We start from the raw sequence: 72,089 nt of genomic DNA, 5'->3' as shown, positions 1-72,089 counted from the left end.
TCAAATTTCTTGGTAGAGAATGCCTATCTATAATTTTAGGATTGAAAAAAACCCACACCACTGATCTATAAATGTGCTATATTATTTTTATATCTTATAATACCTTCATGTCTTATAGCCATCTTACCTTACCTTGCATCCATATCCTGACACTTCTTGTTTAGGATTTGGTCTGTCAAAGATGGGAATACACAATTCAAACTATTTTTATTTCTGATGTTAAAATAGAAGAGAAATGGAAATAACTCTGTGAACTCACAAATGATTTATAATTAATACAATAATATTTTGTAGCATATGTATGTGTATAAATTGTGCATATATATGTATGTGTATATATGTAAGTATATATATATATATATAATAACAGCATAATCCACTAATTTCCCCCAATTACTAATAGACTAGATGAGTTTTTTAATTGTATATAGTTGACACACAGTGTTACCTATAGATTCAACAAGTCTGTACATTATGCTGTGCTGACCACAAGTCTAGCTACTATCTGTCACCACACAATACTTTTACAATACCATTAACCATATTTCTCATGCTGTACCTTTCATCCTCATGACTTACTTCATAACTGGAAGCCTTTACTTCCCACTCCTCTTCATCCATTTTGCCTATTCCTCTGCCTCCTCTCCTTTGGCAGTATCAATCTGTTCCCTATATTTAGGGCTCTTTTTCTGCTTTTTTTGTTGTTTGCATATTCTTTTTTTTTTTTTTTGTAGATTTCACATATAAGGGAAATCATACAGTATTTGTCTTTTCTGTCGGATTCATTTCACTTAGCATAATACCCTCTCGGTCTATCCATGTTATTGCAAGTGGTATAATCTCATCATTTTTAATGGCTGAGTAATATTCCAATATATCTGTGTGTATACTCACACACATACTACATCTTTTTTTATGCATTCATCTCTCCATGGACACCTGGGCTGCTTCCATATCGTGGCTATTGTAAATAATGCTGCAATAAACATAGAAGTACATAGCTTTATAATACTTTAGATTATTAGAATGTAACCTTATGAAGCATAGTCTTAATCTTGATTTTCTATAGGTAAAAGAAAAGTCTCTAACCTAATTCAATTAGAATCATTTAAATAGGGAATCCCTGGGTGGCTCAGCAGTTTAGCACCTGCCTTCGACCCAGGGTGTGATCCTGGAGTCCCGGGATAAAGTCCTATGTCGGGCTTCTGCATGGAGCCTGCTTCTTCTTCTGCCTGTGTCTCTGCCTCTCTCTCTCTCTCTCTCTCTCTGTGTATCTCTCATGAATAAATAAATAAAATCTTTAAAAAATAATAAATAAAATCATTTTAATAATATGATGTATATACTAATGCAGGGATAAATAGTTGAATGGTAAGCTATGTTTTGTTACTTAAAATCATAAGTTGTTCTATTAATGTTTGTCTTACTAGGCCTATCATATATATTTAGACCATGCATTTGCAATATATTTTAACAACTTTTAAAGGGAGATGTCACTGTGAGTAAAACAATAAAAGTCATGTGTTAAGAGTTCATTATCTATTTTCTTTTTCTTTTTTAATTTTTAAGTTTTTTTCCTATTTCCTTTTTATTAATTGGTTTTGTATTCTACTAAAAAACTTCAATATTTTGATAGCCTTTTAAATTATATTTGTGAAAGATCTCTAGATTAAGTCCCACTGTCATATTAAAAAAATTATTTTAAGTCATGTTGTTTTCTGCTCCTAAAGGAATATTTAGGGACATCTGGATGGCTCAGGGATTGAGCTTCTGCTTTTGGCTCAGGGTGTGATTCCAGGGTCCTGGGATTGAGTCCTGCATCAGGCTCCCTGCAGGGAGCCTGCTTGTCCCTCTATATCTCTGCCTATGTCTCTGCCTCTCTCCCTGTCTCTCATGAATAAATAAATAAATAAAATATTTTTTAAGGAATATTTATAGGCTTATTATTATTCTCATTTATCTAAAACTTTTGTTAGATTAAATCTCAAGATAGCTTTTCTAGTTATCCATTCAGTGACTGGTGTGGGGTATATATCACTCCAAGATCTGTTTTACTCAAAACTAAAACTACTTTTTAGGTGAGAAAAAAATCCTGACAAAGATACAGATTTTTTTTTTTCTGACATATATGAGATTAAATTAATTTATTAAATGCATACATATAGAATTTATAAAAGAGAAATATTTAAAGATTCCCACATGTAAAAAGTCATCAATAAACATGAAAAAAGAGAATGATCCCTCAAATACTTCAATTTACTACAACCTTAAATTAAAAATAAATTCCCAAACTCTCCATATGATCTGTGTTCTGCATTTTTGTCACTAGATAGCAAACAACTTCTTTTTTTTTTTATAAATTTATTTTTTATTGGCGTTCAATTTGCCAACATATAGAATAACACCCAGTGCTCATCCCATCAAGTGCCCCCCTCAGTGCCCATCACCCAGTCACCCCCCACCCCCTGCCCACCTCGTCTTCCACCATCTCTAGTTCGTTTCCTAAAGTTAGGAGTCTCTTATGTTCTGTCTCCCTTTCTGATATTTCCCACTCATTTTTTCTCCTTTCCCCTTTATTCCCTTTCACTATTTTTTATATTCCGCAAATGAATGAGACCATATAATGTTTGTCCTTCTCTGACTGACTTATTTCACTCAGCATAATACCCTCCAGTTCCATCCATGTTGAAGCAAATGGTGGGTATTTGTCGTTTCTAATGGCTGAGGAATATTCCAATGTATACATAGACCACATCTTCTTTATCCATTCATCTTTCGATGGACACTGAGGCTCCTTCCACAGTTTGGCTATTGTGGACATTGCTGCTATAAACATCGGGGGTGCAGGTGTCCCAGCGGCAAACAACCTCTGGATAAAATTTGAGAAATTGAATAAAATAGGAATTAAAAAAAGAAAAATGAGCCTTTCAGATTGCCAGTTATTTTCAAGTGACTAACAACTTTATTATCCTAGAAAGCAAAAAAAATTATAAACTTAGAACTGAAATTTAGTCATTTATCTGAGAAAATGTATTAACATATATAATATATAGCTTTTAGCCCCCAAAGAAAACCAGCAAGAATCACCATTGTCAGTATCAGAGGAAAATACCAACATAGCAATCTATTATAACCACTTTAAAATTTACATTTAATTAAGCTTTTATGTTCAAAAATGATTGAAGGCCAAGTTTTTAGTTTTTTATTTTGTTTTTCTTTTGTATTACTACTTTCTCAATGTTATTCCTTTTTTAATGTTATTTTTAAATTTACTCAATTATCTGTGACTATCAGCTCTGATATTGAGAGTGAATTTATAATACATTAATCTTTTACCTGCATTATAAACATCTAAATAGCAAGTTAAAAAAAAAAATCCTAAGATTTCTGCTCATCTTATTTCTAGGCTATATAAGACACTGTGAATGGTTAGTTTCATATTCAACTTGAGTGGGCTAAGGGGATGCCCAGATAGTGTGTATAACATTATTTCTAGGTATGTCCATAAAAGTGTTTCTAGAATAAGTTAGAATTTTATCGGTAGACTGAGTAAAGAAGATATGCTTTCACCAGTATAAGTTGGCATCATAAATTCAGTTGAGGACCTAGAACAAAAAGGCAGAGGAAGGGACTCTCTTCTTGAGCTAGTACTTTTATCCCCTCCTTCCCTTGAACATCAGAGCTACTGGTTTTTGAACTTCAGGATTTACACTAGCAGTACCCTACCCTGCCTCTCAAATTCTTTGGCCTGAATTCAGCCTCTGACTAAATTATCCCACCAGCTTCCCTGGTTCTCCAGCATATCATGCTGGGATATCATGGCATATCTCAGACCTCAGAACTGTTTGAGCCAATTTCTGTAATAAACCTTCTCTTCTATATATCGCTATCTTTATCATTATATATGTCTATCTTTATCGCTATCTCTATCTATCCTATTGGTTCTTTTCTGGAGAATCATGAAAATAAAGATGCCATTTGCCTTTTGAATCATATGAATGATTTGATCAATAGCATAGACTCTCATACCTGTAATACACTTGTGCCTGAGAAATGTATCATATTAAATTCATAGTAAACACTAGTAAATATAGAGTAGGAATTATATGTGTGTCTCTTTGTAGTGAAAGGTTTCCCGTTGTTTGTTTCTATTCATTGTTATCACATCTCATAATAATTTCTTTCTATAACTACCTCAATAATTCATTCAAAAACCCTTATCTTTTCTCAGTCTGGGTCACAATTGGATTTTTTATTGATGTTTATAGCAGATTGTCAATGTTGGAATGAATCTTGTTTAGGTGGTTCCAGATGGTTAATTCGTTTACTTCTGCAAAATGTTGTGACAATTCTGTGAGATATATTTTTTTCAGAGTTTGAATTCTGAAATGTAAAAGAAAAAGACAATAGACCTTAGAGGGATATTAGATCAAAAACAAATATACAAACAAAAAAACACCAGAGAAGAGAAAGTTCCAGAGACTCACATTATTATTCAGTACATTCACTATGAGGAATGAAGGCAGGAATTTTACATTTTCCACACATATGTACAACCCATCTTTGTGAAATCTGGTTTTCTTCATTAAAATGGAAAATTCTGGGATCCCTGGGTGGCGCAGCGGTTTGGCGCCTGCCTTTGACCCGGGGCGCGATCCTGGAGACCCGGGATCGAATCCCACGTCAGGCTCCCGGTGCATGGAGCCTGCTTCTCTCTCTGCCTGTGTCTCTGCCTCTCTCTCTCTCTCTCTGTGTGACTATCATAAGTAAATAAAAAAAAATGAATATTAAAAAAAATAATAAAAAAATAAAATGGAAAATTCTTCATTTCACTAATTCCAGAATAATACTTTGTATTAAGGAAGTACTCAGTAAGTATTAGCATAGAATACAGATACAAAGTTTTGTTCTGATAGGATCCTCAGCCAACACTGAAGCTGATTTCTTTATTTTACTAATAAGGGAATTGAGCCCAGATAGGTGAAATTTTTTCCTGAAGAAATCAATGTCAGAGTGACACTGTTAAAGTGTGTTACCTATGTCTCTCAAGCTGTTAGTCAAGTACATATTGCTAGTCACTTATATGTTATGTTATTTAAAATAAATGAATAAAAATAATCCAAATAATTATTAATTATACATAGTTATCAGAAGAGAAGTTTAACAGAATTAAAAATTAGATGATATTTTAAAGGAAAAGAGACACTTATTTGTGCTTCAGGCTTTCTTGGTGTAAAACTTTCTAAAAGGATGGGCAACAAATCAGTGAGCTGTCTTCTTAATTACATTATGGCATAATGGTAACACAGTCAAAGAACTGGTTTCATCCTTCAGGCATATGTACTAATTTAGTTTCATACTAAGTATCTATGGGATGATTAAGAAATTCTACTGGTCTAAACTAAATTGCTTGAGGTTTTAATTTCAAGATGATATCCTGTTTTCTTTTCCTCTCTGCTTCTTTGACGATAGAAGATGTGCTTACTCATTCTCTTTATTTTTGAGAATTTGTTCTTTTTTTTTCTTTTTGATTTTCTTTCCAAATTATGTTTTAGAATTCCTTAGTAGAAAAGAAAAATTAAATCTAGCAAATATAAATTTACCAAAAAAAAATGCTGCTAGTTTCAATAATAAAACAGAAAGAAGATGGAAATATTCAGAATAGTGAAGTTCAAGTCACACATATTAAAACAAATTTAATTATCCTGTTCTATACTCAACATATTTTTTAAAAAGAAACAGGTTAAATGTGCCTTTACCTGAGTTTCTATGGCTGACAGGTTTATCTTGAGAAGTCTTACTTTTTATTCTGACATTTCTAAAGGTTGTTAAAAAATGTTTAAAGAAGACAGATGATACAAACTTTATTTAATACTTGTTCAAGTGCACAGTTTCCTTGCCAAGAACTACAAAATAGGTCTGAAGGTAGAAGCATTTTTAGGATAAAGAATAAAGAACAGGGAAGAGAAAAATAGAAGATATTTGATTGAGTGGGGCCATGCAATCCACCTCATTTGGAATTAGAAGGCCCAGAGGTGGTTGGTGTTTGAGGATTGGCTGACTAGATATACTGTGTTTCTGGTCACACAGATCACTTATAGGGACACAAATTTTAGCTTTTTGTACTTGATGCAGATGTGGCTCCAACTTGAGACTTGGTGGAGCAGTCAAAACACACAGCTTTATCAGTTAAATTTACCATCTTGTATGGGCACAGTTTGTGGCTCCTTGAAACACCTATAACAGTAACATCAAAGATCATTGATCATAGATCACCATAATGAATTTAATAGTAATGAAAAAGTTTGAAATATTGTCAGAATTACCAAAATCTGACATGGAGACAAAAAGTGAGCAAATGCTATTGAAAAAATAGTGCCAGTAGGTTTGCTTGACTCAGGATTGCCACAAACCTTCAATTGGTAGAAAATATAGTATTTGTAAAGTGCTATAAAGCAAAGCATAATAAAACAAGGTATCCCTGTATCCTCTCTTTGGGATCATTTCTTGATTTATTCAATACTAGCTGTTTTGGGTCCTGGGGACCCTGACTCAGGAGCATGCTGCAAACTATGGGCATTGCTTTGCTACTTAATAATTATTATTTCCCTAATATGCTGCATTCTTTCAAAAATTTCAAATGCATAGGATAACCACTGACCAGCTGACAGATCATCTCTTTCTGACTATGATGCCAGTAGGACCAGAAGAACTCTAAGAATAGGAGTTCCAGCTCCAAGAATAAATCTGACATCATCTCTTGTTAATAATACACTGAGACCCAAAGAGATAATGATAACTGATAGGCACACAAGACCTATATTTTTATCAAATTGCTTGAATGATCAAAGGATCAAATAGATGGACTGTTGAAATAAAGTTCAAGTCCCAAGTTGGAGCCACACCTGCATCAGCTCATAATCTCACCAGTAGATGATGGACTCAAGCCCTGCGGTAGGCTCTGGGCTCAGCAGGGAGTCTACTTGAAGATTCTCTCCCTTTGTCCCTCCCCCACCTGTGTGTGGATGCATGCATGCACTTGCTCTCTCTCTCTCTCTCTCTTTCTCTCTCTCTGTCTTTCAAGTAAATCTTTTTAAAAAAACTCAAGGTGAAGGAGCAAGTGCCAATGTAGAAGCCACAGCAAGTTATCCAGAAAGTCTAGCTAATATAATTAATTAAGGCAGCTATAGTAAACAACAGATTTTCAATGTAGACAAAACAACCTGCTCTTGAAAGATGTCATTTAGGACTTATATGGCTGGATAGAAGAAATCCAAGCCTGACCTCAAAGCTTCAAAGGACAGGCTGACTCTCTTGTGAGAAGTTAATGACTATGTGACTTTACATTGAAGCCAGTACTTACGGCCATTCTGATAATCCTAAAGTCCTTAAGAATTATGTGAAATCTACCCTGCCTGTGTTTTATCAACAGAATAGCAAAGCCTGGGAAACAACACATCTTTTTACAACATGAGTTACTGAGTATTTTAAGCCCGCTGTGAGACCTACTGTTCAGGAAAAAAAAAAAAAAAAATCCTTTCAAAATATTACTGCTCATTGACAATGCATCTGGTCACCTAAGTCTGATAGAGATATACAATAAGATTAACGTTGTATAACCTATGGATTGAGGTGTAATTTAAAATTTAAAATTTAAATCTTATTATTGAAGAAATACTTTTCATAAGACTATAGATGCCATAGATAGTGATACATCTGATGGATCTGGGCAAAGTAAATTGAGAACCTTCTGGAAAGGTATCACCATTTTAGATGCCATTAAGGATATTCATAATTCAGGGACACTTGGGTAGATCAGCAGTTAAGCGCCTGTCTTTGGCCCAGCGTGTGATCCTGGGGTCCCGGAATCAAGTCCCACATCAGGCTCCCTGTGTAGAGCCCGCTTCTCCCTCTGCCTGTGTCTCTGCCTCTCCATGTCTCTCATGAATAAATAAATAAAATATTTTTTAAAAAAGAATATTCATAATTCAGGGCATGAGTTCAAAATAAAAACATTAACAGGAGTGGGATGCCTGAGTGGCTCAGCAGTTGAGTGCCTGCCTTTGGCTCAGGATATGATCCTGGATTCCTGGGTTTGAGTCCCACATTGGGCTCCTTGCATGGAGCCTGCTTCTCCCTTTGCCTGTGTCTCTGCCTTCTCTCTCTGTGTCTCTCATGAATAAATAAATAAAAATTAAAACAACAACAACAACAGGAGTTTGAAAGAAGTTGATTTCAACCCTCATGGATGACTTGGAGGAGGTCACAATTTCACTGGAGGAAGTAACTACGGATATGGTAGAAATAGCAAGAGAACCAGAATTAGAAGTGGAGCCTGAAAATGGGCCTGAATTGTGGCAATCTCAGATAAAATTTGGATGGTTGAGGAGTTACTTCATATGAAAGAGCAAAGAAAGTGGCTTCTTGAGATGGAATTTACTCCTGGTAAAGATGATATGAAGGTTATTGAAATGACCACAGAAGATTTAGAATATTCTATAAACTTATTTGATAAAGCAGTGACAGGGCTTGAGAGGATTGATTTCAATTTTGAAATTTCTACTATTCTACAATTTCTACAGACAAGTCATAGTAAAAGGAATTGTCAATCAATACAGAAGACTTCATTGTTTCCTTACTTTGAGATATTGCCACAGCCACTCAACCTTCAGCAACCACTACCCTTATTAGCCACCAGTCATCAATATGGAGCCAAGATGCTCTGACTTGCTGAAAGCTTAAATGATGGTTAGTATTTTTCAACAATAAAGTATTTTTTAATTAAGGTATGTACATTTCTTAAACATAATACTTTGTGCACTTAATAGACTATTGTATAGTGTAAACATAACTTTTATAAACACCGGAAAGCAAAACAAAAATATTCATCTGACTCTCTTTATTGAGATGTTTTGTTGTAGTGGTCTGGCACCAATCCTATAATATCTCCAAGATAAAGGAGATATTAAGCTAGTTGGTCTACTGATGTGCTTTGTATAACTATATCTCCACTTCCCCAGAGTGTTTATTTAGTCAGCTGGTTTCAGAGAAACTAAGGCCCTGAAATCAAGGCAAAATTTGTAATGAGCAGATAATAGAATACCAGCATCTTCACAAATTCACAAATTTGGAAGTGATCTAGATATTCTATAAATATTCATCATTTAACTTACCTCATTTAAAGATTTCAAGTTACCAAAAAAGATTTTGGGAACTTTTTTTTTTCTTTTTTTAAGATTTTATTTATTTATTAATGAGAGACACAGAGAGAGAGAGAGAGAGAGAGAGAGGCAGAGACACAGGCAGAGGGAGAAGCAGGCTCCATGCAGGGAGCCTGAACTGGGACTCGATCCCAGGTCTCCAGGATCACACCCTGGGCTGAAGGTGGCGCTAAACCGCTGAGCCACCTGGGCTGCCCTTTTTTTTTTTTTCAAGTAGGCATACCATAAAGCAAAATTATTGGTGAAAAGTCCATTTGTAAACTTTTACTTATATTTAATTTACTTGTTTTTAATAATTATATTTAGGTTACTCATGAAAATTTCATGAGATATATTAAACAGGTAACCATTAAGTTATCTTTCTTTGCTGACAAATTCTGTAACAGAGATAATATGAGCTTATTAGACTTTTACCAAAGCTAGATAGAATGAAAGGATTATATATAATGCTGATAACTCTAAAGACATGCCTGCTTTAATTAAACCAACAAATGTAAACTAGTTTTTTGACTGTAATAGATCTATTTGAAAACCTAGATGAATTTGAAAACCATTTGAGTTAGTTTTGTTTATTTCTCAGAGTATATGTGATTTATAGAGATATTTGTCTGGATCCAAATTATGTTTCTGGCAGATGGAATATGCAAGGTTACATGCTCCGATGGCCTGATTTTTTCACTAATGTTTGTAGTGAATATTCTAAGTTTTTTTTTATTCATATAGTTTTCAAATAACTTTCCTCCAGCACCCTCCTCCTCCCCTCTTTTCTCTCTCCCTCTCTCTCTCTCTCTCTCTCTTTTTAACTTTTGTATAAGAATTCTGTTCCTGAGTTTTGCATTTCAGAGCTCTGGCCCTTGGGCAGGGTAGAGTATTTACATCACAGAAGCACAAAGGGAAAAAATGTAAACTCTACCAAGAAGGAATTTTATCCCCTAAATCCAGATCTTTGACAATATCTATAAACCTTTTGAGATGAATAGGAAAGGTTTTGGAATTGGTAAAAATAATAGGTGGGTTTTTTCTATTTCTTATAAAGACTCAATTTGTAAGACAAGTTATACCAGTTGTCTTTGTTTGTAGAACAGTGATTTTTAATTCCTCAAAGTATGGGATAGAATCTGAATGATAACAAACTCTGGTGACCCACCCATCCAACTATATTATCTTTAGTTTATTTCATTATATCAGGAAGAAGATCTTCAACTAAGATAGATATCAAAAGATTCCTATGTTCTGGATTTAGAGCTGTTGTCTTTGACATTTTTTCTTTACCTTTAGGTGCATAGTTTCATTTAACTTTGGGGAGAAAGTCTAACAAAGTTTCTATCAGGCTCTGAATAATGGCTTTCGATTTGGCAAACTTCTGACCCTAAAGCTACTTTAAAAACAACCAAAAAAGTATCCAATATCAAAAAGATTTCACGTATCTTGTCAAGTTTCAGCAGAGACAAACAATAAATATTCTTGGCACTATTAAACAGCTCAAAAGATACTACCCTCTCTTTTTTTATCCTTTCCCCTTTATTCCCTTTCAGTATTTTTTACATTCCCCAAATGAATGAGACCATATAATGTTTGAAAGGAAGACAGAACATGAGAGACTCCTAACTCTGGGAAATGAACTAGGGGTGATGGAAGGGGAGGTGGGCGGGGGGTGGGGGTGATTGGGTGAGGGGCACTGAGGGGGGCACTTGATGGGATGAGCACTGGGTATTATTCTATATGTTGGCAAATTGAACACCAATAAAAAAAAATTAAAAAAAAAAAGATACTACCCTCCCAAGATCTAGAGCCACTTTCAAGATAACCAGAAGAAAAAAGGATTTAGACAATTCCCCTGACCCCTGGACCCTAAGCCACAAATGGTGTGAAACTCACATTTCTGTGTGACTGTATTTTTAAATCCCCAACCTGACAACTGAACTGCCTACATTTGCAAGATCTGCTAACCTGAATGCCTCAGGCAGGCAGAAAGCTAAGTCAAGTTCTCAGGACACAAGAAGATAAACAAGAAGGCAATAGTTGTCCCTGAGAAAGTATTGGCAACCAATGGGTACCCCAAAACCAAATTCACAAGAAAATTTTGAAAGAAGGGTTAATGTGAAATTTTACCTTCCTCTCTTGACCAAGTACTCCAGAGATCTGAGAGAGCTGACAGTGATCATTCTCACCGGTTTCTGGCTTCTGCCAGTTTTCCTAAGATCCCATCTTCAGGGGCCTGAGTGAGTGGGGTTTAAGTAGAAAATACTGGCCTGGTATCTACCAGACATTGGCAAGGTTTTCCGCTGATTTTAATTTTAGTTTCTACTTGGCTCTCTAAGAAAATATCTGGTATTTTCTACTGGTAGTAGTTTACCAAAGAATCCCTTGGAATTCCATCAACTCTAAAAGAGGCCCATATGGGGCCCCCTCCTTTGTGGGTTGACATGGGGGTGTTTGAGTTGGTATAAAAGGATTTGACTTTGACTTACATTCTTGTAGTCTTTGCAGGGTGGAAAGACAATTCAGATAGAGGATTAATAGACTGAGTACTAGGGTAAAGGGGGTTAGATGGAAATAGCAAGAACCATGTCATTCTTCCAGTCTTGTTTTAGGTGCTTTTTGGTTCTTTAATTTTTTGTTAGCTTTTTTCAATGAATCTTTCTTTCTTTTTTTTTTTTTTTTAAGTTTTATTTATTTATTAGACAGATAGAGAGAGAGAGAGAGGCAGAGACACAGGTAGAGGGAGAAGCAGGCTCCATGCAGGGAGCCCGACATGGGACTCGATGCCTGGTCTCCAGGATCACACCCTGTACTGAAGGCAGCGCTAAACCGCTGATCCACCCGGGCTGCCCCTCAATGAATCTTTCAATGAAGCTATTTTGAAATCGTGAAACCTTTTGTAGGCTTCTGCATGCCAACTGAAGTAAGTTTCCCATTCTGTATGTTTGATTTGGGAAACCTTGCTTTTAAGTGCAAGTACTTCTTAAATGAACAATCTTTGTTTAATTGGAATATTCTTCATAATGGCCATTGTAATTTTAGGTTGTCTTAGTAATATTTTGCTATTTTTGTTGATATCTACAGCTGCTGGGGACCACAGTTTTAAGACATAAAATAATCAGATGTGTTGAAAGGTCCACGTTCAATTCTTTGAAACTTCTAGGATTCCATTTCTTTAGCTAAGCCTTGGGTCTCTTGCAGCCTAATGAATATCTGAGAGTAATGTGCCATTGAGTTGGGGATTTTGTGGTATTTTACAGTGTACCTTGTTGCATGGAAATTTTCTTGAGGTTGGTGGTAATCTAGGGTTGATTTTACCTATTCTGTGACCCACTTATCCTAGTAAGATCATCTTAGATTTAGGTAGTGAGTCCTCAAACCCTTTCTAAGTACTTGATTGGTGCCCACCAATTTTGTGACTTTGGCTTCTGGAATTTCTATTAGCAAGAGATTATTCCTTTCAGATTTCTTTCTAGTGTTGGATGTCCTAATGGCATCCCCTAGTGTCCCAGCAGTTTAGGCTGTGGACTTGCCTTATGGCTTTGTGAGTTTCCTAATGGCTTCCACCAATTGCAGATTCTATTCTAAAAAAAATACCCTGGAGCCTTTCCAGGACCCAGAAGCATTCTGGGAACATTTTTTTTTTTCTTTAATAAACTTTCCTTGGGTCAGATTGCTGCATGCCCTTAGGCAGAGCTCAAACCTGAGTCACTAACCCATGGTCCTATGTTAAAATGAGAGACACAGTGAACTCACAGTGAACTCACAGGGCAATTCTGCTCATTTCATCCTGTAGGCTCTTATCAGCTTCACATCCCATTCCTCATGACAAAATTTTAAAAAGTGTATAAAGAAGACAAATTAGGTGAGTCTTCATTTAATACTTTGATGAAATGGACAGTCTCCTTGTGGAGAACTGCAAAATTGGGTGGGAAGGAAGAAGACCTTATAGGATACATAAAGAACAAACAGAGAACAATAGAATATTCCTCATTGGCTTGGGCCACATAGTCAACCTCCTTTGAGGTGAGAAAGCCCAGAGTTATCTTGCTATTTGGGATTTGGCTGACTGGATAGGCTGTGTTTCTGGTTATGAAAGCATTTACAGGGACATGAGAGTTGTTTAAGAATCCGTTTTGCTGATGTGGCACCCTGGCAAGTGTGGCATCATCTTGGGTCTAGAAAGTTATTTCAACAAGGTAATTCTCATTATTCTGCCCATCCCTTCACCACCATTTTTCCAGAGGAGCAGGTTTTTCTTTTTCTCATCAGGTCAGGAAGAGTATCTGTCTTTTTTGTTAAGAGTCTAATTGATATCAGAAAAGGATAAAAAGTAGATGCTAAATGATGGGCCGTATTAAATTCTCACAACATAGTGTGTTTCTATTTCTGGGAAAACTAACATATTATATTTTTCTATATTCATTTTTATCTTCTTTAACAGCCAACCCCTAGCAGATAATATTTTATGGAAGTTGGAAAGGAACTCTGTCTGAGTAATGGTTTTTCTGCTTACTGTGTCACTCAAATTCTCAGTGTGTCTTCAGTTCATAGAATTCAATTGATCATAATCCCTGGATGAGGAAACACTGTAGTTTTTGTTCCATACATGGCTTTTAAAAATTAAATTAAATATGATTATTAATTTAATAATCATCTATGAAAACATTGAAATGAAAATAAAAAAATTAGAACATTGCTAATAATTTTCATGTACTTAGGTGCTCCTTTACTGCTTAATCCCTTTCCTTTGCCTGCATAAAGTAACTGTCATTAATTTTTCATTGTTTCTAAATGTTTTATAGAATATATATGTACATTTAGCAATATTTTATTTAGTTTCATTTGATTTTGAATTTTAGAAAAATTATAATAATTTAATTTGCATTAGGTATTTATTTCTGTTTATCATTTGAAGGCTTAGTTAGGATTGAATTATCCATGTCCAAAGTGGCTGAGTCACATGTTTGATAAGTTGGTGTTGGCTAATTGATTTTTCTCCATGCAGGCCTCTAAATGGAGAGGCTTGAGTGCTCAGACTACACTACAGCTGATTTCTTCTAGAGCAAGCTAAGAGACCAAAGCAAAAGTTGTAATATCTTTAATGTCCTCACCATGAAGTTATGTATCATTCTTTTGGCCAGAGTCTATTGGTTACATAGGTGACTGATACAGTGGGTGAGGGGAATACCCAAAGTCATGGATACGAGGAAGTAAGGATCATGGGGCCATCCTGGAAACTGGATATTACAATTCTCTTGAATATTGTCATTTATAGGGAAAAAAACTATACTCATCCTGTGTGGTTTTTTTTTTTATGTTTTTTTATTTATTTTTTTTTAAATTTTTATTTATTTACTTATGATAGTCACAGAGAGAGAGAGAGGCAGAGACACAGGCAGAGGGAGAAGCAGGCTCCATGCACCGGGAGCCTGATATGGGATTCGATCCCGGGTCTCCAGGATCGCGCCCTGGGCCAAAGGCAGGTGCCAAACCACTGCGCCACCCAGGGATCCCATTTTTTTTTTTTTTATTATTCTCATACTACTCACTATCTCTATATATGATGTGTAGATTCTCCATACATCAATCAGTTCTGTAATACTAACAGTGTGTCTTATAATTTAACTCCGTTTTGACACTGTCTACCTGTAGATAGCATCAGACTCCACAGGTTAAGGGCTAAGTCCCATGAGATTTCCCTCCTCTGAACCCTAACCTCCTGCTTCAGGTCCTGATTTTGAGTCCAGACTGTTATCTATACTTCTGACCAATTGGTTGTAAATCAGAAATTCTAGGGCAGCCTGGGTGGCTCAGTGGTTTAGCGCCACCTTCAGCCCAGGGTGGGATCCTGGAGACCCAGGTCGGGCTCCCTGCATGGAGCTTGCTTCTCCCTCTGCCTGTGTCTCTGCCTCTCTCTCTCTCTCTCTATCTCTCTCTCTCAGGAAAAAATAAATAAAATCTTAAAAAAAAAAAAAAAGGAATTCTACAACTGCCTCAAGTTTGATTAATTTGCTACAATAGCTCACAGAACTCAGGAAAAAAAATGTATTAGGTTAACAGATTTTTATAAAATAAGGGCACCTGGATGACTCAGTTGGTTGAATATCTGACTCTTGGTTTCTGTTCAGGTCATGATCTCAGGATCATGAGATCAAACCCTGCATTGGGCTCCATACCTCCACACTCAGTGAGGAGTCTATTGGAGATCTTCTCCCTCTCCCTCTGCCCCCTTCTATTTACATGCTCTCTCACTCTTTCTCTAAAAGAGAAATTATATATAATATGTATACATGTATATATATAATGTATATGTATATATATAATGTATATGTACACACATTCCTAAATTATAGGAATTAATTTATATATATATTAATTACATATATAAAATATTATATATCTATGTGTATATATATATATATATATATATATATATGATATATATAATTTAGGAACAGCCAGATGGGAAAGATGCATAAGGCAGAGCATGTTCAAAGGGAGGAATATAGAGCATCCATACTCTCTCTAAGCCTGCCACTCTCTTACTATTGCCATATCTTTATCAACCTAGAAGTTCTTAAAATCCCATACTTTTGAGGTATTTATGGAGGCTTCATCATGTAGGCATGATCAGTTATTAACTCAACCTCTAACCTTTCTGCTACTTTATGTAGAAGGAGGTAGAATTGAAAGTTACAAGCTTTTAAAAATGGCTTGGTCTCATGGTGACAAGCTGCCATGCTGAAGCTCTTTAGGAGCCTAAAAAGAGCTGCCTTATTAAAATAAGAGACAGTTCTGTCCCTCAGGAAATTCTAAGACATTTAGAAGCTCTGAATCAAGAACCAGAGTCAGAGTAAAAAAATTTACTATTTACCAAATAGTAAAACAAAAGATGCTCTTAGTGCTCTTATCACTTAAGAAATTACAAGTTTTAGGAGCTCTGTACCAGGAATTGGGGGCAGATATAGATATAGATACAGATATAGATATAGATATATTCTATTATTTCACATGTCACTTAGGTTCTATTTTGTTGTTGACAGTGTTTGTATGGACAGTCTTATACATGTTTCCTTGTATAGGCATATAAAGATTCCTCTTAGATATATGTCTAGAAATGTGATTACTGAATCATGAAGAGTGTGACTCTAACTTTACCAGATAATGCTAATGTGTTTTCTTTTATTTATTCATTCATTCATTCATTTTTTGCTAATGTGTTTTCACAATGCTTGTACAACTTTATACTCTCAGCATTCTATAGAATGCCGTTAATCCATATCCTCTTTAAACACTTGACATTGTTAGTATTTTTTTTTTTTTTCTTTATACCAGTCTCCTTTGGGTAAATGGTATCTCATAGTGGTCTTGATCTGAATTTCTCTAATCTAATTTTTTGAATTAGATCATCGATTTCTTAGTGATTTACAGGTGTGTTTTATATATTCTTTTATTTTTTATGCCTTTAGTCTTTTGTTATTCACATATATTAGTTACTTTAATAATTTCTCCTAGTTTGTATTCTGGCTTTTCAGTCTCTTTAAGGTGTTTTGATGAAAAGAAATAAATGTGATAATTCCCAAGCTTCTTGGGGCTCTTTGAATGTCTGATGAAAACTATTCCCTGTTTTCTAGGGCAAAAACAAAAACAAACCCACAACTAATTCACAAATGTGTGTATACAATTTTAAGGAGTGCCCAGACTCAATCAAATTTATTTAGGCTCTTGAATGACCAACATCCCCCCTTAAGAAATCTTGCTTGAGAATCTAGACAATTTCTCAACTTTAATTCTCTCTTTCTGAAGTCCGTAAGAGCCCATATCATCTTATATGATTTAGAAAGTTTTATAAGTAATGTTCTCATTCTTTTTTAAAATTTTTATTTTGAAATAATTTCAAACATAGGACAAATTATAAGATGAGGGAAAAGAACTTCTGTATATCCTTTACTCATATTCAATCAACATTTACCACATTGATTTATTCTCTCCCTCTTTCTCTTTTTCTAAAACACACACACACACACACACACACACACACACACACACACACACAGCTTTTTCCCCTCCATGAGTCATTTGAGAATAATTTTCAGATACCATGCCTTCCAAATAGTTTAGTGTGTATTTTCTGTGAATATGGAATATGCAGGTGTCTTAGGTACCACATTGCAATTATATACTATTTTTACTCATGCTTAAATAATTCAAGTTTTAGAGAATGCTCTAGATTATTTTAGGGTAGATTAGTTGTAGATAAACTTCCATGCATTTCAAATGCTATACCCTTAAGCATTTGCTAAATTTAAGTCACGGTGATATAATCTAGTATAGTCTATGTTTACTGTAGAGATTCGCCACACTTGGGACTCATAATTCCCTCCTCACAGAGCTAATACATGCTGGACTGCATCTGGCTATCTCCCAGAACACCTGGGTACCATTTAGTAAGGTGAAAATTGTATATCACTCCATTATCTTTTCTCCAGGATACACATCAAATGATTGTTATCAACTCTTTGGAGGTTAATCCACTACTCTACGACTTGATAATTTATTTCAGTGTTTTAGCAAAATGAATAGTATAGCAGTTTTTACTTTTTAGATATTTTCTTTCAAAACTAAAATAAAAAGCATAAAATAGGCTTTAATCTACCATATTGAAAATTCTCTAATATAAGAATTCCAAATTCATTTTCTTCCTATTCCAGTCCCATCATTCTTCAACTTTTAAATGCTTCTATATTTTTCCTGCTTGCATTTTTTAATGATATTATTGTATACACAAGATAATGTTTCTACTTTTCTAGGATGGCTTTATTTACCTGGGGAAAGCCCATATGCAAGAGAGATCATCTTCCTCTTTCCCTCACTGCCTTGTCTCCTCTATCCTTTTCACATATTGAAATTATATTTGCCCTTATTTTCTTCTATATCACAGTGAAGATAATCTGTGCTCACTTGCATTCTTTGATTGTTTTTCATTCTTCAGTTTTTGCATTTGCTAATTTCTACTTCCAGCAACCCCTCTGATAGTCTTTTTGACAATCTGTCTTTTTCCATCACTTTCAAAAATGATAAAAAAAAAAAAAAGATTTAAAATCTTGTTCACCTGGAGTTTTGCTTGTAATTTAACCTAATCTACACATGCATCTCTACCTAATGCATCTCTTGTGCTCAGGTTTTCTGAGTACTTCATTATATGGTTAAATTGTTTGGTAACACTTTAGATTTATTGACTATAATCAATAAGAAGGCAGAGCCTGAATCTATTGTATACCTTCCCTCATGATCTTTGTTCTTCCCTCTGCCACACACACACACACACACTTATACACAATCAAAACTAATACCTAGTATATTGTCATACACAGAGGAGGGACATAGGAAAATAATTGGATAAGTGAGTAATTCTGTATAATAAGTAGTAGGAATTTTTTTATTAATAAAAATATGGAGAACCATAAATCTCCAATTGCTTGACATTACTACTTAGAAGAAGAAGCTGAAATAATAATTTTTTTGTCCCTCTGGATTCATCAGTCTCAACTCTTGATACTCAAAGCGTGGCCTGGGAACATTCAAGGCACCACCAACGAGTTTTTTAGAAAGTTCAAATCTCAGACAACTGCCTAAGTAGCATAGTCAGAATATGCATTTTAACAAGATCTCCAGGGGACCCCTGGGTGGCTCAGCAGTTTGGCATCTGCCTTTGGCCCAGGGCATGGTTCTGGAGTCCCAGGATTGAGTCCTGGGATTGAGTCCCGCGTCGGGCTCCCTGAATGGAGCCCACTTCTCCCTTTGCCTGTATCTCTGCCTCTCTCTCTCTCTCTCTCTCTCTCTATCATGAATAAATAAATAAAATCTTTTAAAAAAATAACAAGATCTCCAGATGATTCATATACAAAGAAGCACTGAGCCCTACTGAAGTTGTAACAAGCTGCGAGGTTCAATACTGTTTTTGCACATCTGTGTAGAGCATTTGTCTTTACAATTTACTACATTACAATTGTGAATGTTTACATATTTCATCATTCCTTATAAGCATATTTTTTCTTCTTGTGGTATTTGAGTCAAAGTCACTACAATGATAATTTTCTTAAACTGTCAGAGTAAAACATTCAAAGGCCCTTAGTATAACCAGTACCTACATTTAGGGTAATTAAATGAGTACTTAATAGATAATCAGTTGATTAAAGAACTAATTAGTGAACAAAACATTGAGGATAATACAAGATTAAGAAACCTTTTGAAAGGATAGTAGTACTGTTCCTGTTGGCTTACATATATTGCCTTTGTGCTAATGAGGATCATTGGTTCAGTTAATGATGTTTCAAGCTAGTGATTCTTTAATAATTTGTGCAAAGTCATAGAGTAACCCAAAACACCTGGAGCTTATGAGGGTTTCTGAGACAAAGGGAAATAATCATGTATTATTCACTTTAATACAAGTACCTTTTTAAAGTTGTATTCAAAGTCCATGCAAATTGTTCAGTTAAATACTTATCAAGTTTCTACCATGTGTTATATGATTTTGTGAGGGTACCTGTAAAGACAGTAAAATGTGGTTTCTACCTACTGGTTTTATCATCTAGTAGGACAGGGAGGCACGGACACTCTTAATTTTAACTAAAGAAAGCATAAGCTAACTTCTAGGTGGCAATAGCTTGTTGTAGGATATCTTATGGTTCTCCAGAGGGCAGGAAAAAGCAGTAAGATTTTTTGTATATATGTGGAGAAAGACATTTATTTTAAGAAATTGTCTCATGTATTGCAGAGGCTGGCAAATCCAAACTCTATAGATTGATCTGACAAGCTGGAAACCCAGAGAGGAGCCAATGCTAAAGTTCAGGTTTGGTGGCTGTCAGGCTATAGCATTCACTCTTGCTTAGGGGAGAGCAATCATTTGTTCTATGAAGGCCTTCCACTGATTAAAGTCCACTCACATTATAGAAGGCAACCTGGTTACAGATTGTTCATTGATTTAATGTTAATCCTATCCAAAAATACCCTCACAGAAACAGCTAGAATTCCATGCTCATGGATTGGAAGAATTAATACTGTGAAAATGTCAATGCTACCCAGAGCAATTTAAACATTTAATGCAATCCCTATCAAAATACCATGGACTTTCTTCAGGGAGTTGGAACAAATCATCTTAAGATTTATGTGGAATCAGAAAAGACCCCGAATAGCCAGGGGAATTTTAAAAAAGAAAGCCATAGCTGGGGGCATCACAATGCCAGATTTCAGGTTGTACTACAAAGCTGTGGTCATCAAGACAGTGTGGTACTGGCACAAAAACAGACACATAGATCAATGGAACAGAATAGAGAATCCAGAAGTGGACCCTCAACTTTATGGTCAACTAATATTCGACAAAGCAGGAAAGACTATCCACTGGAAAAAAGACAGTCTCATCAATAAATGGTGCTGGGAAAATTGGACAGCCACATGCAGAAGAAGGAAACTAGACCAGTCTCTTACACCATACACAAAGATAAACTCAAAATGGATGATAGATTTAAATGTGAGACAAGATTCCATCAAAATCCTAGAGGAGAACACAAGCAACACCATTTTTGAACTCGGCCACAGCAACTGCTTGCAAGATACATCCATGAAGGCAAGAGAAACAAAAGCAAAAATGAATTATTGGGACTTCATCAAGATAAGAAGCTTTTGCACAGCAAAAGAAGCATTCAACAAAACTAAAAGACAACCTATAGAATGGGAGAAGATATTTGCAAATGACGTATCAGATAAAGGGCTAGTATCCAAGATCTATAAAGAACTTATTAAACTCAACAGCAATGAAACAAACAATACAATCATGAAATGGGCAAAAGACATGAACAGAAATCTCACAGAGGAAGACATAGACATGGCCAACACGCACATGAGAAAATGCTCTGCATCATTGGACATCAGGGAAATACAAATCAAAACCACAATGAGATACCACCTCACACCAGTGAGAATGGGGAAAATTAACAAAGCAGGAAACCACAAATGTTGGAGAGGATGTGGAGAAAGAAGAACCCTCTTACACTGTTGGTGGGAATGTGAACTGGTGCAGCCACTCTGGAAAACTGTGTGGAGGTTCCTCAAAGAGTTAAAAATAGACCTGCCCTAGGACCCAGCAGTTGCACTACTGTGGATTTTCCCCAAAGATACAGATGCAGTGAAACACCGAGACACCTGCACCCCGATGTTTCTAGCAGCAATGTCCACAGTAGCCAAACTGTGGAAGGAGCCTCAGTGTCCATCCAAAGATGAATGGATAAAGAAGATTTGGTTTACGTATACAATGGAATATTACTCAGCCATTAGAAACGACAAATACCCACCATTTGCTTTGATGTGGATGGAACTGAAGGGTATTATGCTGAGTGAAATAAGTCAATCAGAGAAGGACAAACATTATATGGTCTCATTCATTTGGGGAATATAAAAAGTAGCGAAAGGGAATAAAGGGGAAAGTAGAGAAAATGAATGGTAAATATCAGAGAGGGTGATGGAACATGAGAGACTCCTAACTCTGGGAAATGAACAAGGAGTGGTGGAAAAGGAGGTGGGCGGGGGGTTGGGGTGACTGTGTGACGGCACTGAGGGGGGCGTACTTGATGGGATGAGCACTGGGTGTTATACTATATGTTGGCAAATTGAACTCCAATAAAAAGAGAAAAAAAAAAAAAGAAACTAGAATAATGTTTGAATACAAAGATCATGGCCCAGTCAAATTGACATATGACATTAAGTATGACATAGGGGTAGAGATGAAGCTTGTTCTGTCTTTGGACAAGATTACAGAGAGCTTCATGAAGGTTGTGGCATTCCAATTGACATTTTAATAATGAAAGGGTTAGCCAAGAAGGATGGAATAATTTTAAGTTGAGAGATATTACCTGATTAATAAAAGCACAGAGTAAAGGAAGTATTTATGGGATGACATATCTGAGCTAACCAGAGCAGGAAATTTGGAAAGAAGTGCATTAGGAGGGGCACCTGGTGGCTCAGTCAGTTAAGTGCTTGCCTTCTGCTCATGTCATAATCTCTGGGTTCTGGGATCAAGCCCTATTTCAGGCTCCCTGCTCCAAGGGTAGGGGGCTTGCTCCTCCCTCTGCCTGTACTCTCTCTCTCTGTCAAATAAATAAATAAAATATTTTAGAAAAGAAATACATTAGGATATAGACCTAGAGCCCCCTTAGAAGCCTAATTACAAGGGTCTGTGAAAGTCTTGCTAAAGAAAACTACAGTGAGATTTCTGGGAAGGGGGATTGCATGACCCTGCTTGACTCAGAAGAATCAGTCTGCATTTTGAGAGGTAGAGGTTGGAGTACATGACAAAAGGGAGGAAGATTGACAAGTTAGATACAATGTCTATATTTGAAGTAAAAAGAAGTGCAGATCTGAACAAGAACAGTGACAAGGAGGAATGGAAGAGAACAAGGATATGAGAAGGACATAGCAATAAACAGATTTTAGGATTTGATGGAATGTGGAGCTACTGTGTTGAAGTATAAGGAATTTTTTTTTTTAAAGATTTGATTTATTTATTTGACAGAGAGAACACAAGCAGGGGGGATGGGGGAGGGAGAACCAGACTCCTTGCTGAGCAGCGACCCCCACCCCCACCCCATGCGGGGCTCCATCCCAGGACTCTGAGATCAAGTCATGACCTGAGCTTAAAGCAGACGTTTAATTGATTGAGCCACCCAGGCGCCCCAAAATGTAAGAAAATTTCATGCCAGGATCCTATACCTGACTGAAAACAAGAAATGATTGTCAATCATTTCTTCCTTTCACTTTATGTAAAATATATTGAAATGAAAACTAAATAAAAACAACTACAAGGAAAAAAACACTATTTCAGTTGACTAAAACTGTTGAGGTAGCTTTTTTTTTAGCCTGTGAAATGTAATTATTTCTACAGACTAACTGGTGGAAATATTCTTATCACTACTGTGAAGATCATAGGCTCTCTAGGGTCATGTGACTTTAACCTTGGTTACAGTTAGGTAGTAATCTAGAAGAGCATGAGATCAGCCTTCGATTGCCTGTTTCAATAAATACTGTCAGTTCTTTAAAATTAAATCCCACCCTTCTCCAAATATAACCCCTCCATTCCCTTCTTGCCTTTTTCCAATACTTAGAGAAATTGAGGCAGTTGAAAGTATGGAATATTATCTTCCTTTCTCGCTTAAGGGGATCTGATGATCTAGACTTAACAGACTCTCATGAGCCATGCCAGCCTTAGAGCTTTGCATGGTATGCTTTGCTTTTCTCCTCTTGCTCAGAGACTGAAAGGATGGATGTAGTGTTGGCAATATAAAGGAACATTAAAAGTAATTAGATTTTTATCTTTTGTCTTTTCTAAAAAACACTTGTTTGTAGTGGAAGGGTATTGCCCTTTCTAAGAATAATGTGAACTCTGTGCCCAGAATGAAAGGAAGTAGGCAGCCAGGGAGTTTGAAATGTTGATCATATGGCTTAGCTTCTCCCATCTGGATATATGATGGTGTCATTAATCTTGATAGAAAACCCAAGAGCAGGGCAAAGGGATTTATTGTTTTCCTTCATTTGTTTTGTTTTTATACTGGGTATAGGGGGTAAATATGAATCAGTATTAATTTGAAAACTTGCAAGAGAAAATGTGCAAGAAGTTAGGGTCTGGAAAAAATTTAGGACATATTGAAAAGTCCATCATGTTCTTTGAAATATTAGGAATCATATGTGTTATTACTATTATTTTCAGTAAGAATTTATGTTCCTTGAAACTTTTAAACATTTTATAGTATATTATATGAAATCAAACTATGGTATATCTAAGATATTAAAATATTCCCATTATTTTAGTAATATGTTCATTCAAGTTGAAACCACTTGCATGAAAATTTCCCTGGAGGAATGCCTGGATGGCTTAGTGTTGAGTGTCTGCCTTTAGCTCAGGGCATGATCCCAGGGTCCTGGGATGATTTCCACATCAGGCTCCCTGCATGGAGCCTGCTTCGCCCTCTGCCTATGTCTCTGCCTCTCTCTCTCTGTGTCTCTCATGAATGAATAAATATGAATGAATAAATAAAATCTTAAAAAAAAAAACTTCACTGGAAAAATAATGTTAAAAAAAAGGAGGGGGGATCCCTGGGTGGCGCAGCAGTTTAGCGCCTGCCTTTGGCCCAGGGCGCGATCCTGGAGACCCGGGATCGAATCCCACGTCGGGCTCCCGGTGCATGGAGCCTGCTTCTCCCTCTGTCTATGTCTCTGCCTCTCTCTCTCTCTCTCTCTCTCACTGTGTGCCTATCATAAATAAAAAAATTTAAAAAAATAAAAAAAAAAATGAGGGCACTTGTGATGAACATTGGATGTTATATGTAAGCGATGAATCACTAAATTCTATTCCTGAAAATAATATTATACTATATGTCAACTAACTAGAATGTAAATTTAAAAATTGATGCAAAAAATTAGTGTTCTAATACAAATAATTCCTGAATGTATCTTCAGTTTGAAATAGGGTCTGGGGGTACCTGGGTGGCTCAGTTGCTGAGCAGCTGCCTTTGGCTTATGTCATGATCCTGGGGTTCTGTGATCAAGTCCCCGGAGGGAGCCTGCTTCTGCCTCTGCCTATGTCTCTGCCTCTCTGTGTCTCTCATGAATAAATAAATAAAATCTTAAAAAAAAAAAGAAATAGAGCCTGCATTTAATAATGGAATATGAAGCTTATGTTTTTCTTGATATTATCACTGAGAGATGTCACTGCTTAATATTTAGACAACTTGATGAATGAAAATTTAATTATTTAATAAAAATTATTATATTTTACAATGCATTTTAATCATATATACCAATACTTATTTTCTATTGTGTTTTATAGAAGTAGATAAACATTAGATTTAACTCAAGTATTTAGACTGAGTTAACACATTCAATGTGAAATGAAAAAAATTGAAACATTAGAATGGCAATTCTAAAAAAGCAAAAGTCAGATTTTGCCATAATTAATCGAATGTGCAGTTAGATATGTTTTCCATCAGATAAGGTTAACTCCATGTATATAAACTTTCCTGGCTTAGTTTTCAGATTTCTTAACTATGTAATGTTGTTCCCATTACTCTGACTTTTAAAAGAAATATCTCAATTCTCCCCATCCATATATGTATATTTAACATATATAAAATTATTAATTAGATATTATTATACATTTATACTATATATAAATTATATATGTATATGTAATGTTCTATAAAATATATAATATATTAAATACTTAATAAAATAATTATAAGTAAATTTATAATATGCTATAACATTTAATATTTTGTATATGTAATGTAGTATATACTATTAAATATTTATTTAATTATATATATTATATTGGTGAAGCTATCAGTAGATAGCTACATTTAGATTCTTTCTTCTTTGCTCTCTTTTTGTTGAGAAAAAATTCAGTTAACTTTTTAAAAGCATTTTTTATTGTAAAATTACTACAGTTTTGAGGTAGTAATGAGGTAGCATTAGAAAATGCAGAAACTATGTAGAGAGAGAAATTAAAATACTCTGTAATCCCATGAGTGACCTAGGACAATTATTATTATTTATTCATTTCTTTTCAGTCTCTGTGTATGAAAGTACATATAAACTCTATAGACTTTTGTATCTATATTTTTTTACTTAAATTGTTCTATACTGATTATGTCCCATTTCAGTATGTAGTATATTTTATAAATTTTCTTTTTTGTTGTTAAAGATTTTATTTATTTATTCATGAGAGACACACACACACACAGAGAGAGAGAGAGAGAGAGAGGCAGAGGTAGAAGCAGGCTCCATGCAGGGAGCGGGACTTGGGACTTGATCCCGGGTCCCCAGAATCAGGCCCTGGCCTGAAGGCGGCACTAAACCGCTGAGCCATCCGGGCTGCCCTATTTTATAAATTTTCAAACTGTGTAGATACTGTCTTAAATTATTACATTTTACATGATAATATTTCTCATCCCAGCATGACTGTGACCACTTTGTAGGTGTGCACCATACCTGGCCTTTGTTTTTGTGACCCCCATAGCACAGAGATGGACAAAGAGAATGATAGGAATTGATGATTTATCCTTGGAAGGTATGACACCTGACATTTTATAGACACTATCTCATTTCATTTATAATGGTTCTATAATGCAGGTAGAATCTTTATTTTACAGGTGAGGAAATTAGACATAAGACCTACTTTGTAAGAAACAGCCCCGGGGGTCAATCCCTTGTCCAATTCATGCAGCCATAAGGCTTGGTCTCACTGGCTTCACAGTGTGTGCCCTCCTTCACTCATCCTATAATTAATATGTGATCCAACTTAGCTTAAAAGTAAATATTAAATCAGTATAAATACAGAGATTACTTCTATGCTGTTACGTATCTATGTTATGCCTAAATGATCCACAAATGTTTTGGGGAAGTCTTAAGGTCATTTAAATTTAATATAATTTTGTTGAATACCTCCCTTTTTCTCAATCATTAGCTATCTTCTTATCTTGTCCTTCCCTTATCTGTTTTATTAGTCCCAGGGGAACAAGTTGCTCCTTCTTTTCAGGTTTGCCATCTTTTTGTGATTTAGACATGCCTGCCTCTTCTCCTTTTGCATGGAGTCCTATTCCTTGAGTACTTACATCTGTTCCCCTTCTGTAAACCCTCATGATTTCTGTTTGCTAACAGAATAAAGCTCAAAGTCTTTATGTTGTGCCATATTATACATTCCATGATTGGAGACCAACTTTCAGCTTTATCTTGACCTCTCCCCTACACTCTGCTTTTTGGTTTTGTTTTTTGTTTTTGTCTGAAAAAGCCAAGCTACTGAATGCTTTTGTGTGTTCCTGTAAAAGCTGTTCCTCTTCTTGGAAAACTCCTCTATCAGTCTGAAAAATTCTATTTATCTCCAATACTTCATTTAATTATCAACTCATTTATTTTAAAAAATCTTTTTTTGATGTATTTCTTTGATTTATGGGTACATCACTCACATGCTCATTTCCTTCTGTCTTTAATACAGTACCTTTTGCATTTTATTGATATCATTAGTTTGTGAGTCTATCTCAACCACAGAACAACAAACTTTTTGGTAGTTGATACCATGTCTCATTCATTTTAAAACATATCTAGGCATAGAATACAGGTTCAATGGAAGTTTCCTGAATGCGTAAATAAATAATGACATCTAGGCTCACAATGGACATCTGCTCATGCAAATAAATAATAATAAACAGTATGTCATACTCAGTAATTTCTTGGTATTAGGAGGGGGAGTGTTTAGTGGGAAATGGTGACTCTCAGCAGCTTGGTTCTGGATCCTGAGGGGGAAGGAACACTGGGTGATATGGGGTCACAACCAAGAAACTACATAATTGTCACTGCAAGTTATGATTACCATTCTTGTACAAAAGTTTCCTTCAATAATCAAAATAAAATTTTAGGTTTGGTGAAATCTTTCTGAACAGATAAGATACTATTTTTCTTTCTGTTCCCCACAATTTTCAAGTCATTCCTTAGTGTTTCAATAAATAATGAAAAAGAAGAACTAGGGGATCCCTGGATGGCTCAGTGGTTTAGCACCTGCCTTCAGCCCAGGGCATGATCCTGGAGTCCTAGGATTGAGTCCCACATCCCCTTCTCCCTCTGCCTGTGTCTCTGCCTCTCTCTCTCTCTCTCTTTGTCTCTCTGTCTCTCATGAATAATTTTTTTAATCTTAAAAGAAAAAGAAAAGGAAGAACTATTTCAGTTCATTATCACTGTAGGGCACTACATGGAAGCTCAATCAGTAGAAAAAATTATTGCATTTCATAAAATCTCTAAATAAATTAATTGTGACTGGTACAGACATTGGAAGAATACAGCCTCTTGTTCATTCAGTGTTTTCCTTTACAGAATATTAGAGCACATGTCAAAAGGTTTTATAAAATTAGAAATGTTACATATATGGCATAAATCCTTATAATACATAGGCAGGTATAGGTAAAAATCATATATATGTTCTCTACCTGTTCTTTTTTGTTATATAGATTTTAGTGCTTAATAAAGTATCAAGTACACTGTCTACTAGACTAAAATCTCATCTTTTAGAATCATAAAAATGGAAAACAAAACAAAATAAAAGTCTACTCTGCATATAGTATATAGAATTGGGATTCAACTATTTGGACTTTGCTACTATTATATTGTTTAGCTTTTTCCTCTTCATTTATTAATTTTATCAAAAGCAACCAAGAGTCAACATTATATATAGTATTGTTCTGGTGGTGAGGACAAATCTAAATATGAATTAGATAGAGTCTCTGCTCTTGAAGAGTTTTTAGTGGTTTTTATGATGCTTTGCACAGAATTCAGAAGGAGTACAAAGGTGTCTCAGAAGCAGCCTGTGGCTGTAAGATATGCAAAGAGCACTTGTTAACATTCCTTCTTCCACTATGGGTGTAGTAGCTACATCATCCCATTGGACAGAAAAGTTAAAGCCTAGCCCAGATTTAATGACAGGGGAGAGGTTTCAATATATTGACAGAAGAACTTTAAAGTATTATGAAAGATGATTTAAGAGAACTATTTAGAAATAAAATAACTTTTGATAGACTTTATGTAAATCTGAACTTATCTATTATTAAGAACAGAGGAGTTTCAAATTCAGCCTCTGCAAAAACATATATTCTCAAAGTATTTCTTTTCTACTGTGCTTCTCTTGTAAAACTACTTTTTATATTAAATCAATTTGAACTTCATGAAATTCTGTTGTTAAAATGGATTAACTATTATTATATTCCAGATTAAACAACCATTTGGAATTATAAAATTTCTTCAGAATTATATGCAATCTTTTTAAACTATGCCACAAGTAAGTTTGCTCAGTCAGTTAGGCATCTGACTCTTGGTTTCAGCTCAGGTCATGAGATCGAGCTCCAAGTCAGGTTCCACGTTGAGCGTGGAACCTGCTTAAGATTCTCTATCTCTCCCTCCTTACCCCATCCCCATCTCTCTCTCTCCCTTTCTTAAAGAAAAAAAAAAAAAGATATGGTCTCAGCAGAACTGGCTAAAGAATGAACTAGAAAGACAAAACTGTCTTGAGCTAAGAAAGGAGACAGATGAGAGCTGGCTAAAATAAGATAATAGAAAGTACCTCAAAAGAGAAGAGCCAGAGTCAAAACTGCATAAAAAAAAAGAAAAAAATAATAATAATTCTTATTTTTTTCATATATAATAGGAGTTCATTAAAAATGAATATTGTACACAAGAGCTGGTCAATAAATAATTGGCGAATATGATAGTGATGATGATGTACCTGACATCCATATTCTCTATGATTAAGTGGCTCCTTTAAATGTTGGTCTTTTAGTTTTTATTTTGTTTTTACTTTGTGCAGGGAAAATTATGGATAGAATTTTGACCATTTCTGAGCAAAGGAATTTGGTGACTAATCTTTACCATGGCTTTCTCCTCATACTTGTCATTTCTATTAGCTATTGTTATGCCATAAAATGCACTTGTTTACTGAAGCTTTTAGATAATTGTAATTTTATGTCTCCTGCTTAATAGTTTTATGTGTAACTGGTACTTCATTGTTGCACAAATTCTTCCCCATAGGATATATAGGGGGGTAATATATTCACCCTGTCTACTTATCTGCTTTACCATTCTGTGGGAATCATTGTCAGAAGATGGTGTGCACTTGTCTATGAATGGATAAAAGGAGGAAGTTATTTAGTTTCATAGCAGTGAAATTAAATTATATTTTAGGCCTCCAGTTACGAGTTTGTATAAGCTTCATCTCTATAGCATATGAGAAAATGTTTCATGTATATATAACAGAGCCTTACTCTTTCAAGAAATTTTAAAATATAATCACTTTGATGCAAAAAATTTAATTCTGTTTATTTTATATGCTTATCATAAAAGCAATTATAGTATATATTTCAATCTCATTTTTTATGACCCTGTGTGGTTTAGAGAAATCAACTCTGAGTTTCTATAATTAGGGGCATCATTTACTGGGATTTTAGGGAAGGCTAAGTCATAGGAACTTGTCAGAAATTGTGAAACCCAGAGCATCATACCAGAGGTGACTCTTGATACTTGGTATTTATCTAGCACTTTGCTAGTCATTTTACATATTATTTTCATTTCTATCTTTTTGAAAATAATTTAAATCTCTAAAAGAGTTAAATAAATAGTAAAAACACCATCTTTCACCAATTGTCAACATTTTGCCATATTTTCTATTTTTTGAGCCATTTGAAAGTAAACTATATATATCATGATTCCTCATTCCTAAATATTTTAATATATTTCTTTAAAAACAGATATTCTCCTGTATATCAGAACATGTTATCATTCCCCAATATTGTCTAATTTTTAGTCAATATTTACTTTTTGTTGTTGTTGTTGTTATTGTTGTTGTTCTCAAATATTCTTGATTTGGTCCAGGAGCTGATCAAGGGACAAGCATTCCATTTGTTTATGTGTCTGTAGTCTCCTTTAATCTAGAGCAGTGACCCCCCAACCCCCATCATGTTTGCCTATCTTAACATTAACATTTTTGTTGAGTCCAAGCCAGTTATTTTGTAAAATAACTCATATTTGGATGAAGCTTATGGTTCCTTCATGTATGGGTTGATTTTAGGTTTATTTTGGAAAGAATGCTGCTTTGATACTGGTTTACACTTATTTTTGCATCATATCAGGAGGCATTATGTCTGCTTATTCCATTATTGAGGAGATTAGTGTGATCATTTAATGTGTCAATCATTAGATTTCTTCATTTTAAGAATATACATTTTCATCTGCAATTAAGAGGTAATTTCTTGGGTAATATTTTGAAGTTGTGTCGTAATCTTGTTTACCAGTAGGCCACTGTTTTGTTTTGTTTTGAGTTTGAGTTATTACATTTCAGTTCAGTATCTGACATTTTTCTGTGAAGTGATTTCTCCCCCTCCAAATCTCAAGTTTGGCTGGGGCTAACCATTCAAAGTGGCTCCAATGTGCATTTTGATATGCTCTCATTAACATTTGAACATTTATTTGCTTTCAAACAACAACAACAACAACAACAAAACTGTTGTTCTTATGCTTTCCCTCTAGCGATGTGGAATTAGCCATTTTTCCAAGGTGACCTGATGGGGAATAGTACTTAGAAACTCATTATCTTGGTAGTAGATATGCTCATTGCTTCTTGGGTATCATTTCTTCATATCATGGCTCTTTAATGATTGGCTCTAGGATGGATATGTTTTAAGGGCAAAAAAATAATTTCAAAGAACTCTTGAGCCTGTATATAAATGATTGTGTATCATGCTGATTACAGCAATTCAAATACAGGGTTCTTCTTCACCTTTCCCACAGTGTGTGTGTGCAGGTGTGTGTGGGTGTCCTCAGGCATGCATGCATGTATATCTCCCAAGGTGAAACCCATAGTTCCCAACTGTGTATTTACCCATTTATAATTCACAAAATAGTTGCAGCATAGATTTCTTTGCACTGGTTACATAGAACTAAGGTTATGTGAGCTAATAGGCAATTCTTTCCTTTTGTGGTTTAATTCTTAGCCATTGTGGGTAGGTATTAAGCCATTACTGGATTTTCTTTACACTTGCTCTGTGGTATTAGTAGTACATCTCCAGGTGCTCACTAATGTTTCTTATTTCTTTATTTGGTGGGCAAATATTATCTGGAGTTGGGGATTATTCTTCAAAGATTTTTGGCCTGCAACACAATTAGATACAGATATTCACAATACATATATCCAAACAACTAAGAACATCAAATGCTTACTATTGGGATGAAAGAGAGCTTCTGAGATAAGAGAAGTAAAGGGGATAGAGCTGAAGTTTATGAAGAAGAAAGAGACAATGGATTCAATTATGCTTGTAAATGAACAGATGTGAGGAATTTGGGGGCTTTGTGGTTTCAGTAATCCTGGAGAATTGTGTTTGTTGACACTATTAGATTGGAAAGATATTAGCTGTTATTTGGTTCAAAGTTTGGCTGCAGTGAACATTATCACACAGTATAGCATAAAAAGGCTGAAGTCCAGGATTTTCTTAAGAACTCGACAGGCAGAGTAACCTTAGAGCCTACTTTATTCGTTATCTGATTCTAGAGAGAAACGAAACCTATAAATCACATTTTGAAGAATTTAGGAAATGTCAGTAACGTAAATATTTTTTAAAACTAATGATTGTGATTATTACTTTTATTTTACTATGATGGAACTATATGATCTTATTTAATCCTTATACTGCAAATAAGATGTTATTAATCCTATTTTATAAATGAGAGTACTAATGATCAGAGGGGTTCTGCAAATTTTATAAGGTTGAACAGCTAATAATGACAAAGGTGAAATTTAAATTTAAAATTATCTAATTCTGGGCAGCCCTGGTGGCCCAACGGTTTAGTGCCACATTCAGCCTGGGGTGTGGTCCTGGAGACCCTGGATCGAGTTCTGCATTGGGCTCCCTGCATGGAGCCTGCTTCTCCCTCTGCCTGTGTCTCTGCCTCTCTCTCTGTGTGTCTCTCATGAATAAATAAATAAAATCTTTTAAAAAAAATCTAATTCTTAACCCTATGACATTTATACCTGTTGTTTTGAAGACAGAGATATCTCTATGCAGAGAGCTTACTACATAGGAAATCCCTGCATATAAATTTTTTTCATGTTTTCAGTTTGCCTTTGAATTTATTAACAATAAGCTATGGAACCTGATTCTGTTTGTATTAAATGAAGACAGGTCTCAGAGATTTTGTGTAATGTACGTCCTTACCCATTCAGCACTTACTGTGTACCAGGCACTGTGCTAAGTTGGAATAATGATTTCATTTTACATAGGAGGAAACTGAGGCTCCCTGAAGTTCAGTGACTTGCTAAAAGTACATTGCTATTAATTAGCAATATAGCCATCTGATTCTATACTCTTTACGTCTCATTTTATATGGCTCTCCTCTGAGAGATTTCACTATTTTCTGGTTAATATAAATTTTAAAATCTTCTGTTCCTTTTATTATTTTTTTTTATTATTTTGTTTAAAGATTTTATTTATTTATGAGATACACAGAGAGAGGCAGAGACCGCTCAGTGCAGGGAACCTGGTGCGGGACTCGAACCCCGGGACTGCGGGATCACGCCCTGAGCCGAAGGCAGATGCTCAACCGCTGAGCTACCCAGGCGTCCCTTCTGTTCTTTTTAAAATGTGAAGGTTCATTTTATAATTAGATAATTAGTTCAAAATACTTATTTTTGAATATGCACTCTTAGGTGTAATCTGAATCAAAATATTATAATCATTTAGTTTGGAAAGATAAGAGGCAAAATATTTTCTTTTGTTTCTTGAAAATTGTTTAAACCAGAGATCGGTTTGTGATATATTACTATACTGACTCACTGTTCTATCAACAAATATTCTTAATGTGTCTACTTTGTTCCTGGCACGGCTCTAGGCCCTGAGCATAGAGGAAGGAAGCAAGCAGATAAAACACCTTCCCTCTTGAGCTTACTCACTCTATGTTGAATGACACTTATCTATAAACAAGATACTTGGGGATTCAATAGATAAGTTTTAGACTTTAGATGGGGGTGGGGGTGGAGCTATTTGGGTTATGCAGTATTGACCCAAAGGAAAAAAACAAACAAACAAACAAACACAGCTAACTCTAAAAAAGGCTCTATTTTAAATTATTTATACTAATTAGGAAAAATACTGTTTTTTATAAGGATCTAACACAGATATACTCTGACAATATAACTGTATTCAAGGTGTCGTGATTAGTGTCCTGCCAAAAATCATGAAAAGTCTGAGATTTTTACTTTCTTCCAAGCTATTACGTTAGCCTCCCGGGTTTCATACATGGAGACAGAAGATCAAGACACCTGGGTCAGAGACAAGATGCTTTATTACTTACATAATAGCAAGAAGCAGGACTTTTAGGTAACCTTCATGTTCATACCTGCTCTTTGTGCCCCTCAAGTCCCGCAGGAGCAGTATGGGAGGGGGTTCAGGAGGGCTCTTATACATACCATGGATTTTCATCACAGCCGAGCCATCTTGAGCTTGAGATCTTTTGTAAGAGATTGCAAGCCACCTTTGCCCCAGAGGGAAATATTTTCATTATTAGACTAGATAGCAAAAAATCCTGCCCTGGAGAGTGACACTATATCTTCCAAGGCTGTTACATATGTCCTTGAATACTTAATACTGAACAGAGGACATGAGTGTCTCTGCTCTCAAGATGAGCAGAACTGTGAGACATCCATAGAGAATTATCTTTCAGTGTCCTTCACTCTATACTACCGGTTTTTCATGGCTTAAAAATGAACTATCACTAAAAAAAAAAAAAAAAAAAAAAAAAAAAAAAAAAAAAAAATCACTAAAAAATATTGCACATAGGGGAGAATAACATACTTAGATCACATATATGATGAGATTGGTCATAATATGTCTAACTTACACATGAAGATAATAAGATTCATGGAGATATATTTACGACTCAAAATTCTATAGCTAATACATCTCAGTGTCAGGATTTAATACCAGGTTTCTTAATAATCAAAAGAATCCAATATTCAGTATGTAAATATATCTGTGCAATTTCTAGCATAAATAGATAGAACTCTTCCATGCTGAAAAACGACTTTCAGAATCTCACGTTAGTGTGACATCCATATCTATTTGGCATTCACCCACATTATCAGCTTTCACCTGAGAAACACTTTCCATTATGTGGTTCAGTCTACTGAAAAATGCGCTGGCATGAACTTCCTCTCACAGGTGAGAAAGTTGGTGCAGTTCTTGCTCTATGTAGCTCGAGAAGTGCTTTCTTCAGGGCAACCTGCTTATGGATATTCTAGCCCTAGTGAGTTCTAAATATGTCTAGATTAGCAACATCTACAATTCATTCATGAATTACAGTGTATAGGAAGATCAAAGCAGCACATAATAGCATCCTAGGATGTCTTGGAAAAATTGCTTATTTTCCCCCAACAAACTAAAGTTTGTTTTCTAGATTTTAGTAAATACTCAAGTGTCTTTAATGAGTAGGTCAGCATTGCATTAAATATCAATACGATTTATCACCTTTGGAGCATTTTAATATGTCTCTCGCACACATTTCCAAAATTTGCTTTGTTGGAGTGATTGTGTGTGTGAGAGAGAGAATTCTTAAATCCTTTTCCAGCTGACCAAAATTCATGCAATTATATATTTGAATTAATGAAGACCATGCAAGTACTGTGACAGAATAATTATCTTTAATTATACTAATTACATAAATGGATAAAAATTGATGATTAGGGCATTACTCTGTGAAAATAATAGCTTTATATTAATGATTGGATCTTCTTGCAACTTATCTTCACCATCCTCCCTACCTTTTCTGACCTACGTTTGACATCTAAAAGTTTAAGAAAAATTTTGGACTCAGATTGCCTCATATATACCCTGAGTTTTCTAAATTAACTAAGATAATTCAGGTTGCCAGACTTAGCTGATAAGGATACATGGCCCTCAGTAAATCTGAATTTCAAATGAACAGTGAATGCGTTTTTTTGGTGTAAGTCCCAAATGTTGCGACATTAGAGATGATTCCTGTAAGGCAGTATGCTCAGTAACTGTTAGTTAGATATGTTTTTAAGCGGATATAGAACCAGTATTCTATTATTCCCACAGAATACAGGAAGAGTTGTCAGGATTTTATTGAAGTTTGAATTAGTCCCAGAGGTAAAATTTTAACATTTAAGTTTAAACTGTAAAAGTAAGTTGCCAACTGCACATTACAAAGATTCAGTGAGGGTTACATGTCATTCTTTGGTTATAAACTACACGCATAAACTTTTTTGTTAAATGATGGTTATACTCTAGTGTGTCTCTCATTAAAACAGGCAAATGAACTTAAAGATACATATTTCCCCAAACTAGTGTTCTAGAAAGGACAGATATTTTCACGATTTTTATTGATTAGCAACAATTTAAATTCCCCCAAGTCTTCATCAAACAGCACTTCTTTTCTATCATATTGTTAATTGACAGTGTCCATGAATTACTTATCAAGTAATTGTATGTAATTATTTATGTCCTGGGATACAGACTATGTAGGAATTGCCTTATTCCAACTGTGCTTTGGTTATTTGGTGAAAGTCAAAAAGCAACAAATAATATTATTTAGGGGCATAAGTTCTTTTGCATCTTGGGGTTTGAAATCTTGAAACACAAAACTCTGCAGCACCTCCCACTTGAGAGCAGTTGTGCTTGTCATTGAGAAGTTAACTTAGATGCGCTGTGCAATCAGAATATAGGACTCTATTGCTACCTTTATAACACCACTTCACAACTAATAATTTTCTTAGAAAAAATGTTTATAATTACAAGTTTTAAATAAAAAGGAGATCTGTCTCAGTCAAGTCTTAATGACTGCTTTGCTCTTTTGATCCAGGGAACTGGGACACATTGTGGAGTTCTAACCTTTCCTAAAATAGCCCTGAAGCAGTTATATTAAGGCCACTTTGCAGATACTCACTAATGCAAGTTTAACTACTGTGGTGTCCTTTATCAAGGAGAGCTGACACACTTCCAAAGCTGTCACAACTGGGTAACTCTGGTCCAATTCATAAGGGATTAATTGGCCATGGGTGCTTGTGAGCTGAAATACTGTCATAGTGGCTGTAGATCTGTCACTTTGATACACAAGGTAATCAAGTCCAGTAATAGACTCTCCATGAATGTTAATAGCTTACCTAAGCAAGAAATCATTAAAGGCTGTTTACTTGATGTCATATGGAAGAACAGTCTGGACTTTTAGTTAAAGATCATTTGATATTTTGTGGAATAAACTTCCTTTCCCAAACTGTACTAAATATCAAATATATTGTGGGGTTTTTGAGACCAAAGGGAAATGAAACTTTAAGAACCTAAGCTTGAGAAAACAACCTCAAACTGAAAAATAAAAGTAAAATACATTTTTTTCCAAAGTTTCTTTTTTACATTTTTTGGTAATGGTTTAAATACAATCAGAAAAAAAGCTGACTGAAAAGTAAAAGTTTACTTTTCCCTTGTCTCCAATATTTTCTTTCCTCAAGGATAACTTGGTTTCTTTGGTATGAAAGCTTTCCAGAATGATTTACTATTCATTTACAAATACAATTTTGCAAACATACACATATAAATAGATTTAACTATTTTTTATATAGTGGAATTTTAGTATACTTTTCTTCCAAAGCATTTTGGCTGTCTGTATGTGTAAATATATTGCATTGTAACAGTTAAACAATATTCCCTAAATTGAAGGTGCATTTAATTTGTTTAAATATTAATTGCATTTTAATTATAAAAATTTTCTAATAAGAAAATGAGAAATAAATTATTTAATTTCAGGGTTAGTTGTTTGAAATATTTTTGACTGTGCACCTGTCACATATTTTAATGTGTAATGCAGAGTTTACCACCTGCAGCATTGCACAATATTCAGGGCACTGAATTTTTAATATTAAATTTCATACTTTGGTGTCCTAGATTACTCAAGAATGATTAAACTTCTCATTGGACACCAATTGAGAATATTTGTCTGTGACTCTGTCCTTCGTAGTAATTGTCCTACCTTAGGAAATTATTGGAAGATAGGAAAACGATAAAATTATAGGTAGATCAAACAAGAAGTTGACTTTGCTGAAATAAGAATTTCAGCATTAACAATTGAATTGAGGAGTATCTGCAATCCCACAGTGCCTGGAGAAGCTTTGAGGACTGCAAAAGAATTCCTGAGATTAAACACTATACAGGAGGAATTTACTGTAAAATTCTGACATGTATTCTACACACAAACTTTTGTAAGCCCGGTGAATGACTGTTTCTGGACAGCTAGCATATCTGAATATATCCATGTCCATAGGGAGAGAGATACTTTGTCATTATAATTTATCACTTGTGTAAGTAAAATGGCCACAATAAATAATCATAAAGGAAGAAATTTTAAGTTACTAGATTTTAAATTTTTTACATCTTCAAATGGAGCATATAATTGATTTGTGAAATTCTTATATCATTGTATTTAGACTCTATTAGCAGCCACGAATCCTAGTACTGTCTTCTTAATCCCAATATAGAAAATCATCTGGGCATCCAATATGTTCAAAAACAGTTCAATTCAGAGTACCTGTACTGTAATAGGGTAAAGAATTTTTTCTTATTTTTATTCATGAGAGACACAGAGAGAGAGAGGCAGAAACATAGGCAGAAGGAGAAGCAGGCTACGTGCAGTGAGCCTGACATGGGACTTGATCCCAGGACCCTGGAATCATGACCTGACCCAAGGGCAGATGCTCAACCACTGAGCAACCCGGGCATCCCTAGAGTGAAGAGTTTGAAACAATATATGAAAATAAGGGTGCAAACAGCAATTAAGCCATATTTAACACATTTCAAACAATTAGTATAGAGAGGTTAACATTGTAATTGCTTGCTAAATTGTGGATTTCATCTTCTAGTTATCATTCAGTTGATGCATCATAAAAACATAAGCACATATTTTCATAAAATAATAATAAAATCAAATCTGTTTCCACTTGTTAGAAATTTTAAGATTCATTAAAAATATTTATTATTAGGTTCCGATTACATTTTGTTAGACAACACTTTGATGTGGTTGGCCAGTATTGTTACAGAGCTGAAAGAGGTCTTAATTCTCTTTCTTGTATTACCCTGTACTCAAAAGTGAGGGTAATCTGGAAAGTTATTCCTGCCAACTTTTTATGTAATAGGCAATGACTGTTTGGTTTTAAAGAAAGATATACATCACAAGAGTACAGACTACTCTAAGGTTTGTATTCTATGAACCCTAAAGTGTAAATGGAGTGGAAGAAGGGATATAGGTACTGGCTCCATCCATATTTCTATTTCAGAAACCCATGTAGCCCTGGCAGGAGTCCATAAAGATGGTGGGGCTTGTCTGGCTGAAAAGCCAGATAGCACAATCATTGGGATGGAGAAGTAAGCACAGTAGGAGAGAAAGACTTAGGCTTGCTTGGGGCATGTGGATGTTTCCAGAAGTAATTCTAATGTTAATCAAATATTCTGCAATTTTACAAGTTTGTAATAGTGACATTTTGTTGAAGTGTTGTACTTAGCATTGTGATACTGTTTATTCTTGGCTTTTCATAAGTTGTGAGATTTCACGAAACAATATTAACATCAGAACAATTCCAGGTACATCTCCTGAATGTTTGACAAAGTGTATTAGTTATGTCTTTACCCAGTTATGTATTTGACCCATTTGAGTCCATAGGTTTATTATTTTTTAGTATAAAGGATATTTTTCCATTATTATTAATGATCACATAGTATATGTAGACAAAGAAGTACACTCTGAGAATAAAGAAAAACGTATTAGATACAAGACCTTTACCTTGAGGAGCTCATATTCTAATATAAGTGATAGATGTAGCATACAGTTATGACAGTTTGAAAAATACGAGTAGAGTATGGGCAATAGGTAGAATATTGTGGGAAGAGAAAGGAATAAACAATGCACAGAGACCCTCTAAAGTGGGCTGGCTTCTCCACTGAAATAATTATTCATATACCCTACATAACTGTCATAAACTTCATCCAGCCTTCATGCCTCTCACAGTGGTTGCTGGCCTTTACTGTTAAATAGTTACTGAAATCTCACTATGATAAACTCCCTCATGAGTAGTTAGGTCAAAGATTAACTGTTCTTGGTAAAATATCTTAGAATTTGTGTGATAATTTCCTTTCAATTATGCATTTATCTTGAGCCTGGTCTTGATGCACTAAAGTAGAGTTATCCTGAACTTGCCTCTAATATATTTTTTTATTTCCTTGTTTCTCTCTTATCTAAGTTCTATGCATTTAACCCTGTCTAGAGAACATGGGCTGTGCCTACAATTTTAGTTGTAAAGCATTCATCCCACGTAGGAGTAATCAGGGCACTTAGGCAGAGCTTTATTAGAGGTGAATTTTAGCAATACAGGTCATGGACCAGATTCAGGAATTTATGTGAATCTCATTCTATACCAAATTATCTTTTTGTATATATTTTACTCCTAAATAAAGGCTTATTGAGAGTTACTACTCACAGAAATTGAGTTAAAAATTGTTGTTAAAAGCTTATGAAAAAGAGACTATCATAGGCAGTTACAAAATATTGTTTTTTGCACTTTATGCTTGTGGAGACAAGTAAACCTTCCCTAGATTTTCATGAAAAAAGCAGCTGATGTTTTAAAAAGCCAATTAGTAATAGAGCTACTTAATCATTCATTTGGATTTATGTCTCTAAGTCAGTTTGTTTGCTAACATTTTCAATAACAACACATAAAAAGTGTAGTTTAATGTGAAAATCAATACTCAGTACAGATCAACAAAAACATAGGAACAAACAAATAGCAAATCTGCATTGTTTTTTTTGTAAATAAGTTTGACCAGTAGTTTGAATTCTATTACACTGAATCCATCCCAAGAAAGATTAAAAAGAATGAGTCAATAGTACAAATGAAATGAGGCAAAAAATTTTATAAGAAATAAATATATTCACAAATGTATTTTGAATAAACAATGTGAGTAAGCATTGAAACATTAACTCATTGTGAAATCTCATATAATATTAAGGCTTCTAAATGCAGATTTCTTTTTTAAATAATAAATTTATTTTTTATTGGTGCTCAATTTGCCAACATACAGAGTAACACCCACTGCTCATCCCGTCAAGTGACCCCCGCATTGCCGGCCACCCAATCACCCCCACCCCCTGCCCTCCTCCCTTCCACCACCCCTAGTTCGTTTCCCAGAGTTAGGAGTCTCTTATGTTCTGTCTCCCTCTCTGATATTTCCCACACATTTCTTCTCCCTTCCACTATATTCCCTTTCACTATTATTTATATTCCCCAAATGAATGAGACCATATAATGTTTGTCCTTCTCCAATTGACTTACTTCACTCAGCATAATACCCTCCAGTTCCATCCACGTTGAAGCAAATGGTGGGTATTTGTCGTTTCTAATGGCTGAGGAATATTCCATTGTATATGTAAACCAAATCTTCTTTATTCCATTCATCTTTCGATGGACACCGAGGCTCCTTCCACAGTTTGGTTATTGTGGACATTGCTGCTAGAAACATTGGGGTGCAGGTGTCCCAGCGTTTCACTGCATCTGTATCTTTGGGGCAAATCCCCAGCAGTGCAATTGCAATAGATCCTAGGGCAGATCTATTTTTAACTCTTTGAGGAACCTCCACACAGTTTTCCAGAGTGGCTGCTCCAGTTCACATTCCCACCAACAGTGCAAGAGGGTTCTTCTTTCTCCACATCCTCTCCAACATTTGTTGTTTCCTTGTCTTGTTAATTTTCCCCATTCTCACTGGTGTGAGGTGGTATCTCATTGTGGTCTTGATTTGTATTTCCCTGATGGCAAGTGATGCAGAACATTTTCTCATGTGCTTATTGGCCATATCTATGTCTTCTTTTTTTTTTTAATTTTTTTTTTAATTTTTATTTATTTGTGATAGTCACAGAGAGAGAGAGAGAATGAGGCAGAGACACAGGCAGAGGGAGAAGCAGGCTCCATGCACTGGGAGCCCGATGTGGGATTCGATCCTGGGTCTCCAGGATCGTGCCCTGGTCCAAAGGCAGGCGCCAAACCGCTGCGCCACCCAGGGATCCGTCTATGTCTTCTTCTGTGAGATTTCTGTTCATGTCTTTTGCCCATTTCATTATTGGATTGTTTGTTTCATTGCTGTTGGGTTTAATAAGTTCTTTTTTTAAAATTTTTTTTAATTTTTTATTTTTTTATTTATGATAGTCACAGAGAGAGAGAGAGAGAGAGAGAGAGAGAGAGAGGCAGAGACACAGGCAGAGGGAGAAGCAGGCTCCATGCACCAGGAGCCTGACGTGGGATTCGATCTTGGGTCTCCAGGATCGCGCCCTGGGCCAAAGGCAGGCACTAAACTGCTGCGCCACCCAGGGATCCCGAGTTTAATAAGTTCTTTATAGAATCTTGGAAACTAGCCCTTTTTCTGATACGTCATTTGCAAATATCTTCTCCCATTCTGTAGGTTGTCTTTGAGTTTTGTTGACTGTATCCTTTGCTGTGCAAAAGCTTCTTATCTTGATGAAGTCCCAATAGTTCATTTTTGCTTTTGTTTCTTTTGCCTTTGTGGATGTATCTTGCAAGAAGTTATGGTGGCCGAATTCAAAAAGGGTGTTCCTGTGCTCTCCTCTAGGATTTTGATGGAATCTTGTCTCACATTTAGATCTTTCATCCATTTTGAGTTTATCTTTGTGTATGGTGAAAGAGAGTGGTCTAGTTTCATTCTTCTGCATGTGGCTGTCCAACGTGCCCAGCAGCCTTTAGTGAAGAGACTGTCTTTTTTCCAGCGGATAGTCTTTCCTCCTTTATCGAATATTAGTTGACCATAAAGTTCAGGGTCCACTTCTGGGTTCTCTATTCTGTTCCATTGATCTATGTGTCTGTTTTTGTGCCAGTACCACACTGTCTTGATGACCACAGCTTTGTAGTACAACCTGAAATCTGGCATTGTGATGCCCCCAGCTATGGTTTTCTTTTTTAAAATTCCCCTGGCTATTCAGGGTCTTTTCTGATTCCACACAAATCTTAAAATAATTTGTTCTAACTCTCTGAAGAAAGTCCATGGTATTTTGATAGGGATTGCATTAAATATGTAAGTTGCCCTGGGTAACATTGACATTTTCACAATATTAATTCTGCCAATCTATGAGCATGGAATATTTTTCCATATCTTTGTGTCTTCCTCAATTTCTTTCAGAAGTGTTCTATAGTTTTTAGGGTATAGATCCTTTACCTCTTTGGTTAGGTTTATTCCTAGGTATCTTATGCTTTTGGGTGCAATTGTAAATGGGATTAACTCCTTAATTTCTCTTTCTTCAGTCTCATTGTTAGTGTATAGAAATGCCACTGACTTCTGGGCATTGATTTTGTATCCTGCCTCACTGTCAAATTGCTGTATGAGTTCTAGCAATCTTGGGGTGGAGTCTTTTGGGTTTTCTATGTAGAGTATCATGTCATCGGCGAAGAGGGAGAGTTTGACTTCTTCTTTTAAATGCAGATTTCTTAAATGTAACCTTATTCTGCAATTTTGGAAACGTAGCTCAAAAACTATTGTTCAATAATGCTTTCTACAAATATTTATGATATTTGTACATCTATACTCTACCAGATATTATTCTAGACTCCTGAAATACATATATAAAACATGGTACAAATACAAAAACACTTCATAGAGCTTAGATTGAGTGGGATGAGAAATGAATAGAAAATAAGCAATAGGTATTATATAGCATATAATAAATACTATATATACATATATATGCATAATATAGCATTTTATAATATAATGTCTATAAAAAAAGGAAAAATGTAAAGTAGGTTAAAGGGATCAGGAATGACAATGGTAAGAAGGGGGAGTTTGCAGTTCTACATGGTATAATCCTGTAGGCCCACTGAGACATATTTTTTCAAATTTCAGAAATAGGTGATAGAGAACTCAAAGTAGCGTATTTTTTAAGGAATATAAGAATAATTAAATTTAGTTATTGACTCAACTACCCTTTTTCTTTCTGAAGTCCCCAAGATATAATTAAGGACAAGATGTTAATCATATGAGTTAGAACTTTGCTCCAAAATTCAATACAGAATCTATCGGTATGGGCTGATCTCAAAAAACACTTTCTCTATGCTAGGCCATCATGAAGGAAAACAGTAGATAAGGAAGGCTTCATCCATTTCTATTTTGAAGACTAAACTAGAATTTTAGAGCTGCTCATTCATATGCAAGTGCAGTCCAGTCTTGTATGTGCTTTCTGGTGCCTGAGCAACACAAGTAATGGGACAACTTATTGTCCCACATAGCTGGTAAAAGTTGTTCACTTTGGGTGTGTCCATCCAGAAAATAGATACAGATTTAGAGGCATGAGAGAGGAAGAGAGATGATTCAGAAGACGAGTTTGTTGCTTTGGATTATGAGAAGAAGGAAATCACAGAAATGGTGCCCCCGTTCCGATGCTCCATTAATTAAGACTGTAACTCAATCTGATATGCTATAATATCAGCCCAGACCAAGGAGTGTAAGAAGGGAGTGGAGCATCATGTATAGGAATCCAACTTATTTTAAAGGTGGATGATAAGGAGGGAGGGCCTTGAGATTCTTCAGAAGTGAGAGAATATCAACAACATATGTAGTATATGCACATTTCAAAACCTTTCTTCTTGAATGCTGTTGCAACACTTCTCTTACAGATAGTGTACAGAAAGTATCTTTATCTCTCCTTAGTCTCCTGTTACTAAAAACTGACCAAAGGTAAGAGACATTATTATAAAAATATGTGCATCCTCATATAAATCTATTATGTGACATATAAGTTTGGACATATGGGGCAGGAATGATGGTCCTAGATCCCCTTGAAGCACATTATTTAGTAATGGAGAAACTCATGAGCCCAGAATTTTAAGAAAAGAAGAACTAGTTTAGCTCCCTTAAAATAAGATGATTGAGAAAGGAGGGCCTGAGAGAAAGCAGTCCAAGGACAAGGTGAAGGATATTATCCATTAGCAGATAAATGCACACCAAAGTAGCCCACAAATTTACCTCCAAGATTGATTGTAGTTTGTGTGGAAAGGGAAACTGTTCAATTACAGAACTAAGAGTTTCCATGAAATGAAATCAGGCCAACTATTGATAGGTGCAAGACATAAGACATATAAGACATATAATAATACATGACTTACTATTATTTCAGACTTATCTCTTAGGTCACCCCAGGCTATCATTTTCTTTAAATATAAAATAGACTTTAATTACTTTATTTTTTTATTACTGGCATAAAATATTTTTATACTAGAGCAAACTAATTGCCCAAGCAAAATTTAACTTGAGACTAAGCTAAACTACCATCCCTCAATAATATATTTTTTCTTGTTTGCTTTGTTGCTTTTTTTCTTGCTTTCTTTTCCTTTCTTTCCAAATTCCTATACAATTTCTAGAATTCGTTTTGCCTTCCGCTACATATTCTAAAGTTTTTACTTATTTCACTAATTCATTCATTCATTCCACCAATATTTTTTGACTGCCTCCTATATGCCAGGCAGTATTTTATTGCTGGCAATATAATGATAGAGTTCTTGCTCTCATGGAGCTTTTAGTCTAATGGAGCTAGACAATTAATCAATTATTGGAATAGATTCAAATGATGACAGTGATTTAAAGAGAACACAATGGGATGGAGTAATTTCAATTCAAATTGGCCTATGTGAAAATAAAAAAGATATTTTTGAAATGTAGGACTGACTTTACAAGAGATTTTGATCATGTAGGTTGAGCTATGTTACCCATTGCATTTAGAACATACTAGGAAGTACCATTCAATAAATGTGTTTGAATGACCAGTATAGCATAGGAAACTTTCAGTGCAAATAGGCTGAAATCCAGCTGAAATCAGCTTAAATACAAATTAGACATAATGGTACATGTAACTGAAAAGTCCAGAGGAAAGGTATTTTGTTTTTGTTTGTTTGTTTGTTTTCATTCAAAATTTTGGTTGTGTACTTTCATTCTTGCCCCTCTTTGTATGTGAACTTCTCTTCACTTTGGCTCCCCTCATTGTAGCATAATGTTGGCATATAGTTCCACTGTGTCCTAAAATCACCTAAGGTCTTAAATTCTTGGCCCACCTCAGAACCAGTCAGGCCATTCAGATCCCAAACTGTACAGCTGCTATTAAATAGGAAAGGGAAGAAGCACACTGGGGAACAGCTAATTGTCAGCCACATTGTCCATTTCTGTAATTAGGAGAAACAGTAGTCTAGATCCTAACATATGTGTTATGTAAATATTATATAGTATCTTTATATGTATTAGATTAGAATGCTTACTATTGTCTTTATGATAGCATCACCATTATGTTCAATATATATTAAATAATTGTGTCTACTTTTTTACCAGAATGTAGTGGTCATACAAGGAAAAAACTCTAGATCCCAATAGTCAATGTGATGTGGGTAACAAAGGCAGAAGAAAAATTATTAAATTTCCTTACTACTTACAGCCCATTGACAAGTTCTTAAAACAGGCAGAGTGACATTCCTCTAAGGAACTCAGCTCCCTTGATGCTAGTACTTTGCTAAGAACACAAGGCAATCTTAGCCTGACTCCCAGGATCCTGTAAATCTACTTGAACATAGAAAAATTCCTTTGGAAACTTCTTTTATCTCTCCTCTCCTGCTAGCCCCCACCAAGATACATGTTAGCAGTCATCCCTCAAGCATATGACCGAAGGATATACATCTGAAGAGTCTTATGACTGAGTTTTTACTAAACTGTAATAAATTACCTTTTCCTAGCAATAGTTAGCCCCCTCAGGATCCCCTAGAAGCCTTGTTTCCAGAATATCTGGGAGGCTTATAATATTCTTAATTCCCTCCCAACTTGAAAGGATATAATGGGCCACTCCTTACGACCCAGTGCAGCTCTTTCTGCCCACAAGGTCCTGTCCCCGTGCTTTAAGAAAACCACCTTTTGTACCAAAAATGTCTCAAGAATTATTTCTTGGCCATCACCTTTGAACCTTAATATCTTTCCTATATCAAATAGAGTTAATAATATTTTTTTTTCCTAATGAATCCTACACTGATTGCATTCTTTTAGCTGCATGGTGGCTACTTTAGTAAGACTCTTAACTTTTCTTCTGTAAAATATGTCATTTGTTAAACCACTAAATTGCCTAGAGAGAAAAACAATGTCCCTTTCTATCACTGATCTACTACAGCTTTATGTTCATGGTTTAAAACAAGATATAAAAAGATATTAACAATAAATTGAAAATGTTTAAAGACTTATACTAAGTAAGATGTCTTAAAATCTGTGATTTTTCTTACTTTTACATCTAATTTAGAAAGAATTGTACAATTGATAACAACAGCAGATTTTGTATTTAGCAAGGAAATGTAATATTACTTTAGTTCTCAATGATGCTTCTGTAGAAATGCCTGTTATTAACCATGTCAGCCTGATTGTTTTCTGACTGCAGTTTTCAAGTAGACATAATCTCTTCTATTCATACAAAGGGAAAGGAAAGAAAAGGAGAGTTCTGCTACCAAATCAGGAAGTTGAATAGGCACTTACAGTAATACACATCTTGCAGAATTGTTTTGCTTTTATAGAAGTGATTTCTTGAGACTTAAATAAATGTAGCTAACTTGATTAAAGGTGTGTGCCTGGAGATATCTTTCATGGTACTTTAAGTATTCTAGTTTACAATCAGATGAGCTTTTACTGATGTTGTATCATAGCTCTACTGAATTGCCTATCTTCTTTCATGTTTAATGTATTTTAAAAGCCTTAAAAAAAAACCACATGAGTTTCTTGAAAGTTACATGTTTAGAAGTATTCTACAATGGTAAGAAAATGAGTATCTGAGATCTTCCATTATAACAAGAGTGAGAAATAAAGACAGTTGTCCGTATTACTCAGCGAGAAAATTCTTTCTTACCCAATAAGGCAGAAATGGGAGGAATGCTATTCTTCTGAATGATCCAGAAAAGTAAAACTTACTCCATTCTTCTACTTAGGAGAATCTAAATGGTATTTCCTTGTATTTTCTGTACATTAAAGAAAATTTCTCTGTGGACTTTTAATATGTATTAACTTATAGATGATATCATAAGAGTAAAAATTACTTTTTCCCCTGGGCCTAGAAGCAGCACTCCTTGGGTTCTCAGTCTGAGGACAAGAAACAGGAATCTTTTTAGTTTATTTCATTTAATCATTTAATCTTATGTAATTATTTAATCTTATTAATTATTTTATTTCTGCTTACTTTCTTTCTCCCAGAGGTAAAATATCCTTCTTCAATCATACTTTAAATGACGTTATACATATCAATTCACTTTACTCAGTAAATCTACTCCATTTAAATAACTTAGACCAATAATTTCAACTATAAGATTAAGAACCAATCTTAAAGTTCCCTGTCTTCATATGCTAATTCTACTGGTTTGTTATTTTTCAGTCCTTTCTAACAGACACTTAGAGTGATAAACTTTATTTATTTATTCTTTTAAAGATTCTATTTATTTATTTGACAGAGAGCACAAGCAGGAGGAGTAGCAGGCAGAGGGAGAGGGAGAGGCAGTGGGGAGCCTGGATGTGAGGCTCCACCCCAGACCCTAGGATCATGACCTGAGCTGAAGGCAGATACTTAACTGAGCCATCCAGGAGCCCCAAGTGCCCTCCATTTATTAATATTATTTTTTCTAGGGAAATATTAATGCAAATGGTTTCAACTTGAATAAACGTGTGATTAACATAATGTGAATATTTTAACATCTTAGATATATTATAGTTTGGTTTCATATGATGTATTTGACAATGCTTTAAAGAGAGAGAGAATCTGAAGCAGACTGTGTACTAAGTGTGGAGCCCAATGTGAGACTTGATCTCAGGACCCTGAGATCATGACCTGAGCCAAAGGCAGATGCTTAACTCACCGAGCCATCCAGGCAACCCAATGATAAACTTTAATAATATTATTTACCCTATTTAAATTTCACAAAGATGATTCAGTAATGCAGTGTGTATCTTTGGATTTTTACACCTGATATTCTTCATTCAGTTTGCCATTCTGGATTTAAGTGACATTATTTATGTTGGGTTTCAACTATAAAAAATGTGTATAGGTAATATTTAAATAATTCTTTATTCCAGTGGAGGCAGCCTCACAGACTTTGGGCAAGAAACTAAAAGTCTTAGTTTTTTTCATTCTAAATCTTGGCTCTAATTTTCAAAAATACACTTGTTTTGTTTGAGTTATTCTTTGTGTATTTCTTTGCTATGGTAACAGTTCCTCTAAGCGTGGGTGACTTATTTACCCAGTAAATTATTTGAACATGGACCAATTGCTTTTAAAATTTGTCCTACAATAGACCTAGCATCATGTACAAAATAAAAAAAAAAATTGGTGCTGTGATAACACAGAACTGAATTCCAAATGAAACATTTCTACAATGTTAGTTCCTCTGATAGGAATCCGAAATTTGTTATATTGCATGGTGTATTTTGACCAAAAGCAACACACATGTATGTGTACACATATATATACACATGTATATTATTAGTGGAATGCTCATCCTAGAACCCTGTGGTAGTGAATTTGGGAGTATTTGCATTTGTGATTTAAAAAGTGACATTGGGCAGCCCATGTGGCTCAGGGGTTTAGCACCGCCTTCAGCCCAGGGTGTGATCCTGGAGACCCAGGATCCAGTTCCACGTAGGGCTCCCTGCATGGAGCTTGCTTCTCCCTCTGCCTGTGTCTCTGCCTCTCTCTCTCTCTCTCTGTCTTTCATGAATAAATAAATGAATAAATCTTAAAAAAAATAAAAAGTGACTTATCTTGCTGTTTAACAGTATTTTGGAAGTTACAGTGGCAAGGGTAACATTATAGTGTCAGGGTTTTTTTTTTTAATTTTCATTTGAATAAAACATTTATTTTCTTAATGAAACTTTCTGTTCTCAATGAGAACAAAATTAGGGTGAGGATTGTATAGGACCATTGAAAGGTTTTTATTATACTGAGCATTCACTGCCAAGGGAACTGCAGAGAACATTCTGACTATTGTAACCTGACAGCAGTATGGCTTGTTTTGGTTTTGATATCATTAGTTGGGTGGTAAAGTAAATCACAGAGTAATAATAAATCAGACAAGTGTAGCTTGCTATTTTTGTAATTATAAATATAATCTATATTTTATAGAGTATAGGTTTATTGGCAAATTGAGTAAAATTTAGTATGATAAATATAAGATTAATTCATTTATTGAGGAAAAATATTAGAATATATTGGATGGAAATTAGATGAAAGTAAGTCAACCTAGTTCTTGTGTATTAAATTCTACTAAAATTTTTTCACTTTTATCTATAAAATGTAATAGGTATATGTAATTTATTTCCTGGAATTCAGGATAATTATTTAATTTACCCCTAGTTTCTATTAAATAATTTGCAAAATGAAAAAATAACAGTACCTACTTCATGTGTAAACTGCTGTGAAGATTACATAAAATAAAGCATGTCAGGATCATAACAGTACCATATACATCATAAATGCTTAGTAGCTAATAGAATAAATAATAGATATTGCAATTTATTTTATTTGTGGAGTTAAACATGCACTGTTTTCAAGTATAGTTATTTAATTCTGTTTAGATTTCTTTTTCATCAGTGATTCCTTCTCAGAGATAAGCATCCCTTGCCTACTTGTAGATTTTGCTCAAAAATCTCTTCTAGAACTCTCTTTTATATATTTCCTTATTGAGGAACATGCATGAGTCATTCTAATGAATTTCTAGGGAGTGTATTGGAAAAGCTGAGTGATAACTTCCTAAGAAATCCTTATGGTATCACATGGAATAAGCCTGGGGCACATCTGAACTAAAATTCTTGATCTGACATTTATAGTTCTATCCGACTTATCATACCCTAAAGGAGAGGGATCAGCGTGAGACTCTTCATCTCTTTGCATGCCAACTCAAACCACCATATTGCTTTAGTGTATAAAGAATTTTGAGGTTGCATAATATAATATTTAAAAATTTGGGCATTGGGCAGCCCTGGTGGCTCAGTGGTTTAGCACTGCCTTTGGCCCAGGGCGTGATCCTGGAGTCCCAGGATCGAGTCCCACCTCAGGCTCCCTGCATGGAGCCTGCTCCTCTCTCTGCCTGTGTCTCTGTGTCTCTCTCTCTCTGTCTCTCATGAATAAATAAATAAAATATTTTTAAAAAATAAGTAAAATAAAAATTAGGGCACTGACTTCAGTCAAATTTAGCTTGAATTTACCTCTGGCCCTTCCACTGAAAATTCAAATTCCGCACCTATAAGATGAAGGTAATGATTACTATTTCGAAAGTTATAGTAGGAAATAAATGAAGATATATATATATAAAGATATTAGCATAGTAATATATAATAAGAGTTTAATATATGTGACTTATTATTCATAAAGCCTTGGCATATGAGAAGCTTTTGAGAAATTCACTTAACTCTTCTATACCAGGTGTTGTTTTGAGACCAAAGTCCTAGATAAGTGCTTGCCATGGGTTTCTATTTTTCCAAATATGATTAGAATATGTGAACATTAGAAAATGCCATGTACCTGCCCCCACCCACACAGCTACCATGAAAAACACTGCCAAGGATTCAGTTTTAATGTCTTCTAATTGAGAAAACGTATAACAAATATATTAAAAAGCACTTCAAAATTAGATTTTTCTCATTATAAATCTACATACATTAGCAAAAAAGTATAATGATGTGTGAAAGATATATAAAGATATAGATATACTATCAGAATTGTGTGTGTGTGTGTGTGTGTGTGTGTTCTCAGGGTAAGTTTTATCACCTGTAGTGGTTTGTCACCTGCATTGTTGCAGGCTGCCATGGATTAAAATATGATCAAGGGTACTAATAGCTCCAGAGTTTTAAATCTTAAAGTTTGGGGCAGCCCAGGTGGCTCAGCAGTTTAGCGCCACCTTCCACCTAGGGCATGATCTTAGAGACCCGGGATGGAGTCCCACATCAGGCTCCCTGCATGGAGCCTGTTTCTCCCTCTGCCTGTGTCTCTTCCTCTCTCTCTCTCTCTCTGTGTCTCTCATGAATAAATAAATTAAATCTTAAAGTTTCAGCTGTATTGAGGCTGTCTAGATGTACTCTCTGGGTTTCTGATTCTGACATCTGGGGGACAGAAGACAAGTGTTCACCATGGGACTAAGCAAATTCTAGGTGTAGTCAGAGGTATAAGGCCTAATATGGTATCCTTTAGCATGTTGATGGAAAGAGTAGTTTCTAGATGGAATTATCTTCATTGACTAGAAAGCACTCCAAACTATAAAAAACAAACAAATATATGGTATTACCCTTACTGAAACAGCAATCATGAAAGAAACATAAAAAGTAAAAATGAGAATCAGCCAGATTCAATGCATAACGTGTTTTCAGAACTGCTTAGCCCTGTAGAGAGTAAACTATGTCAGATATGAATCACTCAATTTTTAAAAATTCATTTCATGAGGATTTCTGTAATAAAATCAGAGATGAACATTTGATTCAAGAGTACGGTATGTCCAGGGGCACCTGGATGGCTCAGTGGTTGAGTGTCTGCCTTTGGCTCAGGTCGTAATCTCTGAGTCTGGGATCGAGACCCTCTGCCTATGTCCCTGCTTCTCTCTGTCTTTCATGAATAAATAAATAAAATCTTAAAAGAGTATAGTATGTCCAGTTGAAGGAGTATAAGAGTATAGTAAAAGAGTATAGAGTATAGTATGTCCAGTTGAATATAAGAATTGAGAAAATCATACTCTGATACATATGTCTACATTTCAAAAGAGGCTGCCTACCTTTTTAAAAATGTACTGTTTGATATGTACAAAAATACTAAGTATCATTTTGAGTTTAAATTATTTATGTTTGGAGAGTTAGAATTCACCATATATTGGTAATAAATTTTGTGATAATTGAGATTGAGTTTGTTTCATACAAGTAATGTCCATTTCCTTCACAGTGTAATAAATTGTCTTTTATGGTACAAATGTTTCTATACTTCCTATTCTCACTTTCAAAGATATACTTATTTATCCTATTTATATCTATATAGGAAGAATATAGATAATGGAGGGGGAAGAAGGAGGGCAAGTGAACAAAAGAATGGATGTATGATTTTTTTCTCAATGTTTAACATAAGTACTAAGTAACTTAAGTACTGTACACTATAGTTATTTACCACTAATACAATACTTTTGTTAAACTTATTCAGCTATTTGAAAATTTTGTTTATATTATGAAAGTTAGGCATAAGTAAAAGGTGTTTTTAAGGAAACATGAGAAATTACCCTTTGTGAAACTTGAAACTTGTATATCTATCAAATACAAATGAAATATAGATTTGGGGATGTGAGGAGGGTGAAGGGACTTCTAACACTAGGGTTGATGAGAAGCTTGTTCTGATCACTTGCTTATTGCCATAAAATAATGCTTCAGTATTCACTTCATAAAGATTAAATCATGAGTTAGATAGGCATTTCTACATGCCTTTCACAATCAAGAATTTTTCCTTTTGCATGGATTCTATTAAAATAAGTTATGATAGAAAAAAGTGTGTATATAATTTCTGAAGAATCAAAGATGAGAATAAAAAGTTTACAATCCTGCTGAAACTGAATTTCCATTAAGAATCCCTTTCAAAAAATTCTATTCTAATTTCAGTATTGTTAACATACAGTATTATATTAATTTCAGGTAGAATTCAACAATTCTGTGCATTATTTGTTGCTCATTATGATTAGTATACTGTTTTTTTTTTTTTTTTAAGATTTTATTTATTCATGAAAGACAAACACACACACACAGAGAGAGGCAGAGGGAGAAGCAAGTTCCACACAGGGAGCCTGACATGGGACTTGATCCAAGGTCTCCAGGATCACTCCCTGGGCCAAAGGCAGCGCTAAACCGCTGAGCCACCCAGGGATTCCCTGATTAGTGTACTGTTAATCCCCTTCACCTATTTCACCCATCCCTGCAATCTCCCCCTGGTAACTGCCAGTTTGTTCTCCATTTTTAAGTCTTGTTTTGGTTTCTCTCTCTCTCTCTCTTTTTGTTCATTTGCTTTATTTTTAAAATTCCACATATGAATGAAATAATACGGTATTTGTCGTTCTCTGAATTATTTCACTTAATATTATATTATGTATTTAGATTCATCCTGGTTGTTGCAAATGGCAATATTTCATTTTTTGTAGATGATTAGTATTCTAATATATATGCATATATATTAATAATATATATAAATATATACCATCTGTTCTTTATTCATTAAGTATCAATGGACACTTATGCTGCTTCCATAATTTGGCTACTATAAATAGGATTGCAATAAACATAGGGGTGCATATATCTTTTCAAATTAATGTTCTCATAGTCTCAAGGTCAATGCCCAATAGTGCAATTACTGGATTATATGGTAATTCTATGTTTAATATTTTAAAGAACTCTCATACTATTTTCCACAGTGGTTGTGCCAATTTACATTCCCACTAACAGTGCATATACTTGTCAACACTTACTATTCCTTGTGTTTTTGGTTTTAGCCATTCTGATAGGTGTGAGTTGATAAACTCATTTTGATTTCAATTTATATTTCCCTGATGATGAGTGATGTTGAGCTTCCTTTCATGCATATTTTGGCCATCTGAATGTCTTCTTTGGATAAATGTCTTCTTTATGTCTTCTGCTCATTTTTAAATTGGAGTATTTATTTTTTTATTTTGAGTTGTATCAGTTCTTTACATATTTTAGATACTAATCCATTATCAAACTGTCATTTGCAAATATCTTCTCTTATTCAGTAGATAGTATTTTTGTTCTGTTGATTGCTTCCTTTCTATGCAGAAGCTTTTTCTTTTGATTTAGTCCCAATAGATCACTTTTGTTTTTGTTTCCTTACCTTAGGAAGCATATCTAGAAAAAAATTGCTACAGCCAATTCAGAGAAATTACTGCCTGTGCTCTTTTCTAGGATTTTTATGATTTCAGGTCTAACATTTAGGTTTTTAATCCATTTTGAGTTTATTTTTGTATATGGTGTAAGAAAATGATCCAGTTTTATTCTTTGCATGTAGTTTTCCAGTTTTCCCATCACCATTTGTTGAAGAGACTGTCTTTTCCCCATTACATATTCTTGCCTCATTTGTTGAAAATTAATTGACCATATAATTGTGAGTTTATATCTGGGCTATTGTGTTCTAGTGTCTATTTTTGTGCTAGTACCATACTGTTTTAATTGCTATAGCTTTGTAATATATCTTTATATCTGGGATTATGATGCTTCCAGTTTTGTTCTTCTTTCCCAAGACTGCTTTGACTATTTGAGGTCTTTTGTGGTTCCATACAAATTTTTGAATTGTGTGTTCTCATTGTGAAATGCTGTTGGCATTTTGATAGAGATTGCATTAAATTTGTAGATTGCTTTGAGTAGAATGGACATTTAAAAAAATATTTTTCTTCCAATCATGACCATTGAATATCTATGTATCATCTTAAATTTCTTTCATTAATGTTCTATGGTTTTCCGATTACCAGTCTTTCACCTCTTTTTTTTGTTTGTTTTGTTTTTGTTTTTGTTTTTGTTTTTTAATCTTTCACCTTTTTGGTGAAGTTTATTCCTGAGTATGTTATTCTTTTTGGTGCAATTGTAAATGGGATTGTTGTCTTTTTCTACCAAGATTTATTTATTTATTTGAGAGAGAGAGCATAAGTGAGGGGAAGGGTAGAGGCTCCCACTGACCATGGAGCCTGATATGGGGCTCAACCTCACAACCCATGAGCCAAAACCAAGGGTTGGATGTTCAACCAACTGAGCCACCCAAATGCCTCCAAGATTGTCTTAATTTCTCTTTCTGCTACTTTATTATCAGAATATAGAAAAGCAAATAATTTCTGCATATTGATTTTGTATCATGCAACTTTACTGAATTCATTTATTAGTTCTAGTAGCTTCTTGGTGGAGTCTTTAGAGTTTTCTCTATACAGTGTCATGTCTTCTGCAAATAGTGAAAGTTTTACTTCTTCCTTTCCAATTTGGATGCCTTTTATTTCATTTTCTTGTTTGATTGCTATGACTAAGAGTTATAGTATAGTGATTAAAAGTGATGAGTATGGAAATCATTGTCTTGTTCTTGATCTTAAGAGAAATGCTGTTAGTTGTTTATCACTGAATATGTTAGCTGTGGGTTTTTCATATATGACTTTATTATGTTGAGGTATATTCCCTCTAACCCAACTTTATTGAGGATTTTTATCATGAATGGATGCTGAATTCTGTCAAATGTTTTTCTGCATCTATTGAAGTGATCATATACTTTTTCTCCTTTCTCTTGTTGATAGGTGTATCATGTTGATTGATTTGTGAATATTGAATCATCCTTGCATCCCAATAATAAATCCCACTTGATAATGTTGAATTATTATTTTTTTTAATGTGTTAGTTCAGTTTGCTAATATTGTGTTAAGGATCTTTGCATCTGTGTTCTTCAGAGATATTGGCATGTAGTTCTCTTTTGCTTTAGTGACTTTATATGGTTTTGATATCAGGGTACTGTTGGCTTCATAGAATGAATTTGTGAACTTTCCTTCATCTTCTGTTTCTTGGAATAGTTTGAGAAGAATAGGTATTATCTTTTCTTTAAATGTTTGGTAGGGAGCAGCCCTGGTGGCCCAGCGATTTTGCGCCACCTTCAGCCCAGGGTGTGATCTGAAGACCTGGGATCGAGTCCCACCTCAGGCTCCCTGCATGGAGCCTGCTTCTCCCTCTGCCTGTGTCTCTGCCTCGCTCTGTCTCTCTCTGTGTCTGTCATGAAGAAATAAATAAAATCTGTAAAAAAAATGTTTGGTAGGTGTAACCTGTCATACTGTTTGGTCCTGAGCTTTGGGTATTGAGGAGTCTTTTTGATTACTGATTAAATTTCATTGCTAGAAATTGGTCTGTTCAATTTTTCTGTTTTTTCCTGATTCAATTCTAGAAGGTTTTATGTTTCTAGGAATTTATCCTTTTCCTCTAGGTTTTTCAATTGTTGGTTTATAGTTTTTCATCATGTTCTTTTATAATTGTTTGTATTTCTGTGGTGTAGGTTATTTCTCCTCTTTCATTTCTCATGTTGTTTATGTGATGCCCCTTTCTCTCTCTCCATTTTGTTGTTATTTGTATGAGTCTATCTAAAGATTTATCAGTTTCATTGATCTTTTCAAAGAATCGGTTCGTGTTTTCACTGATCTGTTTTGTTGCTATTTATTTGTTTTTAGTTTCTATTTGTTTCTGCTCCGATCTTTATTATTCCTTCCTTCATCTGGTTTTGAGTTTAGTTTGTTGTTCTTTTGCTAGCTCCTTTAGGTATATAGTCAGGTTGTTTATTTGAGATTTTTTTACTTCTTGTGGCAGACCTGTGTTTGTATGAACTTTCTTCTTAGAACAGCTTTTGCTAAAACCCAAAGATTTTGTGCCATTGTGTTTTCATTTTCATTGTCACCGTGTATTTTTTTAATTTCATCTTTGTTTTTTTTTTTTTTTTTAATTTTTATTTATTTATGATAGTCACAGAGAGAGAGAGAGGCAGAGACACAGGCAGAGGGAGAAGCAGGCTCCATGCACCGGGAGCCCGACATGGGATTCGATCCCGGGTCTCCAGGATCGTGCCCCGGGCCAAAGGCAGGCGCCAAACCGCTGCGCCACCCAGGGATCCCTAATTTCATCTTTGATTTCTTGATTGATTCATTCATTGTTTAGTAGCATGCTATTTAACTTCTATGTATTTGTGTTTTCTAGATTTCTCTGTGTGTGTGTGTGTGTGGTTGATTCCTAGTCTCAGAGTTGTGGCTGAAAAAGATGGATGGTATGACTTCAGTCTTTTTGAATTTGTTAAGATTTATTTAGTGGCCAATATATGATCTTTTCTGGCAAATGTGTCATGTACACTTGAAAAAAAATGTGTATCCTGCTGTTACAGGATGGAATGTTCTAAATATATTTGGAAGATCTTTCTTTATCAGTGTGTCATTCAAAGTTATTGCTTTCTTATTGATTTCTGTTTCAACGATCTATCCATTTATGTAAGTGGTGTATTGAATTCTCCTACTATTATTTTGTTACTAACAATTATTTATTTTGTGTTTGTTATTAGATGCTTATATATTTGGGTTCTTCCATTTTGGGGGTATAAATATTTGTAATTGTTATATCTTCTTGTTGGATTGACCCCTTCATTATTATACAGTGCCCTTCTTTGTCTCTTGTTATAGTTCTTTTTTTAAGATTTTATTTATTTATTCATGAAAGACACAGAGAGAGAAGACATAGGCAGAGAGAGAAGCAGACTCCATGCAGGGAGCCTGATGTGGGACTTGATCCCAGGACTCCAGGATCACTCCCTGGGCTGAAGGCAGACGCTCAACTGCTAAGCCATCTAGTCATCCCTATAGTCTGTGTTTTAAAGCCTATTTTGTCTGATAGAAGTATTGTTACTCCAGCTTTCTTTTCTATCCTTTCACTTTCAATCTACATGTGTCTTTATGTATGAAAATAAGTCTCTTATAGGCAGCATATAAAGGAGTCTTCTTTTTTTAACCCATTCCATCACTCTATGTCTTTGGATTAGAGCATTTAGTCCATTTGCATTCAATATAATTATTGATCGGTATATCCTTATTGCCATTTTGTTACTTTATCATTTATTTATTTATTTATTTATTTATTTATTTATTATTTTTGTAGTTCTTCTCTGTTTCTTCTCTTTAGTTTGTTAGCTTTCTTTAGTGAGAAGTTTTGATTCCTTTTTCCTTAGTTTTTTGTATATCTATTATGTATTTTTGATTTGTGGTTACCATTTGGTTTCTTTGTAAAATCTTCTGTATATAGCAGTCTAAATTATGTTAATCATCACTTATGTTTGAACATATTTTGCTTCTCCCCCCACAGCACATTTTAGGTATATGGTATTATAGTTTACATCTTTTTATTTTGTGAATCCTGACTGCTTTTTATAGGTATACTGAATTTCACTGCTTTTGTGCTTCTGACTTTTCTTACTCCTGCTCCTTATATTCTTTCCACTCAAAGAGTCCCCTTTAACATTCTTATATGGCTGGTTTAGTGGTAATGCATGCCTTTAAATTTGGTTTGTATTGGAAAGTCTTTATCTCTCCTTCTATTCCAAATGATAGCTTTACTGTATAGAATATTCTTGGTAGCAGTCTTTTTTTTTTCTTCCAGCACTTTGAATATATTGTGTCACTTCTTCTGGCCTACAAAGTTTCTACTGAAACATCAACTAGTAGACTTATGGGATTTCCCTTTTTTTGTAACTGTTTTCCTTTGTCTTGCTGTTTTTAAAATTCTCTTTATCACTACATTTTGCGATTATAATTACTACATATCTTGGCGTGGACTACCTTGGGTTCATTTTGTTGTGAGTTCTCTGTTCCTCCTGGATCTGGATTTCTGTTTTCTTCCCTAGATTCAGGCAATTTTCAGCTATTATTTCTTCAAATATTTTCTTTGCTCCCTTTTCTCTCTCTTCTTTTTCTGAGATCCTCATAATGCAGATGTCACTATGCTTAATGGTGTTGTTGAATTCTTATTCTATTTTTTTAATTATTCTTTTCCTTCCTTCTGTTCAACTTGATTGTTTTCCATTTCTCTGTCCAGCAGATTGCAGATCTATTCTGCTTTATATAATCTACTATTCATTCCATCTAGTGTATTTTTTTATGTCTTGTATCGAGTTCTTAATCTCTGGTTGGTTCTTTTTCATGTTTTCTATCTTTTTGTTAAGGATCTCATGGAGATACTCTATATTCTCACAAATCTAGTGAATATCTTAATGATCATTACTTTAAATTCTCTATCAGGCATGTTCTTATCTCCATCTTTTTTAGTTCTCTTTCTGTGATTTTGTTCTCTTTTTTCATTTGGGATATATTCTTCTATCTTCCCATTTTGTCATAGAGAGTATCTATTTCTATGTGTTAGGAAAGTCAGGTATGTCTCCTGCTCTTGAAAATAGTGGCTTTATGAGGAAGTTCTGTAGTGCCCTGCCCCACAATGTCCCTTGTTCACCAGCACCTGGCACTCAGGAGTGTGCTATATTACTTGTGTGTGATCTACTATTGTGACTGAGCTGCTTTTGTGTTCAGTACAGTAATCTACAGTTGCTCTCTTTGCCTGTTTTGGACAGGGTTTGGCCCCTGTATTGTTAGCTGGCCAATCTGGGGCCATCTTAGCCTTGAGTTGTGTCAGACCAAGCATTTGCCAGAGATGCAGGAGTATTGAACTACAGGGGGCTTTCTTTGTGTTGTCCCCTGAGAAGCTTTTTTTTTTTTTTTAAGATTTTATTTATTTGTTCACAAAAGACAGGGAGAGAGAGAGAGAGAGGCAGAGACACAGGCAGAGGGAGAAGCGGGCTCCATGCAGAGAGCCCATCATGGGACTCTATTCCGGGTCTCCAGGATCACACCCTGGACTGAAGGCGGAGCTAAACCGCTGAGCCACCCGAGCTGCCCCTTCCCCCCCCCCCCCCCCCCCCGCCCCGAAGCTTTTATTGGTGGGTGGGTATTGCAGTCTGACCAGATGTCTGCCCCAGCCCCTTGCTGGGGCTACAGTCATAATGGTCTATGTGGTTATATTCCCCTAGTTCCAGGGCAGGAGTCACTTTGGAGTGGTGTTGTCTCCTGTTGTGGCTGCTTGTACATGTCAGGCTTCTGGCACCACATTAGATGGGCTCTGCCCAAGGGTGTACTGGATGGGACAGGTTTGCAGGGAAATGTAGGGGTGGGGTGCACAGTGCCTGGAGGGGACCTGCAGCTGCCTGAGAAAACTCTGACAGATGCCTACCCACTGTAGAGGGTGGATCTGCATAAGGTCACAGGTAGGTAGGGCACGTGCTTAGTGGACTAGGTGCAGAGGTTTAAATTGAGTTGTGTCTGCAGATGTCTGTATATGTAGGCTGGGGGACTAGGGAAATGGTGCCTGGCAGCTCTTCTGTTCTCCCAATGATCCTTGTTCCTGTAGCACAGAGATTTGTAAACAAATCTCTTTCCTGTATACCCCAGGCATTTTTCAAACTACTGCTTCTATGCTGTATCTCAGCATGGCTGTTGGTTGTACTGTCTCTTTAAGGACCAGACTCCATTTCCTATAGCTTTTCCAGGTCTCCCAGAGTCAAGTTAACTGATTTTTAAGTTCCAAGTTTTAAGCTCCACTGATTATAATAATTCATGAATTTAGGCCCCTCTGGTTTTCAAAGTCAGATATTTTGGGCATTGGCCTCCATTTAGTCAGTCCCCCATGTTGTGATGACTGGTGTGTGGATCTGTTGTGTTTTTCTTTCTTCACATCCCCTGTGTCCCTCCTCCCACCTCAGGCCCACAGGACTATTTGGCTTCCAACTGCATCTTCACCTTTCCTAAACTGTTTGATATGGCCTCTTGTGTACTTTTAGCTATAGAGAGTCTATTCTCTGGTGTTTGGGTCATTTTATGGGTTATTTACACTAATGTGGATGTTATCTGGTTGTATTTATGTGAGTAGTTGAGACTAGGATCCTCCAAATCCACTGTCTTCTGTGGAATTCCAAATCTTTAAATTTCAGTGCCTTAACTTAATTTCTATGATTGTGGGATTTGCTATTATACCAATAAGCCTGGAAAATATTTATAGAAAATTATTACAAATTCAAACCTAAATAACTACTAAATATACAATGTTTTACATATAATTTCTTCTGTTTTTATATTAGAAGAGAATAATTTCTATAGATTTATATGAATAATGACTATAAGAGGTAGTGAAGATAATCAAATAAAAATTTTAAGCATAGAGGCATTTAAAAAATCTGATTGTATTATTTTCTGAAGTTTTCAGATATTTTTATGTTTGGAAAACTAGTTGTTATTAAAAATAAGACATTAAATTCCCTATTTGAGATTATCAATGTCTAGGAATACTGTAATAGAAAAGTAGATTTTTCCTCTCCTATCCCTCTTTTGTGCAATCGCTTCTTTTTTTGAGCTTTGACATATGATTATGATATGACATTATATAAAGTTTAAGGGTACAGTGTGTTGATTTGATATACTTATTAAAAAATGATTACCACCATAGCTAAGCTAGCACTGGTATCATGTCACATAATTACCATTTCATTTTTGTGTTGAGTATATTTAAAATCTACTATCTCAGCAACTTTCAAGCATGCAATATAGTATTATTAATTATAATCACTATATTGTACATTAGATCCCCAGAATTATGGTTGGAAATTTGTATTCTAGGACGAATTCATTCATCCATTGCTAGACTTTTAGGTTGTTTCCATATTTTGGCTATGGTAGATAATACTGTAATAGACAGACATAAGAGTGCAGATATCTCTTTGAAATCCTGTTTTCACTTCTTTGGATATATACCCAGAAGTGGAATTGCTGGATCATATGATAGATCTATTTAGTTATTTTCTAAAGAAACTCCATACTGTTTTTCATAGTGGCTGTATGAATTTACATTTTCACCAAGAGTAAAAGCAAAGGTTCCTATTTCTCCACGCACTCGCCAATACTTGTCTATCTGTTGCCTTTTTTTGATGATAGCTATTCTAACAGATGTGAGGTGATATCTCATTGTGGTTTTGATTTTTCACAGCAAAAGAATACTCAGTAATATGAAAAGGCAATCTATATAATGGGAGAAAATATTTACAAACATACGTTTGATAAGGGGTATTATACAAAATTTATAAAGAACTCAACAACAACAGAACAAAAAATAAAGCCCACAAAGAATCCAATTAGAAATGGGTAGAGAAACTGAGTAGACATTTTTCCAAAGAAGACCTACAGATAGCCAACAGTTACATGAAAAGATGTTCAACATCACTAATCATCTAGATCATTAATTATATACCTGTGGTCAAATTTTGATACTACTTAGGGATTAATCTTTGATTTCTTGTCCACTTTTTGACTTATGTCACAGAAAGGAAAATATTTTAAGGTTATATCATCTCTGTGGAGTCCACAGAAGGTTCTTGGCACCAGGCTCAATACCTACTCGGTAGATCTTTTTTTAAAAGATTTTATTTATTTATTCACAAGAGACAGAGAGAGAGAGAGGAGAGAGAGAGAGAAAGAGAGAGAGAGGCAGACACAGGCAGAGGGAGAAGGAGGCTCCATGCTGGGAGCCCGATGTGGGACTCAATCCTGGGACTCCAGGATCACGCCCTGGGTGGAAGGCAAATGCTAAACTGCTAAGCCACCCAGGGATCCCCTGGATCTAACTTTCTAAAACATCCAGATCAATCCACTGAGTCCTGATTGATGATTGCCATATATTTTGCACCTTGGACATATCTCACCATGTGGGTAGGAACAAGGTGGCTAATTTATGTGTTTCCTGATTAAATTCACACACACTGTCAAAATAATCAAAGTGAAACAGAATAATGTTGTAAAAGGAAGGAGAAATTATAACAATGCCGTGGAACTGAAGCCTGTACTATGGTCACGGAAACATGGAAAAGACAGGATGATAAAGTCATCTTTGATAAAATCATCTATTCACAGAGTAAGCATTCAAGCTCAAAAATCATAGTTTAGAACGAAGTGTTAGGTCACAATGATAACAAAGAAAAACATTGCCTTCAAGGAGATTTTAGTCTAGTGTAAATAACCAATATGCACATAATTTATTACTATGGTATGATAAATGTTATAATAAAAGTAAATGCCAGACTCTCTTTACTGGGGAAGGAAAATCCATTTCCCTTTATTCAGAAACTCTTCAAGTATTGCTATTAGTCTTTACCTGAACAAATAGCTCCAAATTAAATTTTTTTTCTTATCCAATGGAGACAAGTAGATCATACTTCTATACAGATTCAGAGTTCTTTTCACTTTCTCTCAACAATAAGCCTTAAAGAAAGGATACTGGTTTATTCCTAAATAAATCCAGTTACTACTCCAGAGCAGGGAGTTGGCGAGGGGTCCAGGGTAAAAGTTAGTATGAATGAATTCCCTTGCATGACAGTCATGATGGCAAAGTCCTACCTAGAGAAGATGTCATCTGGGTTTGAGCAGACAGCCTTAGCAAAAAAGCCTTGAAGTATGTTTGAGTCTATAAACAGACCTTTTGGCCTAAAGAGACCAGCTATGCTCTTGAGAGTAATATGGGCACATTTGGCATTTTCAACAAAAGCATTGCTGAAGAGTTTGTAGTGCACAGAGCTCTGTGTGTTTAGTCTGCAGGAGAGCATGCCTCTCTGTCTGTCTCTGCTCCTTTCCATTTTCTTATTATCCCTATGGTGGCTTTTATGAATTGTTTTTATTTTCTTTTTGAGGAGACTAAAAAGGATGAAACCCTTGCCAATATCTAAGCCTGTGGCTATTCAACAGCCTGTGACTGTGGGCTCAGCCTCCTTTCTAGGCATGCAAAACCTGTAGGAGAGACTTCAAGGGGCAAAATTTGCTGGAGGAAAGATTATGAAACAACAGGCAAAGGAAAGCTGTCCTCCCTGATCCCCCATACACAGTACATAGGGGATTCTCTGCTGGATTTAATCCGTCGCTGAATTTCATTGTATAATCATTTCCTGTCCTTATAGTTCTTGCTTTTAAACTGAAGCAAGGTAACTTTGGATTCTCTTTTTCCTTTCTCAAGGACTCTTTGCTTTTTAGCTTTGTCTTTTGTTAGAAGGAAAAAGAAAAATAAGAGATGCCCAAGGTATGACTGAATAAACTTGTGGGTGTGTGGGGAGAATGGGATAAATTAAAGGGAATCTTCTTTTTCCTCCTAAAACATTGTTAATTGTATTGCATCAGACTGTGCATACCTTTATTTATAGGGTCTGAAGCAAGTTTTTAAATTTTATTCTTCATCGTACTAGACAATTTCACAAAATAAAAAGCGAAAGCTTCCCACATATTATCCAGTCATGAACAGAGAAAATAAATCTGAGTCCTTTTACAATTTTTTATGGGACACAAAATATGAAAAGTTATTTCATATCAAAATAATATGGCAATAAGGATTTAAGATTTAAAAGTGATGGAAGTATAAATTTATGAGAATACTTAAGAATTATAAATAAAACTTTGAAGTAGTTGTATTTTTTATGTTTAGTTCAATGGTAAATTAATGGGAAATTATGGTTACTGGGACTATTTCAAATGATGATACTGTCTGTAAAATGAACATCTTTAGAGCATAGAAGAATGAGATTTTGGAGTTATATATTAAAATGAATATATTAATGATCACTAACCTATGCTATTTAGAAAAAAATATTCTTAAAGTAAGAAAATGTTGATGCTCTGAACTTTTTCTAACTTCAAGAAAATCCAAATTTTTATAATATTTGAGTTAATTCAGCAGATCACTGAGATCATAGTGAATTAGTGAACAAAATCAAGGTCTTATGGCACAAACATTCTTGCAACTGCAGTTTCCTATTAAAAGCATCCATAATCTTAAGGTTTGGGGTAATTTATTCTTGGAAAATATAAACTTTAAATTTTTATCCTTATTAATAAGCATACTTTGAAAGAAACTTAAATATGCATTTATCTTACATTATTTGGTAAGTGAAATGCAAATGCTTTTTAACCTTCTTCCCTGTCTCTCTAAACTAAAGACTAGTGCTTTGAATACTCAGGAGTATTCATGTCAGAAAACATCTCCTCTCAATATTATCTTGATATTTATAGAGTATAATTTTTACTAAGGGTGAATCAAAGTATCCAGCATATGTATGTGTATGGCAAAGTATTATTAAAATTGAGATCCAAATAAACTGAATAGATAATTTAGCTTGCTTATCTTTCCTGCCCCTGCATTTTGTATATTGTATACAGGGGGTATGACTTGATTTTTCCAGATTGTTCTTGTTCATTAAATGGATGCCATAGCTGCTTAAATCTTCCTCTTAATCCACATAGGTGAGTCTCAGAAGGGGGCAACATGAACCTTTACACTAAATCATTGTTGAGTTGTAAAGTTGAATAATTTTGCAAAACTAATGTAATTACTGGTTGTGTGTGTGCATATGTGTGCATGTGCTTGTGTATTTTAATTCAAGAGATTTATTATGACTGTTCACCTGTGCTGTCAGTGTTTAAATATCCTCACAGATGGATCATCAGGAAGACTACAGATGGTTTATTTGAATTGCATGTTTAGATTGTTAGTGTGCAGTATAAACTTTAGGCCCCTGTTTCTTCTCTAGAATATATGAATATTTATAAAGTTAAATCTAGTTCTTCCTTCTAAATGCAGTACTCCAGTTATCATTTTAATACTGTTGCAATCAGAGATCAATAAATAGTTATGCTTTATGTATTCTGTATATGTAAGGCTAAGCAGATGGGAATATTTAACTAGTTTAAATTTTGAAACAAGTGTATATAGGAGGTAGAACAGCTTAGAAAAACAATTTTTTTTAAATTGAATGCTTAGAAAAGAAGTTGATATTGATATTATTCTACTTCTAAGAGATCATTTAATTAAGCTTTACAATGTAATTAAATATTTCTTTATCTTCTGTAATGCTTTTTATTTAATAATTCATAGTGTTCAAAGACCACATTTAATTTCCTTTCACACATGCTTTTGGAAAAGCAATTTATGAAAAATATATTTTATATCTTCACACAAATGGTTTTAGCATGGTTTATTGCCAACCAATTCTGGCAATATTATGGAAAGCATTTATACATTTAACGAATCTGTGAAATAATAGCAAATTAATGTTTTTAATGGAAATGTTTACTAGTTACTTCCTATAAAATGTTATACTATGGAGAAGCTAAAATGCTTAAAAATATTTGGAAAATTTAAGATGCTTATCCATTACAAAATATGAAATTTTGTTGGTATCATGTATTTAGAAGAGACATAGAATAGGATGAAGCAATAGAATGTGTTCAAGGGGCTTTTAAAACTTCCCTAGTAAGGATGTACTATAAATGCAGAAACTTACAGTTAAATCAGTTGCTTATTTTTTCATTAATACTGTCCACAGGATGGGTGTAATTTTAGTAGATGTCAGTTATGTAACAGTGGCTATTTCTCAAAATGAAGTGTGAGTCAAAGGAAGGGGGGGACACAGAATAGGCATATCCTTGCTTCTCCCTGGAACACAGGAAAACAATCATCAGCCAGTGCTGATTAACAGTTATACACACAAGATTTTGACTCAAATAGAACTGGGTTTTAATTTCCATTTTTCTGGTTACAGAAAGTTACCAAGATAACTTCTGTTACTACCTGCTTTTGAGGTCAAATATTTAAAGGCAAACTAATAAGTATACAATTAAAAGTTCCAATTATTTTTTGACATTTTACTGATGGATGTTATATATTGTCATATTAATAGTTTTCATGATTCATCCTGAGTTATCCATGTCATCTGACTACTGTCAAAAGAAACTATATATTAAGGAGGTGAACGGATCCCTGACTCATTGCGTGCCCTTAACATTTACCTGTTACTTTAGCAAAGAAGATTTTTTAAAAATTTATATTGAGAGAGAAGTCAGATCAACTCAGGGAAAAAGAGAAGATAATAATGCTGAAATGAAATATATAATGTAATTTCCCCATGTGATCCAAAGTATGGTGTAAGCGCTCTAGTAACCCCAGAATGACTAAGAAACCACATGGTTGACTGATATTAACTATGTAGCTCCTCAGGAACCTGAGTTGTGCCTACATCAGCTCTCAATTAGTGCAGCTCCACACTGAGAAAGAGATTTAAAAACAATGGGGCATCATTAGTGGACATTCATAGTGCAGTATTTTGCCAGCCTACCAAATGCCTGTTTATGAGCCATCCACAGGATCACACTAAAGAAGAAAGCAATTTCTTAGCTTCTTTGGTAGTCTGTGAAGTAGCTCCTTTGGAAGTCTGTGGGGTTCAATGATGAGGTTATGAAGGAAAGGGGAGGAGAAAAACCACATACACTACCCATTGATGGATCATTGTTTGTTAGTAAACCTAACATGGAGTAGTGCAGGCAAGTCAATGTTAAGTCACTTAAGAATCTTTCTCTGGAATTAGCACTTTGAAGAATTGCAACTATCTTGTTTAAAAGGTAAGCATTTTAACATAGCCAAATGATTTTAGGAGTGTCGTTCAGGAGATTATTTTAAAGTCAGTGACGCTAGAATCAAGGATGAGGAGGATAAATGTAACTTGTAAAAGTTGTTTAAGTCTGATAGCTGCAATAACTTCTTATGTGCTCTTCACGTGTTTTTTAACTGCCAATTTTAACTGCACCAACAAAGTACATAGGAAAGATTTACTTTGCACTGGGGCCTAAAATGTGCTTATAAAAGGAGCCAGGGAGACCATTTCCATATGCAGATGCTGCTTATTACATGAGAACTTAGGTATGCTTTTTCTTTTCCGTAGCACAGAAATGTTACATTGTAGCAAAATTAAATATGAAATTGTGATAGCACTTTTACTGGATAAAAATGAAAATCTTTAATGACCTAGGATGATAAGCATTCCCTCTGGAATGTGCATAGAGATCACATCATACTGTCCTTTCCTCTTCTCTTTTTATGTTGGAGCACTGTTAGTAAAAAGATTAATTGTAAGTAATATCATCACTGTCATCTCTGATGATTTTGTTGCTCATTATATGCATAGTTGTACAGAAGTGAAACAGTTTTCTAAAAGGAAAACTAATATAAGAAAAAGCATTTGTATTAAAAATGAATTTGACTGCTCAGTTTTAGTGAATAATCACTTTAGTATTAGAGTTTTGTGGTGTATAGTATCTAGCTGTTGGGTAATTTTTTAATTTACTAACAAAGAGAATGGATATATGTGATCCCTATGTTTCAATGGTCCTAGATAATTAATCTTCCAGCCTATTTGTGTTTATGTGTGTATATATGTGTATAATATAAAGGTGCTTTTAAATCAGATTAAATTGCTGGATTATTCATGAACTTCAATTTTATTTTCCTATTAGACAAACTTAATGTGAATGAGTATAATTAATAATTTAATTGATCATCATTAGCTGTTATACTAGAAATCATTTGTTTTTATATGTTCATTTTTCTTTTTTACTCTATAACTTTTTATGAAGAAGCTACACTATTTAGATATAGTTGACTCCTTATCATCGTAGTTCTTAAGTCCCATTTTTCACCTTAAGAATTAGAACCTTTAAATGTTCCTAAAGAATCTCCTTGCAAAAGCAATAGTGAACAACATATACTGTTCAAGATTTTTCAGGGACGCTTAGAGGTAGGATACATTCTATAATTCACAGTTAACAAATGAAAAAACCCTCACAATGCTTATGTATTCTTCAAGGTCCCTTGTTAACCCTTTAGCTATCAATGCCTGTGGTTGTATTAGTTGTTAATATTTACATCTTTAGGTTCTTCCTCCCAGAGAGAGCCTACCTAGTGGAGCATATATATGGTAGCCAAAGCAATTCAGACTAACCTAACTTCTACTAATACCCACTTCGTTTTCAAACTCACTTTGTTCTGTTTGTTTTGTTTTGTTTTAGTTTATATAGATATCTTCATTAGAAAACAGTTTGGCAACTGTTGTTGGTTGTATGTCTACAGATGACTTCCGTTCTCTCCATTTTGGTTCTTCACTAATGGAAGGAATCTTAATGAATGAAATATTCTCAGTCTATTAACCTAAATGGGCTTTAGAAATCACAGAAACTCTCTGTGAACCATCAGAGGTGTCGGAGGGAAATAAAGAATGATGCATTGGAAGAATAAGTGCAAAAGACATTTTATGAATAATATACACTGCTCCTAGTGGGAACTGACTGAGAAAAGGACTATGAGTTAAATGATCTCAGTTTCAATGGTAAAGAAAAAGAAAAGGTTATTTTAGTTCAGGTGTAGCTGACATATTTTTAGAAAAGGAATTTGATAGTAAATGGAAATGGGAAAGATAATGTTTGGGAGTGGTTTAGATCATACACTATGAGGGACCAAGAAAATCTGGTGAAAAGGAAAATATTGAAACTGTATAAATGTGAAATTGTAGGACAAAGTTATAATCTTGTCTGTAAAGTAAGATCTTTTCACCATAGAAAGACATTATTAAAAACAATGCTGAAGTTACAGATAAATGTTTGAGTTATAAAGGAAGGATCCTGAAGAAATTCATGCAGGAGAGCTTTCATTTAGAAGGTGAGCTAATTTCAACGGAATGTTGAGGGGTTGTTAATAACATGGAAACTAGAGTGAGAATGTCAGGATATATATGTGAGATCTTACTTATTTACTACCTGTGTGAACTAGGGCTAGTTATTAACTTTTTTTTTTTTTCTTAATTTCCTTATCTGTAAAATGTGTATAAAACTCTTGTCTCATAGGTTGGTTTTTAAGATCAAATAAAGTAACCTATATAAAGTATTCAGAACAGTGTCTGTTATGGACTGAATTGTGTCTCCCCAAATTTCGTACATTAGAGTCCTTACAGCACCTCAGAATGTGATTGTGGATGATAGGCTCTTTAGGGAGGTAATTAAGTTAAATGAGGTCATTAGGGCTCTAATCCATTATGCCTGGTATCTTTTCAGAAAAGGAAATTTGGACACAGGTTCAAAGGAAAGACTGTAAAGAGCAGGGAGGAGAGAGTCATTTGTTAGCCAGGGAGAGAGGCCACTGAAGAAACCAATTCTGATGTTACCTTAATCTTGGACTTCTAGCCTCCAGAATTGAGAAAATAAATTTCCTTTATTTAAACCATCCAGTATGGGGTAATTTTTTATGGCAGCCTGAACAAACTAATTCAGTACCCTGAATCAGTAAGTACAAAATGCAAGTTAGCTGTTGGAAGGGGACTGTCTAGAGTTAGAGAACCTGGATTCTCATTGACAATCAAAATGGACAACTTCATTAGATTACACTCGCTAGGCTTCTATCAAAAGGAGCCACATTAGCACTCTTCCAGTTGACTGTCTATAATTCTGAAAGTTTGGGCTTTGAAAGATCCTTTAGGAGTAACTTTTTACAAATTAATATTTCCCTGTACTGCTATTGAACAACAGTATAGGATTAAGAAAACTTCTACTGTGGAAGAAAAATAGCTACCGTCCTTTCATTTTGGTTTTATAGCTACTTTGCCTTTGGAATGTTTTGAGGCACATTATTTTGTTTAATGTAGAATACAGCAACTAACGACTAAGAAAAATGTAAAACACTCTTTAAAGGGAATTTATGTCTTAGTTATTATAAGGGTGATCCAATTACATAAATTTGTGCTATATTGACTTTGAGACTTGTGAGAACTTGAAGCCAGAAGAATAAGCAGTAATTTATTGAACTCCCAGAAAACATGGCCCATCATATTGTCACATTTCTGGCATGAGGTGACTTCAGTCAGGGGAGCATGGCTTGGAAACATATTAACCAAAGGCACTTAAAATTATAGTTTGGGATCTAGAGATATTGAAATGAAGGTTTAAATGCAGAGTAAAAATTGCATCCTGAGATGGGATGTTCCTCAAATCTCTGTCTGCTTTCAATTTCCATATATATCCACATTAATCAAAGTTCCAGAATATAAAATGGACTGTTTTGCAAGCCTTGGTGCCTTAACTCACTCTGGTCGCTCAGTCTGGAATGGTTTTATTCATTCTTGCTGCCTCCATCCCTGATAATTCACTATTCAGGTTGATTGTCTTCAACTCGTCAGGCCTGTTTAAGAGCCCAAAGTAAAGTTTCCCATCATTTGTGTTTCCGTAATATGTTCTACTGACTGTATTTAGCATCATTCAGTAATCAGAAAAATTTTGGATCATCTACTTTGGGGTAGATACTAGGCACTTGTTCTACTTCTGGGAAAGCATCAGAATCAAATTTTTCACCTTAATTTCATCTCATCATCTTTTTTGTGAAGTCCTTCAGTGTAGCAAATTTATAACCTTGTTGTCAGTCTTTATATTTCCTAGGCCTAATAACTATTAGGATAAACTAGATTTATTTATTTTAGGCTTACTATTCTAAAATTTATTCTCTATTTATCATATACATAATAAGGTATTATTTGATGAATTAGAATTCCCTTTCTAATCCCAAGTTAAACAAGGTAAAAGAAACTTTATTTTTATATTTATTTTATAGATTTTATGTATTTTACTTAAAGTTTTTACATTTTTAATCATGGTAAATACACATAATTTTTATATAACTGAATTATGAAAAAACACTGTACTTTGAATGAAACAATTTTTATTATCAC

The sequence above is a fragment of the Canis lupus genome, chromosome 16 (genome assembly GCF_011100685.1).
Source record: "Canis lupus familiaris isolate Mischka breed German Shepherd chromosome 16, alternate assembly UU_Cfam_GSD_1.0, whole genome shotgun sequence".
Classification (NCBI taxonomy): domain Eukaryota; kingdom Metazoa; phylum Chordata; class Mammalia; order Carnivora; family Canidae; genus Canis; species Canis lupus.
Note: the sequence above shows the minus strand (reverse complement) of the source record.